This window comes from Oncorhynchus nerka, linkage group LG16, assembly GCF_034236695.1.
Source record: "Oncorhynchus nerka isolate Pitt River linkage group LG16, Oner_Uvic_2.0, whole genome shotgun sequence".
Classification (NCBI taxonomy): Eukaryota; Metazoa; Chordata; class Actinopteri; order Salmoniformes; family Salmonidae; genus Oncorhynchus; species Oncorhynchus nerka.
The window spans coordinates 5,555,414-5,627,502 of record NC_088411.1 but is presented as its reverse complement, the minus strand read 5'-3'; the positions used below and the strand labels follow the sequence as shown (position 1 = coordinate 5,627,502).

At 43.7% G+C, this 72,089-nt stretch overlaps 1 protein-coding gene across 1 annotated transcript; it reads right to left on the bottom strand.

The window, feature by feature from the left end:
• Positions 1 to 21,406: 21,406 nt before the first annotated feature.
• On the bottom strand, positions 21,407 to 65,786 carry LOC115127547 (calpain-15-like). Its single transcript, XM_029657162.2, is given in 12 exon segments — positions 21,407 to 27,237; positions 29,877 to 30,055; positions 30,374 to 30,537; positions 30,917 to 31,149; positions 31,258 to 31,419; positions 36,808 to 36,960; positions 37,213 to 37,338; positions 39,078 to 39,301; positions 41,060 to 41,243; positions 47,850 to 48,058; positions 64,119 to 65,078; positions 65,081 to 65,786. Coding segments are annotated over 12 exon segments (3,462 nt in total). The 5' UTR covers positions 65,771 to 65,786; the 3' UTR covers positions 21,407 to 27,059.
• Between the last annotated feature and the right edge of the window lie 6,303 nt (positions 65,787 to 72,089).

Genomic DNA, 72,089 nt, shown 5'->3' with positions numbered 1-72,089 from the left:
CTGCGGATGTTGTAGAGCATGAACCTACAGGAACGGGCCACCGCCTTGATGTTAGTTGAGAACGACAGGGTGTTGTCCAGGATCACGCCAAGGTTCTTAGCGCTCTGGGAGGAGGACACAATGGAGTTGTCAACCGTGATGGCGAGATCATGGAACGGGCAGTCCTTCCCCGGGAGGAAGAGCAGCTCCGTCTTGCCGAGGTTCAGCTTGAGGTGGTGATCCGTCATCCACACTGATATGTCTGCCAGACATGCAGAGATGCGATTCGCCACCTGGTCATCAGAAGGGGGAAAGGAGAAGATTAATTGTGTGTCGTCTGCATAGCAATGATAGGAGAGACCATGTGAGGTTATAGCAGGGCTGGTAACTGTGACAGCATGGAATTCAAAGGAGGTGATAGACAGATGGGTAAGGGGAGAAAGAGAGAATGACCACTTGGGAGAGATGAGGATCCCGGGTGCCACCACCCCGCTGACCAGAAGCTCTCGGGGTGTGCGAGAACACGTGGGCAGACGAAGAGAGAGCAGTAGGAGTAGCAGTGTTGTCTGTGGTGATCCATGTTTCCGTCAGTGCCAAGAAGTCGAGGGACTGGAGGGAGGCATAGGCTGAGATGAACTCTGCCTTGTTGGCCGCAGATCGGCAGTTCCAGAGGCTACCGGAGACCTGGAACTCCACGTGGGTCGTGCGCGCTGGGACCACCAGATTAGGGTGGCCGCGGCCACGCGGTGTGGAGCGTTTGTATGGTCTGTGCAGAGAGGAGAGAACAGGGATAGACAGACACATAGTTGACAGGCTACACAAGAGGCTACGCTAATGCAAAGGAGATTGGAATGACAAGTGGACTACACGTCTCGAATGTTCAGAAAGTTAAGCTTACGTAGCAAGAATCTTATTGACTAAAATGATTAAAATGATACAGTACTGCTGAAGTAGGCTAGCTGGCAGAGGCTGCGTTGTTGACTATGTAGGCTAGCTGGCAGTGTCTGCGTTGTTGACACTACACTAATCAAGTCGTTCCGTTGAGTGTAATAGTTTCTACTGTGCTGCTATTCGGGGCTAGCTGGCTAGCTAGCAGTGTTGATTACGTTACGTTGCGTTAAAAGAACGACAATAGCTGGCTAGCTAACCTAGGAAATCGCTCAAGACTACACAATTATCTTTGATACAAAGACGGCTATGTAGCTAGCTATGTAGCTAGCTACGATCAAACAAATCAAGCCGTTGTACTGTAATGAAATGAAATGAAAAATGTGATACTACCTGTGGAGCGAAGCGAAATGCGACCGGATTGTTGAGTGCGGAAGTTCTGTTCGGAAGACGTTGGCTAGCTGTTGGCTAGCTAGCAGTGTCTCCTACGTTAAGGACGACAAATAGCTGGCTAGCTAACCTCGGTAAATTAAGATAATCACTCTAAAACTACACACTCTAAACTACACAATTATCTTGGATACGAAGACAGCAAAGACAACTATGTAGCTAGCTAACACTACACTAATCAAGTCGTTCAGTTGAGTGTAATAGTTGTGCTGCTAATCGGTAGACGGTGGACTAGCTAACGGTGGACGTTAGCTAGCTGGCTAGCTGCAGAGCAGTGTAGACTGCGTTAGGACGACGAAATACGATAATTACGCAATTATCTATGATACAAAGACGGCTATGTAGCTAGCTAAGAAGAAATTGTTAAGATTAGACAAATCAAACCGTTGTACTATAATGAAATGTAATGAAATGTAATACTACCTGCGGACCGAGTGCAGATGCGACCGCTCGCTCCAACCCGGAAATCCATTTACGTGGTTAACTGATTTTTGTCCTCTGACGTCCTTGGGTAGGCAGAGGGAGTCTGGAAGGGCATCAAGGAATATTTTTGTTGTCTGAGAATTTATAGCACGACTTTTGATGCTCCTTCGTTGGGGTCTGAGCAGATTATTTGTAGCGATTGCAAACGTAATAAAATGGTGGTCCGATAGTCCAGGATTATGAGGAAAAACATTAAGATCCACATTAATTCCATGGGACAAAACTAGGTCCACAGTATGACTGTGACAGTGAGTAGGTCCAGAGACATGTTGGACAAAACCCACTGAGTCGATGATGGCTCCGAAAGCCTTTTGGAGTGGGTCTGTGGACTTTTCCATGTGAATATTAAAATCACAAAAAATTTGAAAATGATAAGCTATGACTACAAGGTCCGATAGGAATTCAGGGATCTCAGTGAGGAACGCTGTGTATGGCCCAGGAGGCCTGTAAACAGTAGCTATAAAAAGTGATTGAGTCGGCTGCATAGATTTCATGACTAGAAGCTCAAAAGACGAAAACGTATTTTTTTGTAAATTGAAATTTGCTATCGTAAATGTTAGCAACACCTCCGCCTTTGCGGGATGCACGGGGGATATGGTCACTAGTGTAACCAGGAGGTGAGGCCTCATTTAACACAGTAAATTTATCAGGCTTAAGCCATGTTTCAGTCAGGCCAATCACATCAAGATTATGATCAGTGATTAGTTAATTGACTATAACTGCCTTTGAAGTGAGGGATCTAACATTAAGTAGCCCTATTTTGAGATGTGAGGTATCATGATCTCTTTCAATAATGGCAGGAATGGAGGAGGTCTTTATCCTAGTGAGATTGCTAAGGCGAACACCGCCATGTTTAGTTTTGCCCAACCTAGGTCGAGGCACAGACACGGTCTTAATGGGGATAGCTGAGCTGACTACACTGACTGTGGTAGTGGCAGACTCCACTAAGCTGGCAGGCTGCCTGGCCTGCACCCTATTTTATTGTGGAGCTAGAGGAGTGAGAGCCCTGTCTATGTTGGTAGATAAGATGAGAGCACCCCTCCAGCCAGGATGGAGTCCGTCACTCCTCAGCAGGCCAGGCTTGGTCCTGTTTGTGGGTGAGTCCCAGAAAGAGGGCCAATTATCTACAAATTCTATCTTTTGGGAGGGGCAGAAAACAGTTTTCAACCAGTGATTGAGTTGTGAGGCTCTGCTGTAGAGCTCATCACTCCCCCTAACTGGGAGGGGGCCAGAGACAATTACTCGATGCCGACATCTTTCTAGCTGAAGCTATGTGACCTCTGACTGTTTCATCCTAACATCGTTGGTGCCGACATGGATAACAATATCTCTATACTCTCTACACTCGCCAGTTTCAGCTTTAGCCAGCACCATCTTCAGATTAGCCTTAATGTCGGTAACTCTGCCCCCTGGTAAACAGTGTATGATCACTGGATGATTCGTTTTAAGTCTAATACTGCTAGTAAAGGAGTTGCCAATGACTAGAGTTTTCAATTTGTCAGAGCTAATGGTGGGAAGCTTCGGCGTCTCAGACCCCATAACGAGAGGAGTAGAGATAAGAGAAGGCTCGGCCTCAGACTCCTACTCGCTGCTTAATGGGGAGAACCGGTTGAAAGTTTCTGTCGACTGAATGAGCGACACCGGTTGAGCATTCCTACAGCATTTCCCTCCAGAAGCCATGAGAAAGTTGTCCGGCTGTGGGTACCGTGCGAGGGGATTTATACTAACGTTACTATCTGTACTTACTGGTGGCACAGACGCTGTTTCATCCTTTCCTACACTGAAATTACCCTTGCCTAACGATTGCGTCTGAAGCTGGGCTTGCAGCACAGCTATCCTCGCCGTAAGGCGATCGTTCTCCTGTATATTAAGTGTATAGCAACTGCAATTAGAAGGCATCACGTTAATGTTACTACTTCGGCTGTTGGAGGTCCTGACGAACCAGATAAAGCATCCGGAGTGAAAAATTTGAATTAAAAAAAAGTTGAGTGAGGGAAAAACTAAAAATATAAACGGTAATTTAAAAGTTAAAACTGTAAAGTTGTCAGGTAGCAAAGTAAGGTTGGCAACGCACAGCAACACTAGTCTACAAGTTGTGACCGGAAATGACGAGATGACGAAATGCCTATAGGAAGAGTCAAAGATCCACCATCATTTTTTATAGTAGGTATGCAACATGGTATTAAGCCATTCAAGTGAGCATTGTTAAAGTGCTAATCTGTTAAAGATGGAGAATACTATATGCTATAGCAGCAGATCTGGAGGGTAAAATGAGGGTTATGTGGTGCTTACTATAGCGCAGTAAACAGGGAAGGGATCTTGTAGTCCCTACCGAGTAGCAATATTGGTAGTAGCCAACCCTGATCCAGGCCTTGACTGGCATCAAACCCTTTAGGAGACAGAGGAAGTCAAACAGAGCTCACACAAGAACAGCTCAACCAGTGCAGCTCACAGGTACTATGCAAAGCTGCAACCTCAAAACCACGAAGTTGATAACCAGGAAAATCCACAATCTGTTTCTTGTCCATTCGTTTGACATACAGTAATTAGAGTTTTAGCTAACACAAAATGAGCTAGTCAATTCTATTTTCTTTAGTTTGGACGGTGGAAAAGCTGGACATTACACAATGTCAGAGCTTCTCACCTGGGTGAAATCCAACCACGAGATCTGGCCTAGCTGCTTTCTCGGTCTCCACTATCTCCTTAAAGAACTGGTGGTAGAGGGCCTTCTAGGCACTGATGTATATCTTCCTCCTGGGACTAAAGTTTGTCAGGGGGGACCTCACGATGGGCCCATCCACCACCTCTGGCCACACCATCACCAACTAAATTCCCCAGTGTCCAGGGTACATTTGGTTCAGAAAATATCATAGAAAATTGAAACCGTGGGGAACAACTTTTTAAATGATCTCAAATCCTCTGTCTGTACAATAAGGTGGTGCTTCATCATGACAAATAACAGAGGAAGATTCCTCTTCTGTCACACCTTTATCTGTTTCACCTATCTTGATGATTATCTCCACCCAGCTCCAGGTGTCACCTGTTTTCCCCATTAGTCCCCTGTGTATTTATCCCTGTGTTTCCGGTCTCTCTGTGCCAATTCGTCTTGTTTTGCCAAGTCAACCAGTGTTTTTCCTAGCTCACATTTTTCCCAGTCTCTGTTTTCTCGTAGCCCTCCTGGTTTTGACCCTTGCCTGTCCTGATGCCGAATACACCTGCCTGACCACTCTGCCTGTTCTGACCTCAAGCCTGCCTATCCCCTTGTCCTGTTTGGTCTCGCACCTGATCACTGAACCCCTGCCTGTCCTGACCTCGAGCCTACCAATCGCCTGGTACTGTTTGGACTCTGACCTGTTTCATGAACTCCCGCATGTCCCTGACCTGCCTTTTGTCTAACCCTTTTGTTATAATAAATATCGGAGCTCAAACATCTGCCCCCTGTGTCTGCATTTGGGTCTCGCCTTGTGCCCATATCTTCCTTGTGTCGAATACAGGGACCCTCAGTGCACATTGTTCATCTAAATCACGACAAACATTGTCCCAATGTCATGACTCGTTCCTCTTCTCTTTCTCTCACCTTTGAACACGAGCCATTCCACCAGTCGGTCAATGGCTACTAGACGCAACTCTGAGCAGACCTTCTTGTGCCGAGGCCAATCAGCCTTCTGACACTCTGTCATGCAGTAGTAGACATTCAGACACCTTTGGTAGTCAGAAGGAGGAGGAGAGAGGATGGAAGGGAAAGGAAAGAACGTGTGAGGACAGGGAACCCTTTTGGTTCATGGAACCAGTACAATACATAATGGAGTTCATGACAAGTGTCATGTTCAAGCAAATAACCACATTTATTTCATTGTCTCTTCATAATTACCTCACCCAGCGTGTGAGTGTTTGTGCATCTGAAACCAGACCGGACTACTTTCTGCAACTGGCTCAGAATTTGAACCATTCCTCCATTTTCTGAAACATCTCTTTCTGAGACGTGGAGGCCAAGCCCTTTCCCCCTGGGGCTGGGCCACTATGAAGAGGTAGATAGAGAGACAATAAAATATATTTATTTTAAAGCATCATCCTCTTGTTGCTATAGAAACATTTCTTGCCACGCTGAAAGCTTTTTTACATTTTGAACTTGACAGGGAGAATAAAAAGTAGACCTTTATTTTTTTACACACATTTGACAAACTATGTCTTTCCAATGAGAATGAGATAACCACAGATTTATCAGGAAATGTATGTAATATAAACATGACACCCTTCACTCAATGCAGGGATGTCTATTAAAAGGTAAGTGTATGGCTGGCCAGTGGGTTTGGACATGGAGGGGTTGAAAAGGGATCCAATATAACATTTTAAAAGGGGGGTTAATACATCAAAGGCAAAGGTATTAGCCAGGGATCAGACCCCTATTCATATCAGATGGGATCAAATTCCACGTCAAACAAAGTCAATTCATTCTGACCACTGTGAGGCACAGATCCCATATTTTCAGAGTGGATCATTTGGCCTGTCATGTATGGAGAGAGTTGAGGGAGGGGGCAGAGGCAGGGAGGTTCAGGAAGCCTGGCACATTAATTCACACGTTACAATGTATTTAATATAATAAAGCCTTGAATAAGGCCTACTTATTCAACTTGAAATATCAGTAGAAAATATATAGATCTGTTCGATATGTTATTGGAAACAGATCCAGATGAGAATGATTTTAAAAACACATCATGGAACGGCATATTCCTTTAGTATGTTATTACAGCCGATAAGTAAACATCATGTTAACTGTGACAATAGAGTTATGAGACACATAAAATCATCATGGCCGATTTGAATGCCATAGCCTGTCCTGGTCCGCAATAGTCATTGTAAAACCCATGGGTTCATTCAGTATATTCATTTTGGGATAACATCAACACGAGGCAGGGGAGAGACCATGGACACATGATAGACTACCCGGTAATCTAACAATAAAAGATCCATTAATAAAGTCAATTACCTCTTGGTATCGGTCATTCTAACTCTTGAAGTATAAACACACGCTGCTGAATTTGCTTGAGTCACAGACCCTTCCCGTTTCGTCAGGTAGTTGCAGTTCTTGCATGGAAACTTTCCCTGGAACCTATTCCACTGTTTTCATCCACAGAGTTGGGCGTAGACCTGAGTTTTTGAAATTAACAGCCGACTCCTTTGAGTGGCTATGCAGTTTTACATTTTTTTTATTATTATAATTTTTTAACCTTTATTTTACTAGGCAAGTCAGTTATGAACAAATTCTTACTTACAATGACGGCCTGCCGGGGAGAAGTGGGTTAACTGCCTTGTTCAGGGGCAGAATGACAGGTTTTTACTTTGTCAGCTCGGGGATTCGAGACAGCAACCTTTCAGTTACTGGCCCAACGCTCCAACCACTAGACTACCTGCCACCCTACTGTTGATGCTTTTAAAAAAATAAATTTTTTATTTATTTTTTATTTTTATTAACAACAAATCAATACATAAAGCACATGAGGGAACACAAGCATACATAGATTACAAACAATGGACAATCGAGCTAGGGGGTACAATTTCACATTACAATTACACAAGGACCTTAAGGGACATGCATATACTTACAATTCTAACAGCTTTTTTGTTAGTAGAGCATTTAACCGTCTTAAAATACAGTTCAATTTCTTTTTGTAGGATACGAAAATGTGGTTTTCTGTTTGTAAATTTACATTTGTGTATATGAAATTTGGCCAAAAGAATAATGAAATTAATTACATAAAAATGATTCCGCTTATTTCTATTGTATGTAAAGAATCCAAACAGTACATCTCTCCACAATAGTGTAAAATCTTCATAAATGTGTTCAATTATAAACCTACTGATGTCTTGCCACAGTTTTCTTACATGCATACAATGCCAAAAAAGATGCACAACTGTTTCTGGGTGGTCATTACAAAAGGAGCAATTTGAGTTGATGTTTTCCTTAAACTTCTTCATATAGTGGTTGGCAGGATAGTATTTATGAATAATTTTAAAGGAAACTTCCTTAATTTTGTTAACAAGTAGGTATGTTTGTGGCAACATCCAAACTTTTTTCCAACAGATATTATCAATAAATCCATTCCAGTAAGGCATGACATAAGGTATAGATACAACATCCTGCTGAAACAAGGATCGTATCGCTCTGTTGTTGAATGGACCAAAAGAGAAACAAATCTTTCCTACTGATGAGTCAACAGGGTCAATAGAAGGTAGGCTCTGAGGGTCAGGTCTTGACATGTTCCTGAATAACAGAGCAACACCTGAGGGAATGGCATCTAAAACAATTGCAAAATCTTTAGGTGTTACAGGGACCTTGTAAAGTGATACGAATTCTTTATAACTGAGTAAAAGACCCTCTGCATTTACCAGTTGGCTCACCAATAGGATATTATTTCTGAACCAATATTCTAAAAACAGAGAGGTATTTTTATACAATATATCCCGATTATTCCATATATAACATCTGTGTGGAGAAAAATTGTGTTTATAAATTAAGGACCATGACAAGAAAACCTGCCGATGAAAAGCAGAAAGTTTCACTGGAACTTTGTCAATATTATAATTGCAAAACAACATGAAGTTAAGGCCACCAAAAGTAGAGAAGACATGATGAGGAATACAATTCCAGATATAAGTGGGTCTTCTTAGGAATTGTTTTATCCAATTGATCTTGAAAGTATTATTTAAAGTAGTAAAATCCAGAAAATTCAGTCCACCATTCTCATAAGTGTTCATTACAACAGTTTTCCTAATGTAATGGGTACGGTTTCTCCAAAGAAAGTTGAAAAGCATCTGGTCTATCTCCTTGCTTATTTTACGGTCAAGATATAAAGATAGAGCACCATATGTTAGTCTAGAGATACCTTCAGCCTTGGTTATTAGGACTCTACCTTTTAAAGATAAGTCCCTCTGTAGCCATTGATTTAGTTTCTTCTGTTTTTTTTAATAAGAGGGTTAAAATGTAGTAATGCTCTAGACTTCTGATCCTTTGTAATGGTTATGCCTAAATATGTAAGTTCTTCTTTTACTGGAATACCATAATATGAAGGTGTCACACAATCTTTGACAGCCATGAGTTCACATTTCTTAATGTTAAGATATAGACCAGACGCTTTGGAAAAGGATTGTATCACATTGATCGATATGGGAATTTGGTTAGCATCTTTCAGAAAAAGTGTAGTATCGTCAGCCAGCTGGCTTATAATAATTTCTTTACCAGCTATGGAAATACCTTGTACAGGACTATTATTTAAAGAATTTGCAAGAAGTTGGGTGATTAATAAAAACAGGTACGGAGAGATAGGACAACCTTGCCTAATTCCTCTCTTTAACTCAAATCTAGGTGAGGTGCCATATTTCAATTTGATAGAGCTGTTACCATTTGCATAGAGAGTCTTAATAGCCTTACAGAAAAAATCCCCAAAGCCAAGTCTCTCAAGGGAGTGGAAGAGAAACTGATGCTCTACTGTGTCAAATGCTTTATAAAAATCTAAAAATAATATGAAGCTATCCTCAGTTATTAGGTCTGAGTAGTCAAGTACGTCTAATACTAGTCTGACATTGTTAGAAATATGTCTGTTCCTCATGAAGCCAGACTGTGTTTCATAAATGATTGCATCCAAAACTTCTTTAATTCTTTTTGCAAGTAGTGAGGCTAATATCTTATAGTCATTATTAAGAAGACAAATTGGACGCCAGTTATCGATGAGCAGCACTTCTTTTTTAGGCTTAGGTATCAGTGTTATTAACCCCTGACTCATTGTAGGAGGGAGAACATTGTTTTTAATACTCTCTAAAAAGACTTGGAATAGGAAGGGAGCTACTTGTTCAGAAAATAATTTGTCAAATTCTGATGTAATTCCATCAACACCTGGTGATTTATTGTTCTTTAGATGTTTGATAGACTCTATAACCTCTTCAACTTTGATGGGTTCATCACACTGTTTAGATTCTATATCACTGATAGAGTGAACATTATTCAGTGAGTTAAAAAACATATCTGTGGATTCCTGACAGTACGTAGAGCTATACAATTTTCTGTAAAAATTGCTGCAGTATTTAGCGATTAATTTTTGGTCATCTGTAATAACACCATCAATGTTTAACTTATGGATAGTGTTATTTTTAGAGTGAAATTTCTCAAGTCTAAAGAAATAGGATGAATTCTGTTCTCCCTCCTCAATCCATTTTTTCCTAGATCTAATAAAGGCTCCTTCTGCTTTTAATTTATATATATTATCCAGTTTATTTTGTAACTCAATTAGTTCCATCTTCTCCTCCCCCAAGAGGTCGGCTGGGGACCTCTGAGAAAGGGAAGTTATCTTAATGATCACCTTTTCCTCCTCAGCTCTTCTGGTCTTAGCAAGATTACTACCATATTTTCTAAGATATTTGGACACCTCAAATTTAAAGAGCTCCCAGTTCTTGCAATAAGATTTTTCTTCACAAGCCCTTTCCCAAAAGTGTGAGAGCAGATCTTTAACCTCAAATGTAACTATATCATTATTTAATAATGAGCTATTTAGCTTCCAGTAGGATGCTCTACCAAGGTTTGTATCAGGGGTAAATATTTTGATATCAATGTAAATAGCCTTATGGTCTGTGAGGGGAGTAGTACAAATATTTGTAGTAACACACTCACTATCAATACATTTGGATATAAGCCAAAAATCTATTCTGGATTGTCTGGAGCCTGTTTTGTTACTCCAAGTGAATGATCTGTCGGCCGGAAACCTCTCTCTCCATATATCAGTAAGATCAAACTTTTCCATAAAAAGTATTAAACCCAAATTCTGATTGGTTGGCCTACCTGGGGGCCATCTATCAGTTGAATTATCTATTGTAATGTTAAAGTCCCCTCCTATCAATAATAACGAATTGGGAAATTTAGATAACCAATGAAGCATATGTTTCTCTATAGATTCAAGCAATTCATCATTCTCATGTTTGGTGTTGTACCCGTAGAAGTTTACAGTAATGAGTGTAATGTCATTGTAACTGATCACAAGACAAATAAAGTGACCAAAGGGGTCACATTCCGAGTGTAGAATATTACCACCAAAGGTATTTTTCATTGTAGTGACACCAGCAGAGCGTTCAGATCCATGGGAAAGCCAAATATCGTTGCCCCACTGTGACCTCCAGAAGTTGGCATCAGCAGAAATTGAGTGAGACTCTTGAAAAAAGCAAAAATCTGTTCGAAACCTACTGTTGATGCTTGAAAATGTAAATTCTTAAACCCTGACGTGTACCTATGTTAGCTCTCTGTTGTTGCGTGCCTTTCGTTTGCTGAAATCCGTACTTTATAATAAAAATGTCATCAAATACAAACACTGACTGTTTCCTTGTTGAGATTCAATTGACACGTGTATTAGCGCTGATTAGGAAACAAGTGGTTGCATTTGATTAAGGATTTATTAAACAGTTTGGATTTCGGCAAACAAAGAAAGTCACGTAACAACAGTGGACAGACATAGGTACACGGTAAAGGTTAATCAAAATGTGCATTTTTAAAGTATCTACTGCAAATCCGTGGATGAAATCATCGTGGAGTTGAGGTACCTGGAAAGATTTTTATATGCTCTACATAATCTCCAGTTTATATATTTTTTCTGTAAATAACCTTAGTGAGCCTTTAAATAATAGCCATTTTAAAATGATACTTTATCAGACAGATAGGATTTTTGAACGTATACAAGAGTGCATTTACGATTTTAATCCACTAGAGAGAGATGTAGATCTATTCAAGATTGAGTCAATGTGATGGAATGGATACCACATCTGCACTCCTCGGTTTAGACACAGAATGATTCATAATTCAACTTCAGATAACAATGGGCAATTTAAACACTTTTGGAAATTTCACTTATTTGTGTAAGAGGTTTATAAGTATAAAAAAAACATGCACAACAGATACAATGGAGATGAACACTATGAGATGGGATCAGGGGCATCGTTCCCCCATTATTTTATGTTTATGTGGGGTCTCTGCATCAGGCTCTATCTTTGCCGTGATGATGTCACTATTTACTCCTTTATTAGCTGTCAACTTGACCTCTCTCTCTTTTTCTCTGGGGAGAGCAAGGGACCTTGGGAACAACAGGCACTTCTTCCGGTTGGATCTGTAGCAGGTCGCTATGTCAACCATTACGCCGTTCTACCTCACTGTGCTTTGGATGTGAAACAAGACTATCTGTTTACAGAGACGTTTCACGGCCAGGAGCATGGATAATGGAGGAGCCACTGTTTCACAACCCACCTATCGGGACCAGAGTGGTGACCTCTGCCAGCTTGCTGGCCAGGGTTGTGAGAGCAGGGCTCATTGTGACCTCTAAGAAATGGCTGGGTGGCAAATCTGCCGGCGACATGGCTTCCTACATAAAGTCCACCAGGCTGCTGCAAAAGGTGGTTTAATGGGTATTTGCTGCACTACCAGGCTCGTTCAGAGAGCTGCTGAGGAGTAGGCAGAGACCGATGGCTCCAAAGAGGTGACATTTTACATGCTCCTAACCAACTATTTTGTTCTTTTTTTTAGCATTGTTTGTAACTTATTTTTAAAATGATTTTGTACATAAAGTTGTTGCAACCATCTTTTATGACAGGAAAACACTTCTGGACATCAGAACAGCGACTACTCACCTTGAACTGGAAGAAGGATGTGCTGCTTTCCTTGGAACAAGCCCAAATCTTGGTCATTTGCGTGAAGAAAAGATGGAGGAAAACGGGGCGCAGGTTGGGATGCCTTCTGAGAATCCGTAGGTGAGTGAGTAAACTCCCACTGTCATCCGTTCTACTGGCTAATGTGCAATCATTGGAAAATACAATTGATGACCTCGATTATCCTCGGGACATTAAAAACTGTAATATCTTATGTTTCACCGAGTCGTGGCGACTACACGGATAATATTGAGCCGGTGGGATTTTCCATGCACCGGCAGAACAGAGAAGAAGTTACGTCAGATAAGATGAGGGGTGGGAGTATGAGTCTATTTGACAATAACAGCTGGTGCTCGATGTCCAATATTCAAGAAGTCTCGAGGTACAGATCGCCAGAAGTAGAGTACCTTATGATAAGCTGTAGACCACAACATCTACCAAGAGAGTTCTCATCTATATTATTCGCAGCCGTCTATTTACCACCACAGATCAATGCTGGCACTAACATCACACTCAACCAACTCTATAAGGTAATAAGCAAACAAGAAAATGCTCATCCAGAAGCGACGCTCCTAGTGGTCATTCACTTTAATGCAGGCAAACTTAAATCAGTTTTCCCAATGTTTTACCAGCATGTCACATGTGCAACCAGATGGAGAAAAAAACCTCTAGACCACCTTTACTCCACATACACAAAAGCTCTCCCCCACCCTCTATTTGGCAAATCTGACCATAATTCCATCCTCCTGATTCCTGATTACAAGCAAAAACTAAAGCAGGAAGTAGCAGTGACTAGCTCAATACAGAAGTGGTCAGATGATGCGGATGCTACGCTACAGGACTGTTTTGCTAGCACAGACTGCAATATGTTCCGGCATTCATCCAATGGCATTGAGGAGTATACCACCTCAGTCATCGGCTTCATCAACAAGTGCATAGACGACATTGTCCCCATAGTGGCCGTATGTACATATCCCAACTAGAAGCCATGGATTACAGGTAACATCCGCATCGAGAAAAAGGCTAGAGGTGCCGCTTTCAAGGAGCAGGACACTAATCCGGACACTTATAAGAAATCCCGCTATGACGGGATGTGAGCCAACTAGATGAGCTAAATGCCTTCGAGGCAAGCAACACTGAAACATGCACGAGAGCACCAGCTGTTCTGGATGACTGTGTGATAATGCTCTCTGTACCCGATTTGAGCAAGACCTTTAAACAGGTCAACATTCACAAAGCTTTGGGGCCAGACAGAGTACCAGGACGTGTACTCAAAGCATGCGCTTACCAACTGGCAAGTGTCTTCACTGACATTTTCAACATCTCCCTGACTGAGTCAAGCAGACACCATAGTCCCTGTGCCCAAGGAAGCGAAGGTAACCTGCCTAAATGATTACCAACTGTAGCACTCGCATCAGTAGTTATGAAGTGCTTTGAAAGGCTGGTCATGGCTCACATGAACAGAATCCTCCCAGATACCCTAGACCCACTGCAATTCACATACCGCCCCAACAGATCCACAGATGACGCAATCACACTCCACACTGCCCTTTCCCACCCCGACAAATGGGTTACCTATGTGACAATGCTATACAGCTCAGCGTTCAACACCATAGGGCTCACAAAGATCATCACTAAGCTAAGGACCCTGGGACTAAACACCTCCCTCTGCAACTGGATCCTGGACTTCCTGACAGGCCGCCTCCAGGTGGTAAGGATAGGCAACAACACGTCTGCCACGCTGATCCTCAACACTGTGGCCCCTCATGTGTGTGTGCTTAGTCGCTTCCTGTACTCCCTATTCACCTATGACTGTGTGTCCAAACACGACTCCAACACCATCATTAAGTTTGCTGAAGACACAACAGTGGTAGGCCTGATCACCAACAACGATGAGACAGCCTGTAGGGAGGTGGTCAGAGAACTGGCAGTGCGGTGCTAGGACAACAACCACTCCGTCAATGTGATCAAGACAAAGGAGCTGATCGTGGCCTACAGGAAAAGCCTGGCCGAAAAGCCACCCCTCCATTAACATCGTTGGGGCTGTAGTGGAGCGAGTTTCAAGTTCCTTGGTGTCCACATCACCAACGAACTATCACCGTCCAAAGACACCAAGACAGTCGTGAAGAGGGCACGACAAAACATTTCCCCCCCAGGAGACTGGAAAGATTTGGCATGGGTCCCCAGATCCTCAAAGTTCTACAGCTGCACCATTGAGAGCACCCTGACCGGTTTCATCACTGCCTGGTATGCCAACTGCTCGTCATCTGCCAATAAGGCGCTACAGAGGGTAGTGCGTACGGCCCAGTACATCACTGGGGCCAAGCTTCCTGCCATCCAGGACCTACAATTTACAATTATAAAAGGTAACACAATAAAATAACAATAACGAGGCTATATACAGGAGGTAACGATACCATCAGTGTGCGGGGGTACATGTTAGTTGAGGTAATTTGTACATGTAGGTAGAGGTGAAGTGACTATATATATATAATAAACAGTGAGTAGCAGCAATGTACAAAACAAATGGAGGGGAGGGGTCAATGTAAATAGTCCGGTGGCCATTTGATTAATTGTTCAGCATTTGATTGGCTTGGGGGTAGAAGCTGTTAAAGAGCCTTTTGGTCCTAGACTTGGTGCTCCGGTACCACTTGCCGTGCGGTAGCAGAGAAAACTGTCTATGACTTGGGTGACTAACCTTTTATGGGCTTTCCTCTGACACCGCCTATTATATATAGTTGAAGGTAGATATTTATTAAAGCAGGCTATTGATTAGGCAAGCTAGGTTAACGTCAGCTAGCTAGGAAGCTAACTAGGTAGCATTTAACTGGATAAAACCTGTGATTTAACCAAAGATGATTTTGTTCGCTATATAGTCTTTGGTTTAACCAAGAGCATTATAGCTAAGTCAACGAGGGCTTTAGTAGAGGAAGAGGACTTGGAAGACCAGCATGAGAAAGAGTGGCAGAGGAAGGGGGAGGTATTGTGAAAATAGACAGGGAAGGCAGTCACTGTGGAAGAGGGCCGTGATTGAGGAGGGGGAGCCAAGAGAGGTCAGGCTCTGAACCAAATAATAGCCAATATTGTAACCTGGTAACTGCATACTTTGAGATAGTCATATTGAAATACAGATTTGATCCCTTTTACTGTGTCAGTTTTTGTGCAGTATTTTGTGTATGCCAGTGACCCAAAATCTCAAATAATCTATTTTAAATTCAGGCTGTAGCACCACAAAATGTGGATAAAGTCAAGGGGTGGGACTACTCTCTGAAGGCACTGTAATCTGAAGGGGGGTAACTGGGTCTCCCCTATCCTATTATTTCCTATTCTGATGCACTGATGACAGAGTTCCACTAACAGGGTGGCAATACCCTGGTAATGGCAACCCTGGAGAACAGAGCTCCATTAGGGAACAGCAGGAGAAATGACACGATCAGCCTGTGGCCCTTGACACCAAATCCCAACTGCAACAATGAGTCATCCCCCTGTGGCCACTTGCATTAGTGTGTGTATCATACTGCAGGGTGTGTATTGTAAGTCTCTAGACCCACCTGCAAAGGTTTACATGGCTGTATAACAATCTATACACTAAATATATACATAGATTTATACAGAGAATTACAGAGATGTGCCAAAAATATAGAGCCTTTACTTATAAAGATTTTGCATTTTGTTTTTGTGGAGTGCATTCTATATAGTATTTATAACATGCATAAAACATATGCTGTAAGTTATTCTGTAAAAAACAAATCACTTTTACCTATAATAATCACATTGTATTAAGAATGCTATATTTCTAAACAGTATTAGAAAATCCATTTACATTATGCCGTGCAATATACTGTATATTTTGATATTTATTGCTCTCTTAGAAAAGTTTGATATAGAATGAGGCTTACAGAAGCTTGGTGAACACGAGAAGGTACACCCTGAGATAGATGTCTTTAAACTCTATATTTGATAGGACTAGCTCCAAAAGCACTGCCGAAATGAATTAAAGGCTAAATTAACTTGACATGCTCTGGAGTATACGTCTACCCACATAGTGGCTATACCATGTAACTTTGAACTGTATATATTTTATTTATTTATTTCACCTTTATTTAACCAGGTAGGCTAGTTGAGAACAAGTTCTCATTTACAACTGAGATCTGGCCAAGATAAAGCAAAGCAGTGTGACACAGACAACAACACAGAGTTAAACATGGAGTAAACAATAAACAAGACAATAACACAAACAAGTCAATGACACAGTAGAAAAAAATTAAGTCTATATACAGTGTGTGCAAAAGGCATGAGGAGGTAGGCAATAAATAGGCCATAGGAGCGAAAAATTACAATTTAGCAGATTTACACTGGAGTGATAAATGAGCAGATGATGATGTGCAAGTAGAGATACTGGTGTGTGAAAGAGCAGAAAAGTATATAAAATAAAAACAGTATGGGGATGAGGTAGGTAGACTGGGTGGGCTATTTACAGATCGACTATGTACAGCTGCAGCTATCGGTTAGCTGCTCAGATAGCTGATGTTTAAAGTTGGTGAGGGAAATAAAAGTCTCCAACTTCAGCGATTTTTGCAATTTGTTCCAGTCACTGGCAGCAGAGAACTGTAAGGAAAGGCGACCAAATGAGGTGTTGGCTTTGGGGATGATCAGTGAGATACACCTGCTGGAACGTGTGCTACGGGTGGGTGTTGTTATCATGACCAGTGAACTGAGATAAGGCAGAGCTTTACCTAGCATAGACTTATAGATGACCTGGAGCCAGTGGGTCTGGTGACAAATATGTAGCGAGGGCCAGCCGACTAGAGCATACAGGTCGCAGTGGTGGGTGGTATAAGGTGATTTGGTAACAAAACGGATGGCACTGTGATAGACTGCATCCAGTTTGCTGATTAGAGTATTGGAAGCTATTTTGTAAATTACATCGCCGAAGACGAGGATCGGTAGGATAGTCAGTTTTACTAGGGTAAGTTTGGTGGCGTGAGTGAAGGAGGCTTTGTTGTGAAATAGAAAGCCGATTCTAGATTTGATTTTGGATTGGAGATGTTCAATATGAGTCTGGAAGGAGAGTTTACAGTCTAACCAGACACCTAGGTATTTATAGTTGTCCACATATTCTAGGTCGGAACTGTCCAGGGTGGTGATGCTAGTCAGGCGGGTGCGGGCAGCGAACGGTTGAAAAGCAGGCATTTGGTTTTACTAGCGTTTAAGAGCAGTTGGAGGCCACGGAAGGAGTGTTGTATGGCATTGAAGCTCGTTTGGAGGTTTGTTAGCACAGTGTCCAAGGAAGGGCCAGAAGTCTACAGAATGGTGTCATCTGCGTAGAGGTGGATCAGGGAATCACCCGCAGCAAGAGCGACATCATTGATATATATACAGAGAAAAGAGTCGGCCCGAGAATTGAACCCTGTGGTACCCCCATAGAGACTGCCAGAGGTCCGGACAACATGCCCTCCGATTTGACACACTGAACTCTGTCTGCAAAGTAGTTGGTGAACCAGGCGAGGCAATCATTAGAAAAAAACAAGGCTATTGAGTCTGTCGATACGAATACAGTGATTGACAGATTCGAAAGCCTTGGTCAGATCGATGAAGACGGCTGCACAGTACTGTCTTTTATCAATGGCGGTTATGATATCGTTTAGAATCCCCCCCGCCCCCACTCGCCAAGCCTCCCCAGCTTCTCCTTCACCCAAATCCAGATAGCAGATGTTCTGAAAGAGCTACAAAACCTGGACCCGTACAAATCAGCTGGGCTAGACAATCTGGACCCTCTCTTTCTAAAACTATCTGCCGCCATTGTTGCAACCCCTATTACCAGCCTGTTCAACCTCTCTTTTGTATCGTCCGAGATTCCTATTTGTTCTTAGTTCTGCATTTTTTGAACGGGGCATGCTTATCTAAGTTGGTGAGGAAATTACTTTTACTGTTTGGGTATAGACCTGGAAAGTATGACAGAACTTTGCAGGCTATCTCTACAGTAGATTGCAACTCCTCCACCTTTCTATCTTGATGGAAAATGTTCTAGTTGGGTATGGAAATCTCAGAATTTTTGGAGGCCTTCCTAAGCCAGGATTCAGACACGGCAAGGACATCAGGGTTGGCGGAGTGTGCTAAAGCAGTGAGTAAAACAAACTTAGGGAGGAGGCTTCTGATGTTGACATGCATGAAACCAAAGGCTATCAAAACTGGTCGCCTAGAGCGTTGGGGACAAAGAATAAAAGGAGCAGATTTATGGGCGTGGTAGAATAGATTCAGGGCATAATGTGCAGACAGGGGTATGGTGGGGTATGGGTACAGCGGAGGTAAGCCCAGGCACTGAGTGATGATAAGAGAGGTTGTATCTCTGGACATGCTGGTTATAATGGGTGAGGTCACCGCATGTGTGGGAGGTGGGACAAAGGAGGTATCAGAGGTATGATGAGTGGAACTAGGGGCTCCATTGTAAGCTAAAATAATGATAACTAATCTAAACAACAGTATAGAAGGCATATTGACATTTTAGAGAGACATACAGCGAGGCATAAAGTAATCACAGGTGTTGATTCGGAGAGCTAGCTAAGACAACAACGGGTGAGACAACAGCTAATCAGCTAAAACAACAACAGGTAAAATGGCGATGACTGGGCAGAGAGGGTCGGTTAACTACACACAGAGCCTGAGTTCACGGCTGGGGCTGACAGATAAACAAAATATAAACAGAATGGAGTACTGTAATTAATGGACAGTCCAGCAGGCATCAGCTATGTAGCCAAGTGATCATAGGGTCCAGGGGGAAGCGATAGATGGAACAGGGAAGCCGCGGAGTAGCCGCTACTACGCTAGCACGTGGGCGACGCGGCGATTAAAGTTAGTAGCCCGAGGCTAGTAGAAGCGTCTGCTCCGACTATCGACGGAGGTTTAAGGCACAGCGGATTAAGTATTTGTCGGCAGATCAGTCGTGGTGAGGCGGCGGGGCGCAGTGTCGACAAAGGATCCAAGCCAGATGGCGAAAGAGGTATTGTAGTTGTAGTAATTTAGTTTGCTAGCCGGGAGATGCGCCTGGCTCACTGCCAACTGGTGCTAGCTTCGGGCCAAAGGTGTTAGCCACTATAGCCACTCGGTAGCAGCGGTGATCCGGTGCCAAGGTCCAGAGCTTACGGCAAGGTTCAGGTGGAGTAGTGGGTTCTAGCCGTGCTTGGGTGGAGTCCGGGTGAACTGAGTAGGCCGGGAGGTGGGCCTCAGGGATAGCTTCGGTACTGGGTAACTCGGTGGGTGCTAGCTAGCTGTGAAGATCAGGAGTAATTGTCCAGGGATTACGGCAGGAATCCGGCGTTGTAGTGGAGAGAAAGTCCGATACTGGTTGGCTGGCGAGTATTATCCAGGCAAAAAAAAAGGGCTGGTATCTGTGCAGAAGGTAAAGACCGCTAGCAGTGGCTAACAATGACTAAATAGCTTGTAGCTAATGGTGGTTCTTGCTATAAGGTCTAAAAATGAAAAATAATAGCGGTTCCGTATCACATTGGGTGAGGTGGGTTACCGGAAGCTATAATTGAATTAAAATGGAAAAGAGATCGAAAATAAAATTGAAATATATACAAAAAAAAAGACGAAAAATACAAAAGTACACAAGAGGACGAACAAAACACGTCTGCACTGCTACGCCATCTTGGATCAGATCCAGAAGTTCATTACTGGAACTTCACATACAGTTTCAAAGAAGTGTGAAACAGTGCAGAATAAGGCATATGTGCAAGGCAAAAAAATGCATTGCATAATTAATTTATAATTATCAAGGCACAAGGCGAAACAATGTTTATTAATCCGAAGGGGTAGGTAAGAGAATGGTCGTGGACAGGCAAAAAGGTCAAAACCAGATCAGAGTCCAGGAGGTACAGAGTGGCTGGTGGTCAAGGAAGGCAGAATGGTCAGGCAGGCGGGTACAAAGTCCAGAAACAGGCAAGGGTCAAACCCGGGAGGACTAGAAAAAGGAGAATGCAAAAATCAGGTAGAATGGGAAAAATGCTGGTTGACTTAGAAACATACAAGACGAACTGGCACAGAGAGACAGGAAACACAGGGATAAATACACTGGGGAAAATAAGCAACATCTGGAGGGGGTGGAGACGATCACAGGAACAGGTGAAAAAATAGATTTTTCCCACCCTGAAAAAACCCTGGTCCTATCTTGAATTGAGCCAAATTGAAATAACTACAGTATATTAGTATTTTTCATATCTACAGGGCACAACGAGAGCAAAGCAAACTCAAAGAGTTTCTGACCACAAGTTCATACCATAGTCGAAAATCACGACAGACAGGCTGTCCATTCTAAATAACTAAACGCATTACTGTACTGAACCACTATGCAGACAAATTATAACAATGCTTGTAAACTTGTAAACCAACATGGTGAGGGTGAATGGCAGCACCTCGGGTTAGGTGGTGGTTGTGCAACGCTACCACCAAACAGTGGGGCCGGTCGCAAAAACCTATTCCCCTCCGAGCTGGGCTGGGGGGCAAGGCGAAGCGCTGAAGCCTGAGCTTTGAGGTTCAGTGATAAACAGGGGCAGAGGTTGGGAGGGTGTAGACAGTAAGAGGGTTGTTAGGGGGTTAAGTGGTTTGGGAAGGGGTTCTGGGTGACATATGACCTCATGTTCATGGTTATCAAGGCACATTCCTCTGCCCCAGCCTCACATGCTGAAGGGCTTTCTGGTGGACAAAGGAAGAAGAGTAACCGATTCTGAAGAGCAAAGTGCACATATCTTCGAACTGTGGCCAGTGAAAACAGAGAATAATATTGACATGTGGTTGTATGCTATAAACATACTGCAGCCACATTTACAATGCATGCAGACATTTTGACTACCTGTACTCTCTGACTGAACAGTAGAGTAGGTAGAAGAGAAAGCTGATACACAAGTACAGGACATTAAGAAACTAACAGTTGTATTTTTTAAAATAGTTTTTATTTATTTGGCCCATCGGAACCTGAGATGAAAAACATACATCGTTTATTTAGATTTTTTTAGATATAGATTTTCTCCTCAAAATCAATAAAATACTCTATACAGTATATAACATTCCTGCCCAAATAAGAAGAGTTCCATTTTTGTTACAGCAATATGTTGGATTAAAACAGTTGGTTCACTGTATCAGTTGGTGTGGATTATAGCGTTGGAGTCTGTACAGTTTACAAAGAAAGAACCAGATAGATAGACAGAGACTGTGAATAGTCAAAGGGTCGAGATTTCCACATAGTCCACACCACTGGCCATAGTCTATAGAAAACACCAGGGCCTCTTCTGCAAGGAAGAGTCACTAACCACCACAACTCAACACGAGGTGAATGATCCAATGGAACAACACAGAGACAGCGAGAGAACATGAACAAGAAAGACATTTATCAACAACAAAAACATGTAAGCACACAACATGCAAAGTGAAGTCACAGAGCCTCATGACACTGACATTTGAGGTGCCTTTGATTTCATGTATTTCTCAGTGCAGGTTTCAGTGTCTGACAAAAGCCAGTCCCGCTCGGCTAAAATATATAAAAACATTCATTTTTCTGTCACCTATCAATCAATGGATGTTCACAATCGCCGGACTCATCATATCCACAGATTACACACTCATACATGTCCAGTATGTATCCCGTCTTACTTGGACACGTTTTACATTTGCGATACAGCAGGTTCTCTTGTGCTTTGATCAAATCTTTTTTACTATAATAAATGAACACAGAGAATGGAAATCGACACGGCTGAAATCACAGAGAGCGAACCAACATTATCCTGAAAGTGTTCTGGTACATGTTAGAATTGGACTAAAACAGTGGACTACTTGAACTATACTATGGTCATAATGCCTAAAGTACTGACACTGTCATGGGTATGCTATTTAGGCAACTAGTTGGCTATGCAACAAGTTAGAAGTAGTTTGCACGAGACAGCATGTATCATGATGACATTGTCAGGCTATTTACTTGCCATGACTGGTGTCAAAAAGCCATATTATTAAGTCATCGTGCAGACTTGGTCAGCTCAAGATCTTATTCCATAATTCCATTATTTCCTGAGACACTACATTAGAACACATGCAACATTTCTAGAACCCCCCCCCGTGTTTAAGAATGTCTCCTCTTTCAACCTCTGGCAGGAGAAGGAACAAGTGAATTGTTTCAGCTTCAAAATTGGGATTTGTGTTGTGAAGTCTGATAGTCTGGTTAAACCAGACTGAACACTGTACAGTGTCAAACAGGCTAGAAGTCTGATAGCCTGGTTAAACCAGACTGAACACTGTACAGTGTCAAACAGGCTAGAAGTCCAATAGCCTGGTTAAACCAGACTGAAGACTGTACAGTGTCAAACAGGCTAGAAGTCTGATAGCCTGGTTAAACCAGACTGAACACTGTACAGTGTCAAACAGGCTAGAAGTCTGATAGCCTGGTTAAACCAGACTGAACACTGTACAGTGTCAAACAGGCTAGAAGTCTGATAGCCTGGTTAAACCAGACTGAACACTGTACAGTGTCAAACAGGCTAGAAGTCTGATAGCCTGGTTAAACCAGACTGAACACTGTACAGTGTCAAACAGGCTAAAAGTCTGATAGCCTGGTTAAACCAGCCAGAACACTGTACAGTTTCAAACAGGCTAGAAGTCTGACGACTACGGCGTAAAACATGAATAATAGTTGTGACTTCACATAGTCTCACGGCTCCCTGTGCATTATGGCACACAGCGCACCAAGATTGCCGGAGAGGGAAGAAAACACTACATTCCGCCATTGCATCACCATATTGCAGGGGCCTCTTCAGTGTATGTGTGTGTGTGTGTGAGAGAGAGAGTGTGTGCGTCTGTGCTTGCGTCTGTGTGTGTGTGTGTGCATGTCCAATAAAACATCTAATTTCTTATTAAAAAGCTACATTTGTTCTCTAATGTGTTGGGGCGTCCCTTAGGGACAGCAGTGCAGATGCTCTGTTTTCGGAGGTTGACGCACCAACCTAACTGAATGCTCAAACAACTCCTCCAACGCTAAAACAAACTCACTTCCTCTTCAAGATCCGGTTCATTAGAACGGGCAATGAAAAACGGAAATGATCATTCCTTATTATCCAGGTAGTCCCTCCCCGTCACATTTTCTTCCATCTGATGCCTAATAATTATGTATGTATGTTAGTATGACTTCTCCTTAAACTGGAGACTACTAACAATTCAGGAAGACCTACAATGGAGACTTTAATATGACAATGATCCATTGACCTCCACAGTTGTATTTTCCCAACAGGACTTTAACTTTGTGTATCTGAAGAGTTGATATTAATGCTGGAGCAAGCCTTGATATACATGTACCAAATAGTGAGCAGGCTGACTGAATGTGCAAAGTCAATCAACCTCAGGGAGACAGAGCAGGCGATTGGAAAAATGATCTTGCCTCCTTCGACATTGACTGCTTAACTGAGGGAGAAAGTAAGACAAGGAAGAAAGAGAGAAAATAGAGGCTAAGAGGTTACATTTCCTATTTTTCACGACACCCAGATAGACTCAATTTGCTGATCTGTACCATACGCTCTTTCTCTACCTCTCTTCCCCCGTACCCAAAACTAACAGCTATGGATGAAAAGCAGCTACCGTCCCAAACCTGTCGCCTCATCCGGAGCGACGGATAGCATGGATAACGAACGACAGAATGTCGAGTTAAAATAGCGAGGTCCAACAACTTGAAGATTCCAGCTATGCTATATGTACTGTACAACTAACTGTATGTGGAAAACTGTATATGAAACCCAATGATTCTGTAACATGTCAAATCAAAGTCCAGCGTTCATATGAAGTGGATAGGAGTTGCTTTGCGTTTGAGAAATAATAACACAGCATTTCAACAGCAGAGAAACTGGGGAGGGCTTGGACAGATGACCGTCAAACAGACAGGATGGGACACGAGATGGCTTGTTAAACGATTCAAGGACACATACAAAATACAGAACAAAGAATGCTGGCAAAAATAAAAATTAGACTGGCAACGACAACATGGCTTCTAAAAATAGTAAATGATTGTGGTAAAATTGGTAGTCGGGTTTGGCTCACGTAGTTCCAGAGTGTAGAATAGAGGATCATAATTGTACCCTCTCCCTCCCTCCCTCCTTCCTTCCATCCCAAACCAAACCTCACACAGCAGAGCCTATTGGGTGTAGGACAACGTTTCCACTAGGCCGAGATGTTGATCTAAGGTACATTTTTGCAGTTCTTCCGCCAATAATAAAGGTTAGGCTATAAGGAGGGGAAGCTGATCCTAGAACAGCTCAAGGCAACTTCTACCTTGAGTAAGGTGAGTTGGGTCCATAGACCAAGAACAGTGGGTTTCAGGTGGTCAGGTCACGTAGTGGATTGGCTCAGTGGGGGAACAGCCCCAAGGTGGCTCAGTAGTTACAGCACTCCACCCTGACCTCTGAATGACCTTTAACCCTTGAGATGTGGGGTTCCTGGGCATTCATTTACATCTGTTGGGGGGTTAGGGAAGGAACAGGCGCAGTTCTGGCATCTGTCTGTGTAATATACAGTTGAAGTCAGAAGTATAGATACACTTAGGTTGGAGTCATTAAAACTTGTTTTTCAACCACTCCACAAACACTCTTGATAACAAACTATAGTTTTGGCAAGTCGGTTAGGACATCTACTTTGTGCATGACACAAGCAATTTTTCCATCAATTGTTAACAGACAGATTATTTCACTTATAATTCACTGTATCACAATTCCAGTGGGTCAGAAGTTTACATACACTAAGTTGACTGTGCCTTTAAACAGCTTAGAAAATTCCAGAAAATTGTCATGGCTTTAGAAGCTTCTGATAGGCTAATTGATATCATTTGAGTCAATTGGAAGTGTACCTGTGGATGTATTTCAAGGCCTACCTTCAAACTCAGTGCCTCTTTGCTTGACATCATGGGAAAATCAAAAGAAATCAGCCAAGACCTCCGAAAAAAATTTGTAGACCTCCACAAGTCTGGTTCATCCTTGCGAGCAATTTCCAAATGCTTGAATGTACCACATTCATCTGTACAAACTATAGTATGCAAGTATAAACACTATGGGACCACGCAGCCGTCATACCGCTCAGGAAGGAGACGTGTTCTGTCTCCTAGAGATGAACGTACTTTGGTGCGAAAAGGGCAAATCAATCCCTGAACAACAGCAAAGGACCTTGTGAAGATGCTGGAGGAAACAGGTACAAAAGTATCTATATCCACAGTAACATGAGTCCTATATCGACATAGCCTGGAAGGACGCTCAGCAAGGAAGAAGCCACTGCTCCAAAACCGCCATAAAAAAGCCACACTACGGTTTGCAACTTTTAGGAAAAATGTCCTCTGGTCTGATGAAACAAAAATAGAACTGTTTGGCCATAATGACCATCGTTATGTTTGGAGGAAAAAGGGGGAGTCTTGCAAGCCGAAGAACACCATCCCAAATGTGTGAAGCAAGGGGGTTGCAGCATCATGTTGTGGGGGTGATTTGCTGCAGGAGGGAGTGGTGCACTTCACAAAATAGATGGTGTCATGAGGAAGGGAAATTATGTGGATATATTGAAGCAACATCTCAAGACATCAGTCAGGAAGTTAAAGCTTGGTCGCAAATGGGTCTTCCAAATGGACAATGACCCCAAACATACTTCCAAAGTTGTGGCAAAATGGCTTAAGGACAACAAAGTCAAGCTATTGGAGTGGCCATCACAAAGCCCTGACCTCAATCCTATAAAAAATTTAAGGGCAGAACTGAAAAAGCGTGTGCGAGCAAGGAGGCCTACAAACCTGACTCAGTTACACCATTTCTGTCAACTTATTATGGGAAGCTCGTGGAATGCTACACAAAACATTTGACCCAAGATAAACAATTTAAAGGCAATGCTACCAAATACTAATTGAATGTATGTAAACTTCTGACCCACTGGGAATTTGAAATAAAAGCTGAAATAAATCATTCTCTCTACTATCATTCTGACATTTCACATTCTTAAAATAAAGTGGTGATCCTAACTGACCTAAGACAGGGAATTTTTACTAGGATTAAATGTCAGGAATTCTGAAAAACTGAGTTTAAATGTATTTGGCTAAGGTGTATGTAAACTTCCGACTTCAGTTGTAACTGGTCCATAGTCAGACATACAGTACAGCGTTGTAGTTGACAAGGCTAGATATATAATTCTTCATTGTTGGTTGGAGGATCTCAGGCTCAGGACCCCTCTAGTCACCCAGAAATGCTGATTTAACCTGGGAGGTGTCCCTCATCCCCCACCACATCCAAAAAGGCACATCAATCCACCCTCTTCTCCTAATTCCCAACTGGATCCAGGTGCGTTTGGCAGGGTTGAGTCCTCATCCTTCAGGGATCGAGGAATTAGAGGAAAAGGTGGAGGAGGAAAACCACATGTACTCTGTCCAGCCATCCTCCCCACGCATGCCTCCACAATTACCCCCTCTCTCCAAATGTTTTGTGTGTATTCCAGCTTGATACAGCCCCCTCTTTTCGCACATGTGTGTTCACGTACGCGTGTGTCATTAGCTTGTGTATGTGTGTGTGAGAGGGGGGGGGCCGTGGTCATAGGGGCCGTGGCCGGTGCAGCCCGTCAATGTCGGGGGTGAGCTGGGGGCTGTGCGTGGCCTTGGTGGGGGTCCAGTCCCCTAGGGAGGCCTGAGCGGCCTTGCGGTGGGCCAGCCGGTGGGTGATGGAGAAGCCTGCGTTGCCCTCCAACTGGGATAGCACTACCAGCACCTGCCTGCAGGGGGAGACACAGTCAGGAAACACTGTCAGGAAACATGACCGTCTTCAACAGAAAGACGAGGTATATGAATAGTGGAGAATATGACCGGGAGAGAACATACAGAAAACTGTAATCATTCCGTGAACAGTGAGGTGGTATATAAGTATGGATTATAAATATGTATTTCTAGGCAATGTAGAAAACTATAGCCTACTCATATTTAGGAGGTCCAGTTCTTTGTTGTAGGCCTATATGCTATCTATTTACTAGTGTGAAGTGGGATGAATGGTAACCTATCCTAACCTGTTGTAGGCCTATAGGCTATCTATTTACTACTGTGTAGTGGGATGAATGGGAGATGGGACGAATGGTAACCTATCCTAACCTGTTGTAGGCCTATAGGCTATCTATTTATTACTGTGAAGTGGGACGAATGGGAGATGGGACGAATGGTAACCTATTCTAACTTGTTGTAGGCCTATAGGCTATTTTGCGAGTAGCGTATGAAACCATCACAGTCCGAAAAGGTGAGGATTTTAACCTGCAATGATCATGGAAATGAAAACAAATAGTAGGAAATATATGGATATTTCAAATTATTTTAGAATGCAAAGATAAATCGATTTGCTTTTCTCAATAATGACAAATGATTGAATCTTGTAATTCAGCTTGGCCTACCTGTTCTTTTGTTATGAATAAGAGTGTCATCATATATTCCCCATTTACACAATTACACTTTTTTTGCCTTCTTGCAATGCAATACTTCAACCACTAGAAACTGTGTGTACACATGGTCTAAAATTTGCGGGAGGATAAGCACATTCTCACGTCAAGTTCGTTTTTTAATAAATGCCAACTTTTGTACGAAAACTGGTGCACGCATGTTCAGGGGCCGCTTCCGATTTCATTGATCCTTTTCATATTTCAGAGAGGCCTAGTTTAGGTGAGTTAAAATGATATACTTCAGTGGTGGTACTGGCTATATGTCTAAAGATGGCTGTAACAACCTTCAATACTTATGGGATGAACATGTAACAATCTGGCGAATACATTATATTATTTGTGAGGAGGAAAAAGGCTACAGATCATGTTTTCCATCCGATCCTGCAACCTCCGCTGCATCGGCCCACAGGTAGGCCATATGATCCTGCAACCTCCACTGCATAGGCCCACAGGTAGGCCATATGATCCTGCTAGCTCCGCTGCATCGGCCCACAGGTAGGCCATATGATCCTGCAACCTCCGCTGTATCGGCCCACAGGTAGGCCATATGATCCTGCAACCTCCACTGCATAGGCCCACAGGTAGGCCATATGATCCTGCAACCTCCGCTGCATAGGCCCACAGGTAGGCCATATGATCCTGCTAGCTCTGCTGCATCGGCCCACAAGTAGGCCATATGATAATGCTAGCTCTGCTGCATCGGCCCACAGGTAGGCAATATGATCCTGCTACCTCCGCTGCATCGGCCCACAAGTAGGCCATATGATCCTGCTAGCTCTGCTGCATCGGCCCACAGGTAGGCAATATGATCCTGCTACCTCCGCTGCATAGGCCCACAGGTAGGCCATATGATCCTGCAACCACCGCTGCATCGGCCCACAGGTAGGCCATATGATCCTGCTAGCTCCGCTGCATCGGCCCACAGGTAGGCCATATGATCCTGCTAGCTCCGCTGCATCGGCCCACAGGTAGGCCATATGATCCTGCTAGCTCTGAACTCCAAAGTGACAATGTGACATAATATTCCTAGTTGATATTGACTGCTAACATGAATGACTTTCAGCTCAAAATCCAGGTCTAAAACGCTGTTTATTTTTTCTGTATCTTGCATTTTGAAAATGCTTTACCGTTTATGGCTGTTACATTTGGGCAGCGATTGCATGCGCGTGCTCACCCTGTGTACATGTGCGGGGGTCGCAAGCTTTGAACCACTCCTTTTTGGGGGTTGCGGGTCAGAAAGCTTGAAAACCACTGAGCTAGTGACCAGATTGCAGATTTGTTGTACAGCTATAGGATCAGATTTAGAACAAATATCAAATTGTAGGGAGAGAGGATTACCATAAATGAATATGCAGCTCCAAAAACTGTTTGGTGGTCAAGAATATGAACCGTTTACTTTGCTGGTTCACCAGCAATGGGGCAAAACCCTAACCCTAACCCAGGCGTACTGATCTTTTGGTAGGTCAAAATTGCTTGAAAACGATAATTTACTTACTTTGGGATTTGTTGTTAAAATGTATTATTATATAATCAAAATGTGTTGTAGACAAAATAATGAAAAGGGCTGTCTGGTAGCCTCAATACATAGACAAAGAGTTGTAGTTGAATAGGTAATTTCCTCTAGCCTATAGTTTTTTAACTTGACTTGAAAAAACTTGTGACTCGACTCGACCTTAGAATGCACGACTTGGACTTGACTTGAGACTCGACTTGAGACTTGGACCTTGTGACTTGAGACTCGACCGGTTGTGCTTGGGACTCGACTTGAGACTTGTGACTTGAGACTTGGACCGTGTAACTTGAGACTTGGACCTTGTGACTTGAGACTTGGACCTTGTGACTTGGTCCCACCTCTGCCTATTAGGACCTGTGTAAGCTTACATTCTAAAAATGCCTATATAAACAATGTACTGTTTGGTGTACAGTAGTACCTGTGTAGAGGCGGTACACTGTCGATGGTCTTGAGGCTGCCGCGGGTGGACACTACATTGAAGCTGTCTGTACAGTCACATGACACGTGGAGGTAGTACTTGGGGTGGCGGTTCTCCACCACCACGATCAGTCCCGCCCAGCCGTGGGTCAGGTAGTAGCATGTCATGCCCTCGCGACCCTGCAGAGACAGAGAGACAGACACACACACAAAAACACAGACAGACAGAAACAAAGATACAGACAGTAACAAACAGACGGACACAAATACATTGTAAATAGTACATGCATAAGATTCCATTGGAGTTACACATATGCCTGTGACACAGTCTCTCTCTATTCAATCCTCCTATTATGTTTAGGTAATGCCAGTTTCTGATTTCTATAACTGGATGTGTTTCGTCTCCAGTAGTGAAATGCTCTTTGCCGTCGCTGTGCGAGTGAGAGTGTGTGTCTGTTACAGAGTAAGTGTACGTGGTGTATGCTACTCCCTCCTCACCTCGTGTCTCTCTCCCTTGTTCTCGGTCAGTAGGATGATGGCGTCGGCCAGCGTGGTAGCGGTAGCCTCCACCTGCTCCACCATCACCTGACGGGAGCTGTAGATGGCCAGAATGTACCCTGGGAAGTCTTGGGTGGGACGCCGTGCACTCGTGGGGCTCGACACTAAAAGAAGACAAGAGAAGATTCCATTCCAGTTTCCATTGTGATTGGCTTAGGTTCAATCCACAAGCTAGCAGGTTAACTACAGGTGTTAGTACTTATGGAATGGACAACATAGCTAGTTTATGACATGGTCCTTGGGAGTCTATGATAGATGAATCAGTCCATGGGCATATTCTCCCTATTGAATGCTTTACCGGTTCGGAACGTCTATGTTGTTTTTGAATATGTGTGTGTCAATGTTTGTGTATGTGAAAATGGAAATGTATACGAGAACACAAACTTGCGCGTGTGTGTGCGTTAGCTTGTGTGAGCAGTACTCCTCCACCATCCATTCATGCTAATCTGTAGAGGGCAATACTGTATGTATGTGTGTGTGCACCTGGTGTGGGCAGCCCCACTCCGCTGATATGCATCTGCCAGTGGTTAAAGGCGCAGCACACCATGGCGTACTCGCCCGGCTCCAGCATCACTTCACAGCCCACAAACTTCTTAACGGCGCGCTTGCTGTGGGCCAGCAGCCGGCCCAGGGTCAACTTGTTACCACTGCCAAACGATGCTCTGAACACCATGATACACAGGTCCAACAGGTGGCTGTCTGCTGTGTCCGACCGCCTAGAGGATGGAGGGAAGTAGAAATTCAGAAGTTTAAAATATGTATTTTTCATTCCAAACAGGTGCCTGTTGAGAAAGAGAGAGTTGAGAAAGAGCGAGCGAGAGTACCTGCTGCCCTCCTGGAAGAGGGCGAACTCCAGCGCGGTCCTCTCCAGCACGGTCAGGGCAGTGACCGTAACAGGACCAAAGGCTCTGCTGGGGAAACAGCCCTGCAACCGCACCTCCTGCCAATCCGAATGGATCTTACAGATGTCAACTGAGTCAAAGTACCTGTGGGAAACAAGAAAATACACTGTTAGACAGGATTAGAATCTCTAACTGTGTAACAGAGTCAGTTCAATCCTGACCAGGACGTGATCTTACGACCTTATGCACACACTCGTCGCTCAAAGCCAATTGTACTGTTGTTAACGGCGCCAGAGGGGATGGCTGACGTTTTGTTGGCTCCTAAACCAATTGTGCTGTTGTTAACGGTGCCAGAGGGGATGGCTGACGTTTTGCTGGCTCCTAACCAATTGTGCTGTTGTTAACGGCGCCAGAGGGGATGGCTGACGTTTCGCTGGCTCCTAACCAATTGTGCTGATGTTAACGGCGCCAGAGGGGATGGCTGACGTTTCGCTGGCTCCTAACCAATTGCGCTGTTGTTAACGGCGCCAGAGGGGATGGCTGACGTTTTGCTGGCTCCTAACCAATTGTGCTGTTGTTAACGGCGCCAGAGGGGATGGCTGACGTTTCGCTGGCTCCTAACCAATTGTGCTGTTGTTAACGGCGCCAGAGGGGATGGCTGACGTTTTGCTGGCTCCTAACCAATTGTTCTGTTGTTAACGGCGCCAGAGGGGATGGCTGACGTTTCGCTGGCTCCTAACCAATTGTTCTGTTGTTAACGGCGCCAGAGGGGATGGCTGACGTTTTGCTGGCTCCTAACCAATTGTTCTGTTGTTAACGGCGCCAGAGGGGATGGCTGACGTTTCGCTGGCTCCTAACCAATTGTGCTATTTTGTGTTTTCCCCCCGCTTTGTTTGTAACTTAGTTTGCACATAATGTTGCTGCTACCGTGTCTTATGACTCAAAATAGCTTCTAGATTTCAGAACCGAGACAAATATGAGTCTGATGCAAAGGATATACTGTTTCTCCCGGACCAGGCTCAAATCCCCGTCACTCGCATGAAGAAAAGTCGGAGGTAGAGTGGGCGTAGATCCGGGTCCCTTGTGAGAATTCATCAGCGCGTGGGTAACCCGAGTCTACCATCCGTCTATTGGCAAACGTGATTTCACTGGAGAATAAACTGGGCGATCTCTGTTCGAGACTATCCTACCAACCTGACATTAAAAACTGTAGTATCTTATGTTTCACTGAGTTGTGGCTGAACGACGACACGGATAATATACAGTTGGCTGGATTTCCGTGCATCGGCAGGACAAAACAGCTACGTCTGGTAAGACGAGGGGTGGTGGTGTGTGTCTATCCCTCTCTCTGGTTTCAAAGCTGAAAGGAAGCGCAAGGGTCAAAAGTTTACATACACTAAATTGACTGTGGATTTAAACAGCTTGGAAAATTCCAGAAAATGATGTCATGGCTTTAGAAGCTTCTGATAGGCTAATTGATATAATTTGAGTAAATTGGAGGTGTACTTGTGGATGTATTTCAAGGCCTAGCTTCAAACGCAGTGCCTCTTTGCTTGACATCATGGGGAAATCAAAAGAAATCAGCCAAGACCTCAGAAAAAAATTGTAGACCTCCACAAGTCTGGTTCATCCTTGGGAGCAATTTCCAAATGCCTTAGCGCCCCCTATATCCAAGAAGTTATTTTAATTTTTGGATGAAAAACGTTCCCGTTTTAAACAAGATATTTTGTCACGAAAAGATGCTCGACTATGCATATAATTGACAGCTTTGGAAAGAAAACACTCGGACGTTTCCAAAACTGCAAAGATATTGTCTGTGAGTGCCAGAGAACTGATGTTACAGGCGAAACCCAGATAAAAACCAATCAGGAAGTGCCGCATTTTTTGAAACCGCCTCATGCCAATGACTCCTTATATGGCTGTGAATGGGCCACGAATGAGCTTAGGCTTTCTGTCGCTTCCCAAAGGTGTCGACAGCATTGTGACGTATTTGTAGGCATATCATTGGAAGATTGACCATAAGAGACTACATCTACCAGGTGGTCGCTTGGTGTCCTCCGTTGCAATTATTGCGAAATCTCCAGCTGCAGTATTTATCTGTTTGCTTCTGATGAGAAACCAACTGTCACGACTGATATATTATCGAATAGATATGTGAAAAACACCTTGAGGATTGATTCTAAACAACGTTTGCCATGTTTCTGTCGATATTATGGAGCTAATTTGAAAAAAAGTTTGGCGTTGTAGTGACTGCATTTTCCGATCTTTTTCTTAGCCAAACGTGATGAACAAAACGGAGCTATTTCGCCAACACAAATCATCTTTTTGGAAAACATTTGCTATCTAACTGAGAGTCTCGTCATTGAAATCATCCGAAGTTCTTCAAAGGTAAATGATTTTATTTGAATGCTTTTCTTGTTTTTGTGAAAATGTTGCCTGCTGAATGCTAGGCTTAATGCTATGCTAGGCTATCAATACTCTTACACAAATGCTTGTGTAGCTTTGGTTGAAAAGCATATTTTGAAAATCTGAGATGACAGCGTTGTTAACAAAAGGCTAAGCTTGTGTTTGAATATATTATTCTAATGCGTTATAGTTTAAGTATTTTTCTGTCGATTTCTCAGCCAAGCAGGATGAACAAACGTGATGTTTTTCGCCTACAAAAATATAATTTTTTGGAAAAAAGGAACATTTGCTATCTAACTGGGAGTCTCCTGAGTGAAAGCATCTGAAGTTCTTCAAAGGTAAATTATTTAATTTGGTTGCTTTTCTTATTTTTGTGAAAATGTTGCCTGCTGCCAGCACAGCCTAGCATAGCATTATGCCATGCTAAACTTACACAAATGCTTGTCTAGCGTTGGCCGTAATGCATATTTTGAAAATCTGAGATGACAGTGTTGTTAACAAAAGGCTAAGCTTGTGTTTGAATATATTTATATATTTTTTGAATATTTTTTATTTGCGATTTTCATGAATAGGAAATGTTGCGTTATGGTAATGCGCTTGAGGCTATGATTACGCTCCCGGATACGGGATTGCTCGTCGCTAGAGGTTAAGGTACCACAATCATCTGTACAAACAATAGTACGCAAGTATAAACACCATGGGACCACGCAGCCGTCATACCGCTCAGGAAGGAGACACATTCGGTCTCCTGGAGATGAACGTAACTTGGTGCAAAAAATGCAAATCAATCCCAGAACAACAACAAAGGACCTTGTGAAGATGCTGGAGGAAACACGTACAAAAGTATCTATATCCACAGTAAAACGAGTCCTATATCGACATAGCCTGGAAGGACGCTCAGCAAGGAAGAAGCCACTGCTCCAAAACCGCCAATAAAAAGCCAGACTACGGTTTGTAATTCCACATGGGGACAAAGATCGTACATCTTGGAGGAATGTCATCTGGTCTGATGAAACAATAATAGAACTATTCGACCATAATGACCATTGTTATGTTTGGAGGAAAAGGGGAGAGGCTTGCAAGCCAAACAACACCATCCCAACCGTGAAGCAAAGGGGTGGCAGCATCATGTTGTGGGGGTGCTTTGCTGCAGGAGGGTCTGGTCCACTTCACAAAATAGATGGCATCATGAGGGAGGAAAATAAGGTGGATATATTGAAGCAACAGCACAAGAGATCAGTCAGGAAGTTAAAGCTTGGTCGCAAATGGGTCTTCCAAATGGACAATGACCCCAAGCATTCTTCCAAACATGTGGCAAAATGGCTTAAGGACAACAAAGTCAAGCTATTGGAGTGGCCATCACAAAGCCCTGACTTCAGTCCTATAGAAAATGTGTGGGCAGCACTGAAAAAGTGTGTGCGGGCAAGGAGGCCTACAAACCTGACTCAGTTACACCAGCTCTGTCAGGAGGAATAGGCCAGAATTTGCCCAACTTATTGTGGGAAGCTTGTGGAAGGCTACCCGGAACGTTTGACGCAAGTTAAAAAATTTAAAGGCAATGCTACCAAATAATAATTGAGTGTATGTAGACTTCTGACCAACTGGGAATGAGATGAAATAAATCATTCTCTCTACTATTATTCTGACATTTCACATTCTTAAAATAAAGTGGTAATCCTAACTGACCTAATATAGGGAATTCTTACTTGGATTAAATGTCAGGAATTGTGAAAAACTGAGTTTAAATATATTTGGCTAAGGTGTATGTAAACCTCTGACTTCAACTGTATATTTAGCCTGACAATTAAATGTTTTATCATTTTCTTTTCATGACCAGGGCCAAGTAAAACACAAAACAATTTGACATGAACCGTTGCATTGATGAGTTTTATTGACAAAGCAAATCCCTGATAAAAAATGAATTTTATATGAATGTTGTAAGTACAGAAACTGTTTGCTCAGTGGGAAATGAATATCCAACTAGTCAGTGACAACTGTGCAGAGTTGTGTTTGTGACAGAAACTATGTGTGTTTATTACAGTATTATAGAGTCTATGGAGCTAGGAACACAAGCATTTCGCTACACCCACAATAACATCTGCTAAATATGTGCATGTTACCAATAACATTTGATTTGATGTCCCTGGATTTCCTATTATCTTCGATGTTGAAGAACCCTTTACCTTCAAATTACTTTTGTGTAGCTTGTGAGCATCATGTTACATGTGCGTGTTCGTGAGAGTCTCAGCTTTTCATATATGGCTTGTAATAGTTTCTAGCTGAAATTATTCGGACTCTACAGACTTTTTTGTAAAAAGACCCAGCCTGGGGCCCTTTGGGATCCGCCCTCGTCTCACAAACACAAACACAATCTACCTCAGCTCCCGTTAATCACACAGATGAATGGTTGGTACCAACGTATGCAGAAGACAAAGATGAATCCAATGGTACAACGTGTTTAAAAGGGGTTAGAAGTCCAAATTGCGCCAGGTGGGACTCATTGAGTTAAATGCTGCGAGGACTTCACTTTGCTTGTCTACCATTTATTTGTCTGTCAAGTACTGTTTACCTTGCTGGATGCTGAGCAGAGTTACTGGGTTCTCTCTCTCTTCTTTCAGATACAGTATATAGGCAGACAGACTCTAGATTCCATTGCTCATTTAATTGACGGAGAAGATGAATTTAACAAAGACAGGCAGACAGACAGACTGCACAGAGCATTGGGCCTTGTACCCTACATTGCAACGTTCACTTAATTGACAAAGGAAAACAAGCTGACAGTCAGGAAGGGAGGTGCATCCTTGTTGCAATGCACTCTCAGAGTCTGATTCACAGCCTAGCATTCACTTATTGGACTACCAGGCACTAAGCTTAACTCATGCTACTCAACAAGCTAGCAGAGGTCAGTGCCTCTCAGTTTAAGTCTTACACACAAATGATTATCTGCTGAGTCAGCTAATTAACTACCAATTAGTCCATTACCTGAAATACCATCTAATTGACTCTTGTTAATGGCACTTGTTGGTTTTAGTGAGAGCACACCCAATGGGTCTCCAACATCGTAGTCACCCATCCTTGACCTTGTCCTAGGTCCTTAGGTGATTGGCACATTAAGACGGGACCTACTTGATGAAGTCTCCATACTCCATCCAGAAGACGCCCTCGCTGCTGCCGTGGGCCATGAGTTCGTGGCGGAGGAGCTGCGGCCAATCAGGCCACTCGTCTGACCAGCTGCCGTTCCACGAGAAGCGACCCCATGGGTTCCTCAACCGCAGAAGTCTGAGAGGGAGAGAGAGAGCATGTCATTAGCTGAAGCAATTAACATGAATGCAATTGGGAAGGACTCATATCAGGGTTTGAAAGGGTTCTTACAACTAACCGTGGTAAAGACCTAAAAGGATAACAATGACGGGATTTCAGAAAAAGAAAGATACATGGCCCTTTTCAACAATAACATATTTGCCCCACCCCCTTATCACTTGTGACCAATTAGCCACACCCTGTCCCACTAATAACCCAATCAGCTCTCACCTGTAGCTCTGCACGTCCCGTACGTCCAGGATAGAGTAGGCATGGCGAGGGCGGAGGCCCAACGACTCATACACCACATCATCCACCTTCATGTTCCCTCCTCCGCATGATGCCCCCATCAGAAACCTACCCACCACACACACGACATAGATAGAGACGCATCAGAATAAGTTAGAGTCCATTTCCATCACCTTAAACTTGGGGCCAAAGTGGACCCAGATATAAGCCTACTCTTGGACTAAAAAAGTATTCTCCATTGAACATGCTTGTTAGTCAAGGAGTAAGCTTAATCAGGGCCCATTCAATAAGCCTCTTCACGTCTTTTCAAATGAATGATTTGTTATTGACCGAGACCAGGGATGGGCAACTCTTTTATAGGCACGCGGACCAATAAGACACCGACCGGCATGGGGCCCATTTGTATTTTAATTCATATTTATTAGGGATCCATTAGCTGTCGCCAAGGCAGCAGTTACTCTTCCTGGGGTCCAAACACATTAAGGCACTTACATTACATATAAATTACATATAAAACAAAATATAAAACAGTACATTATATAACATTATTACACCACTATATATCTACAATACAAAATGTATAATACCACCACACAACAATTTTACAAAGTACGTGGGTATAGAATGCGTGTTCTAGCAGTCGTGTGCGTATGCGTGTCTGTACCTACATTTTCTGTGGTGCATGGGTGTCCGAGCCATGTGCTAGTAGTTTAAACAGACAGCTTGGTGCATTCATCATGTCAATACTTCTTTAAAAAACAAGTAGTGATGAAGTCAATCTCTCTTCCACTTTGAGCCATGAGAGATTGACATGCATATCATTAATGTTAGCTCCCCATGTACTTTTAAGGGCCAGCCGTGCTGCCCTGCTCTGAGCCAATGACCACACGACTGAACAGTAGTCCAGGTGTGACGAAACTAGAGCCTGTAGGACCTGCCTTGTTGATAGTGCTGTTAAGAAGGCAGAGCAGTGCTTTATTATGGACTGACTTCTCCCCATCATAGCTACTGTTGCATCAATATGTTTTGAAACAAAGCAGTTTAGTCACCTCAACTTGCTCAATGTCCACATTATTCATTACAATATTTAGTTGAGGTTTAGGGTTTAGTGAAAGATTTATCCCAAATACAATGCTTTTAGTTTTGGAAATATTTAGGACTAACTTATTTTTTCCCACCCATGGCAGTCATTTCAGTCGCTGTAGAAGCTGACGTGTAGTGTTGAGTCATCTGCACACCTAAACACACTGGCTTTACTCAAAGCCAGTGGCATGTCGTTAGTAAAGATTGAAAAAGGTAAGGGGCCTAGACAGCTGCCCTGGGGTATTCCTGATTCTACCTGGATTATGTTGGAGAGGCTTCCATTAAAAAACACTCCATGTGTTCTGTTAGACAGGTAACTCTTTATGCACAAAATAGCAGAGGGTGTAAAGCCATAATACATACGTTTTTCCAGCAGCAGACTACGATCTAAGTCTACAATCTAAATTCCAGCAGACTAAATCTAACAAAACTGCCCTGACAATCTTTTTATCATCAATTTCTCTCAGTACAATGCTTATCTTTCATAATTTGGTCAGATACACTTGGATGTGTAGTGTCATTGATAATCAAACATTTGCCTCCATCCTATTGCAAAATGTGTAGAATTGCAGGAAATTTGCTTTAAAACATAATAATTTTTCTCTGCGTGAGGGGGAGTATGGATATGGGTACACAGACACATGAGCCACTGCAGCCCCCCATGATGAGTTCCAAGTAATTACTTATTTCCTTGTCCCATTTGTGCACATCATGATACATTTCAGAGACTTTCTCCAAAGACAAATCTCCTCTATTCCACTCACCCGGCCTCCTTGGAACTGAGCATCTTGGCCCAGATGAGGTCCGTGTCGATGGGCTCCTCGCGGGGGTTGGTGGAGCTGACCTGCAGCATGAGGGAGTCGCACGGTGCCCCTGTCAGCGTGGCCAGGCCCTCGATGGCGCGCCCTGCCTGCAGGGCAAAGTAGGAGCCGTGGAGCTTGGCAAGGGCCTTCTCTATCAGGGCCACCCAGAGTTGCTTACGCTGGGCCTAGGAAGAGAGAGAGGAGGGAGGGAAGGGGGATGGAGAAAGGAAGAAGGAAAGATAAAGAGAAGAAAATAGGGATAGTAAAAGGCACAGGGGGATATAGGTGGCAAAGAAGGAAGGATGGAGAAAGGAAGGTGATAGAGGGAGGGTGGAGAAAGGGAGGGAGAAAGGTAGTGAAGGGGACAGAGGGAAGTGCATGATGGAGAAAGGGAGGGACAGAAAAGTAGTGAAGGGGATAGAGGGAAGTGCATGATGGAGAAAGGGAGAGACAGAACAGAAGGAAAGGGGATAGACGGAAGGAGAGAGAAGATAGAGGGAGAGAGAAACAGAGAGAGCAAGAGAGAGGGAGATAGAGACGGATAGATAGAAGGAAGTATTGGGATAGAAGGAGAGAGAGAGAGAGAGAGAGAGAGAGAGAGAGAGAGAGAGAGAGAGAGAGAGAGAGGTCAAATGTATGTTTAACGAATGAACATACAGGGAAGAAAACATTGAGTTCATGAAAAACTGTTCAAATGTAATTAAATAGAGATCTACTCCAATAACAATAATAAGACCTTCAGTGGTTAATTAAGTGCCCCTACATTTATATTTTAGTCATTTAGCAGACGCTCCTATCCAGAGTGCGTTCATTTTAAGATTGATAGGTGGTTGTCCCACCTAGCTCAGTCATACAAAAGTTTGGGGTCACCAAGAAATATCCTTGTTTTTGAAAGAAAAGCACCATTTTCTGTCCATTAAAATAACATAAAATGGATCACAAATACAGTGTTGACATTGTTAATGATGTAAATGACTATTGTAGCTGTAAACGGATGATTTATTATGGAATATCTACATAGGCGCACAGAGGCCCATTATCAGCAACCATCACTCCTGTGTTCCAATGGCGCGTTGTGTTAGCTAATCCAAGTTTATCATTTTAAAAGGCTAATTGATCATTACAAAACCATTTTGCAATTATATTAGCACAGCTGAAGACTGTTGTTCTGATTAAAGAAGCAATAAAACTGATTAAAGAAGCAATAAAACGCCTATGTAGATATTCCATTGCCGTTTCCAGTTGCAATAGTCATTTACAACATTAACAATGTCTACACTGTATTTCTGATCAACTTGATGTTATTTTAATGGATGAAAAATGTGCTTTTCTTTCAAAAACAAGGACCTTTCTTAGTGACCCCAAACTTTTGAACGGTAGCGTAGCTACTATATTGTAGAAATAATGATGTACTATCAGCAAAGTCAGAGCAAGTAAGGGGTAAAAAAGTAAAGTGCGAGTGTTAGTTTACGAGGGTGGTGACGTGGGATAATTTAAGATACTCTATGAAGAGGTAGGGTTTCCCCTCTTTATTTCCTCTATGACATTTCTGAGAACCTCTGTCTCCACCACAGCTGATATTTAAAACCTTGGAATGAATTGAATGAGTGTGTGCGTGTGTGTTTACTCACCAGTTGGAATATCAGGTTGCAATATTCACTGCATAACAGTGTGCGTGTGTATGACTAATGACAGTGTTTGAAAATCTGTGTGTGTGTGTATGTTTTCACTCAACCATAAAAGTATTAGGTTGCTATAGTCACTGCATGACAATTCACTGCATGATTATTTGTTTGTGTGTGTGTATGCGAGTTTGAGAGAGACAGAGAGTGAGTGCTAGACTAGATATAGTTATGTGTGTGTATACAGTGTGTCTGCGTGCATACTATATCCATACACATGTGTGTGTGTGTGTGTGTGTGGTGTATCCCCCCCCACCTCACCTGGGAGAAGAGCAGGTATCCATACTCGTCGCAGGGCAGCATGTCGTCCACTAGGACGGTTATCCAGGTACCATCCTTACACAACCTGACCTGGTAAGCCCCCTCCTGGCAGATGCCCCTGGTGATCATCACCCTCTCCACCAGCTCTGGACGCTCTGCCAGCACCGCCAACGCACTAAGGAACCTACAGGGCGGGCAATAAGATAGACAGTCAATTAACTAGGTGATGGGGGGGAAAAATCTATACAGTATTGCAATATAATTTTTTCCGCTATTATAAATCGATTCTATGTTAAAAAGCACTAGTCGGCTGCACCAAAACTCCAATATTTCTCCTTCTATAGCTTGTAAAAAAATATTTGTAGTGGAGGTAAGCTGGTCATACCTTGTGTACATCACCTTCCGTGACAGAACCACTGACCTGTTATGGTCGAGTCATGTGGTACTGATGGTGAACGTAACAGCAACTGTAAGTGGAGGCGACAACAGCCAGAGAAAAACGGCATGTCGGAAGACAACATTCTGAGGAAGCAGACTCTAGAGCAGGCCTGGGCAAAGGCCGGCCCGCCAGCGACCCGATTCAATGCGGCCCGCGGAATCGAGCTCAGATCACATAAAGAATTTGCGAGAGTAAAGTTTTTAAAAACATATTTGTTATGAATACTCGCCTTTGTGTAATGATTTAACGCCCCACCGCTTGCGGGACATTTATTTGAAGGCACGTAAATGAGAACAGCACAAGGACAGACAGTGACTGACAGGCTGACACGCACGGCACAGTTACAAATAGTAGATAGCTAGAAATAGCGCAAACATTTGTTTTTCAAAGATTTCAAAGAAAAGGAAAGTAGACAATGAATGTAGGGTGTTCCAGCGAGAGTGGACATCGAAACATTCATTTATTGAGGTATCAGGGAAAGCTGTGTGCTTTGTGTGCGTAGTGAGCATCGCTGTTTTGAAAGATTTACAACTTGTCCCGACACTTCCAGACGAAGCATGCAGAAATATAGGAATATGTCTTCTGAGCAGAGGGCAAGTGCATCGAAAGAGTTGCTTTCTCAGCTGCAAAAGCAGCAAGGACTTTTAACAAAACTGCATTCAGCAAACAACAGAATTGCTAGAGCTAGCTATGTGCTGTCCCACAAAATTGCTAAGCATAGCAAGCCATTCGCTGAGGGCGAATTCATTAAAGAATATTTAATAGACTCTGCAGCAATACTTTGCCCCAGCAAGAAAGAGCTGTTTGAAAATGTTTCCCTGTCAAGATGAACAGTGACACTGCGTGTTGAGGACATTGCAGAGAATATGGAACAACAGTTGAAAGACAAGGTAAAGGATTTCACCTATTTCTTCTTGGCCCTGGTTGAGAGCAGTGATGCACCTGACACGGTGCAGTTGTTGATATTCTTAAGAGGCCAGACTTTAACCCCAGACTTTGAAATTAGAGGAGCTGGCTTCAGTGCAGTCAATGAAGAGCACAACCACAGGGAAAGATTTATTGGAGGAGGTTCATAACTGTGTGGCAAAGCTGGGACTGAGTTTTGAAAAGTTATCCAGTGTGACCACTGATGGGTGGCCAAACTTGACAGGAAAAAACATTGGCCTTTTGAAAAGGATACAAGATCAAGTAGCTAAAAGAGGTGATCTGTAAATATGTTCTGAATATGTTGTGGATACAGTCACTAAAGTGGTAAACTTCATAAGAGCAAAATCTTTAAACCACAGACAGTTTGTCTCACTGTTGGAAGAGACAGAGTCGGGTCATGCAGATCTCCCCTACCTCACACACGTGACATGGCCGAGTTTGGAGAAGGTCCTTAAAAGGGTGTGGGACCTGAAGTCGGAGATTCCTGAATTTTTGCAAATGAAAGGAAAATATGTGGATTTCCCTCAACTGCAAGATAAAGAATGGTTAGCTGATTTTGCCGTCAACATAGATATCATGGCCCTCATGAATGAACTGAATTCCAAACTACAAGGGAAGGGCCTTTTTGCACATCAGATGTTCAGACTTGTCAAAGCCTTCAAGGGAAAATGACTCCTCCTGACCCGCCAAGTAGAAGCCAACGATCTCACCTACCTTCCCAAAACTACTAGTCTGTTCCCTATCAGATGACAACAATCTCACCCACCTTCTGACACTACTGGTCTGTTCTCTATCAGATGACCAGCGGGAGAAGTATACATCGCTGCTGCATGCTTTGAACAGTGAGTTTTCTCATCGTTTTGAGGATTTCAGAGTGTTAGAAAATGAAATGCTGTTGGTTTCCTCTCCTTTCACCTTCAATGTGGATAACGCTCCCACTGACCTGCAACTTGAGCTTATCCATCTTCAGTCTGATGCAGTGATTGGAGAACTATCCAAAACAATGTCACTGACGAGGTTCTATGCATCTCTCGATGAACAGCATTTTCATGCTCAGAATATGTTTGTACTGTTTTGGTCAACCTATGTGTGTAAACTGACATTTTCAGTGATGAAATATAACAAGTCAAGGCACAGATCCTCTCTTACTGACTCTCACCTCTCAGTAATCCTGCGCATAGCGACATCAGAAACCATACCTGACTTCACTACTCTTGTCAATGCCCATCAGAGACTTCACTCCTCACACTGATTGAGTAGTTGAAATGTAATGTTGAGCTCTCTCTCTTGTGGTTTTGTGCATACCCGTTAACAAGAGTTCTGTCCATGGTGCTGAATGCAGAGTGTACTTTTCCCTCCATGTAGTTCATTGCATGTTTAATAATGAAAATACCTACCAAAAGGAGAACATGGATGTGGTTTCTTTCTGTGCATGTTAAACAAGTAAAATATGTGGCATATCTGGATGCGATTTACAGTAAATATATCTGTCAACACAGTCCTGTCAACACAACCCTGTAATATCATTCTGGCACGCGATGGCAAAAATATATTCTAATGTGGCCCTCCATGGAAAATAATTGCCTGCTCTAGATGGAGGTTTGGGGAAGCTGACAATCTCTTTGCAAATCTCTCCTTCCTAGTGCAAAGCTCCATTTATTTGAGGCCTTACTCAACACCTTACTGAACAAGCACCTGGCCACATGACCTGAGATGTTTGTGTGAGAATGTGTGTGTGTGTGTGTGTGTGTGAGCATGCATGCAATCGTTTGTGTGTTCTCGAGATAGAGAATCTGTCTCGAGAGAGGTTCTGGATGATTTTCTAGTATCCTCTCAACGAGACGTTTTCAATAATAACTCAATCCCCCAGTCTGCTCCGGCGCTAGTGCAAGCAGGGCCATCCCCATGTAAATCAAATCAATGCAAATCAGATAACATAATAATAAAATCTAAATCCAATTACTTTGGTCGCAGCGATGGAACGCCGGACAATGACGGTTCATGTTTCTAGCTTCTCCGGCCACTCAAGGGCGAGCGAGAGAGGGGAAATGTGATTGGACATGGTTGCGTGGCTGGGGATGTGTAACGTGGACTGCAAATGTGACTGGGGTGTGATTCAGGATGGGAATTGGTTTACCTCCTGTAGTGAGAGAGAAAGGGTGTGTGGAGGGGGCTCTGGGGAGGGTTATTTTTGATAAGCGTGTGTGTGCGTGTGTATAGGGATGACTACAAGGCCCAAGGACACCCAAAACAAGTACATGGAGAAAACTGTCTGTGTCCAGACCTACATTCCTCTGAATAATCCCCCAGTCAGGTGATGTATCAGTACATCTGGCCGCCTCACCCCTCCCCTCTCACTTTCTTTCTTTCTCTCCCCAGTTCTTTCTTGGTTTATTCTCTCTGTCCCTATCTATCCATCTCTCTCTTAAACCTTGGCCTACAATGGTCCTGCCCCGCGGAAATCTAATTAACATAATACGGGGAAAGCTGCCGTTACCGTCAATATTACTCGCCAACGTGCAATCATTGGACAATAAACTAGACGAGGTACGATCATGAATATCCTACCAACGGGACATCAAAAACTGTAATATCCTATGTTTCACGGAATCGTGGCTGAATGATGACATGGATATTCAGCTAGCGGGATATATGCTGTACCGGCAAGATAGAACAGGACACTCCGGTAAGAGCAGGGGGGCGGTCTGTGCATATTTGTAAACAGATGGTGCACGAAATGTTAGGAAGTCTCTAGACTTTGCTCACCTGAAGTAGAGTATATTGTGATAAATTGCAGGCCACACTATTTGCCTAGAGAGTTTTCAGCTATACTTTTCGTGGCTGTTTATTTATCACCACAGACAGATGCTGGCACTAAGACCACACTCAGTCAGCTGTATAAGGAAATAAGCAAACAGGAAACCACTCACCCAGAGGCGGTGCTCCTAGTGGCCAGAGACTTTAATGCAGGGAAACTTAAATCAGTCCTACGAAATGTATATCAACATGTCAAATGTGCAACCAGAGGGAAAACATTTCTAGATCACCTGTACTCCACACACAGAGACGCGTACAAAGCTCTACCTCGCCCTCCATTTGTTAAATCCGACCACAACTCTATCCTCCTCATTCCTGCTTACAAGGAAAAATGAAAGCAGGTAGCAACAGTGACTCGGTCTATAAAAAAGTAGTCAGGTGAAGCAGATGCTGAAGGACTGTTTTGCTGTCACAGACTGGAACATGTTCCGGAATTCTTCCAATGGCATTGAGGAGTACACCACATCAGTCACTGGCTTTATCAATAAGTGCATCGAGGACGTTGTCCCCACAGTGACTGTACGTACATACCCCAACCAGAAGCCATGGATTACAGGCAACATTCGCACTGAGCTAAAGGGTAGAGCTGCCGCACTCAAGGTGCGGGACTCTAACCCGGAAGCTTATAAGAAATGCTGCTATGCGCTGCGACAAACCATCAAACAGGCAAAGCGTCAATACAGGGCTAAGATTGAATCATACTACACCGGCTCCGACGCTTGTCTTATGTGGCAGATCTTGCAAACTATTACAGACTACAAAGGGAAGGACAGCCGCGAGCTGCCCAGTGACACAAGCCAGACGAGCTAAATAATTTCTATGCTCGCTTTGAGGCAAGCAACACTGAGGCATGCATGAGAACACCAGCTGTTCCGGACAACTGTGTGATCACGCTCTCCGTAGCCGACATGAGTAAGACCTTTAAACAGGTCAACATTCACAAGGCTGTGGGGGCAGACGGATTACCAGGACGTATGCTCTGGGTATGTGCTGACAAACTGGCAGGTGTCTTCACTGACATTGTCAACATGTCCCTAATTGAGTCTGTAACACCAACATGTTTCAAGCAGACCACCATAGTCCCTGTGCCCAAGAACACAAAAGCAACCTGACTACAGCCCGTAGCCATGAAGTGCTTTGAAAGGCTGGTCATGGCTCACATCAACACCATTATCCCAGAAACCCTAGACCCACTCCAATTTGCATACCGCCCAAACAAATATATATAGCACCCTTCTGCTTATGGGTGGCAGAGCTAGACGGGTGTTTGTCAGACAATGACACATCCCCAAATTCGGTCTTCTCACAAAAATGTCTGTAGCATCCGAACGGTGTAGCCTACAAACTATTGTGACCACTCTCGCTGACTCTCATGAACACGATGCTCTCCGTTTTTCACTAGGGCACAAGACTCACCTGAAGGTTCCCGGTACCAATTTATAAAAAATGATGGAAGTATTTATGGAGATAGTTTGGGCTTAAAATAAGGGGATAAATCAGTAAATCAGGCTCTGATCAGGCCCTACACCCAAACAAGGGCACTGCGTTCATCCACCTCTGGCCTGCTCGCCTCCCTACCACTGAGGAAGTACAGTTCCCGCGCAGCCCAGTCAAAACTGTTCGCTGCTCTGGCCCCCCAATGGTGGAACAAACTCCCTCACGACGCCAGGACAGCGGAGTCAATCACCACCTTCCGGAGACACCTGAAACCCCACCTCTTTCAGGAATACCTAGGATAGGATAAAGTAATCCTTCTCACCCCCCCTTAAAAGATTTAGATGCACTATTGTAAAGTGGCTGTTCCACTGGATGTCTTAAGGTGAACGCACCAATTTGTAAGTCGCTCTGGATAAGAGCGTCTGCTAAATGACTTAAATGTAAATGTAAAATAAATACATGCAAAACAAACAAAAAAACTGTTTCCTGATCTTCCTTATACTGTATTTCAGATATAGGGCAGACACTTCAGAACAAACTTATCTTAGATTTTTTTGGGGAGACTGTGTTATTCAATGCATTTCTAATGGCTAATAGCCATAAAGCCAAATTCAATGTCTCATCCCCAAAAAATACCTTAGGGTCTTAAAATGTTTAATCAAATGATCCTTGGTATGCCCATCTTGAAACAATTCCCCCCAGCTTAGACTCTAGATGGTTAAACACCCCCTTTCCCTCTCTACCTGTCTCTCCCCCCCTCCCACCTTCTTCCTCCTCTATCTGCTTTAGGCCCAGAGAGTACATCTATAGTCACTGCTCAATGATAAACTACACTGGCCACCAATGTGCTGTTATTCCCCCTGACCTTTAAGACAAGCGATGAGAGATCCCCTCTCATATGCAGAGTGGAGTTGGTTTATTCTTCAGAAACACATTAGGAATAGTCCAGGGAGGACGGAGACAAACACTGTGTCTAAGAAGCACAGCAGGCACACTGAACGTGGATACATTTCTACACAAAAGCCACAGACACACAAGCATGAACACGCGCTGCTTAAGGTAGGTTGTACACAGTTTGGTACCCACACAGACACATGCACGCGGACGCACGCACACATAGCTGAGCTACAGATACTACGACACTGCACACGTTCAGTGACGACAACTCACCAACAGTTTCCCAGCAGGCCTTGCAGGATGTCCGAAGGCCGCGGGGTGCGGAAGACGGACCATTTGACGCCCCGGTCCTTGAAGTTGTTGCAGTTGATCTCGTGGGGGCGGAGCCACTTTTTGATTCGCTGCTGTACGCTGTCACCCTCTGGGAAGCCCACGGAACACGGACCAGGGGGGAAGCTGTCGTCCACGAAGTTCACCACATTCTAAAAGAACGAGAGATATAAAACTCTGAGACAGAGGATTCATAACAGTCCAGCTGAGAAACAGTCAGAGATCAGTAGTGTCTGATGAAGTAAGTTACTGCCCTGGCACCAAACATTTGCTTGGGAGAGGAGAAGGCTGAACAAGTGTAACATCATACTGGCATCAAGACAAGTCGAAACAAGACTAAGTCACCACACTGAGAGAAAATGTGTATGTTGGCTGCACTCTGGAAATCCCACAATATATTGTAAATACAGTATGTGTCAACTAACAACATGTCAAATAGCCTCAACATGACATTATCAGGGATCTAAGGTTAGGCCTATAAGCCATTACAGATGCTAGCCTCCAGATTTCTGTCTGATGTCTGTGTTAAACGAATGATGATACATTTGGAGCCCTGCAGGCCACTGTGGGAGTCACGGGATGCTGAGACAAAAGCACAAGGACAACCACCGGCACTGAGTGGTCGCGCGGCTCAAGGAGCCTTCCCCTGCTGCTAACACGTTAAGATGCACACGCAGCATGGAATGTGCTGTGCTAACATATATCAAAACGCATCTCCCGAGATCAAGAAGACGGCACACTGATTTACACCGTGACGCTTCTGAACACACTGACCCGCGCTCCCCGTGAAGAACAATCAAGCGCTCACTTAGGCTAAACATGGCCTGTTTGAAACACACACAAAAAATGTCTACTTCAACATAACAGTTTGCATTTAGGCTAACTGACCTACAGTACACAACCTGTGTGTCACACTTTGTCACTGCCAAAACCCTGCTCGACAAACCTGAGAGCGCACATACAAAGACTAGTCTATCCTATTTCCTCTGCTCACTGGTGGCAGCAGTTGGATCCCGCCTCCTGAACCAGGGGAAAGTACTGTAAGCATCCCGGCGTCGCACAGCCGGTGGAGGAAAATTCATTCGTCATCCTACACAAAAGCCACTTCTGTCGCCCTCGACACTGTGCCAGACATCGGCAGTAGTACCTTGGCCCCTGTCCCCATTTCCCATCATGCTCCAGCAGATTTAGCCCCACCGGGGGCTATCAGTGACTCACTGGCTCTGTAGTTCAGAGGTATACACCGCCTTGTTTGTTGTTGGGCTTAGCCAGACACCGATAAAGTTTTCTTTGCTTCACTGCAGTTGGGAGAGCTTTCAGCTCTGGCCCTACAGACCTGCAAATAGAGGCCTTTTAAAAAAAACTTTAGTTCCAAAAACCACTCGCCGACAGCTCAGGACCTCACAGAGACGGTAGAAGAACTTGGATAAACACGTATGAGGAGCGTGTCCCCTTTCTGCACACGTGGAAATCAAAGGCAGACGAGGACGAAGCACCATCATGACCCGTGTAAAAATAGGACAGACTGCCACAGCAAGCCAAACAGACAAGACACAAACGGTCACGTGCAGCTTTAGTGTCCCTTCACCTATTCTCGCCAGGTCCAGTTTGTTGTGAGGGCGACAGTGTAACACAGTGCTGGTCTGACTGACTGTCTGACTGTCTCCGATGGAACTGTGTTGGGTAATTCTCAAGGCCGGGCCAATGCCTGAGAGCACTCACGGTTCATGGCTAGACTATTCCGGCTAAACAAAACAAACAGCACTCCAGCTGTCTGAGTCTCTATAGAAACCTGAATCAATACGGGGATGTTTGACTGCAGAGAGGGAGTGACTGGCACTCCCTGCAACCCAGTACGACGCTACAGTTAACCTATTGATCGTGGTAACGGTAGTGATGGATGGCTATTGAGCCGACGTGACATTGGCATACCGCCGTCACATAAAAAGAGCACCGATAACGGCGTCATTTACAGTGGCTTATTGTAAAACACGAGCCGCTATGACCAGTTAAATCGTGTGGCGGTTGAAATTTGTCCAAGTGGAAAGTGGTGGTTTGCCTTGTCGCTGTTGCTTTCAGTTACAATCCACATGTAGGCCTACTGTGTGAATTGTGCTGTTACATAGCCTCAGCTATTTAATGGAAAATAGAAGGGACTAGAAGAACATATGATGTTGTCAACAGGAAACAATTCATATGTTCAGTTTACTCTGCATTTGGTGGCAGCCGAGAAACAATGTTTTCACCACACGGGGCTTTACAGGTTTGAAAGAATGCCAACACACCTCAGTGTCGTTCCCCTGTATTAAATCGTACAGTGGATGGGCACACTTCACTACACGGGGCTTTACAGGTTAGAAAGAATGCCAACACGCCTCAGTGTCGTTCCCCTGTATTAAATCGTACAGTGGATGGGCACACTTGGGGCTATTTCTTTATTGCTTAAAACCTCAAGTAGTAGACCATGGAGGGATATTGTCTATGTGAATTGTTGCCTTTGTCCTTAAACTATCTATCTATCTAAATACCATCTTTGCTGCACTCTCATATAGCTTCCGTTCTTGATCTCCTTATCTGTGACTGAAATAGATAGGAGATATGCCTCCACAACATTGTACTCATCTAAGCTCTCTTATCTTTGACCAAGAAGGACACAAGACCACATCAGGAAATCCAAGACGAACCGTTACATTCTGTAGAGTGGCTTTGGAGTGGTGTGTGGTCTGTGGCACTCTGTGCATGCCAACTCTGAGTGTTAGTCCTATCGTTTATGTACCGGTGGAAGTATTTTATCATCTTGTGTTAGGCTGAGGCAGTCATGAGGCACCCTAGGGGAGATAGATGCACTGCATGGACAGAGTGTGCTTAGCCGACGTCACCCTCCATAAACTGAGATGTGCCGCTCCATGCTCCCGCTGATTACATTCACTTTAGGGAAGTGGATAATTGCTGTTACCCTACTCCCCCGTTTCTAAAAATAGAATGGCCCGTGTTCACCTCAGTGTGCACATGGGTAGTGCCACAGCAACAGAGGAAAGGTGGGGAGTTATGGTGCAAGGGGGAATAGAAGTGAGCGGAGGAAGAGGAGGTTTAAGATAATGGGAGTGAGGGACGAGAAAGAACATATGAAGGAATACAGTTTAAGTCAGAAGTTTACATACACCTTAGCCAAATACATTTAAACTCAGTTTTTCACAATTCCAGGCATTTAATCCCAGCAAAAATTCCCTGTTTTAGGTCAGTTAGGATCACCAATTTATTTTAAGAATGTGAAATGTCAGAATAATAGCAGAGATAATTAATTATTTCAGCTTTTATATTTCTTTCATCACATTCCCAATGGGTCAGAAGTTTACATACACTCAATTAGTATTTGGTAGTGTTGCCTTTAAATTGTTTAACTTGTGTCAAACGTTTCGGTAGACTTCCACAAGCTTCCCACAACAAGTTAGGATGAATGGGTCAAAACTTACCTGACAGAACTGGTGTAACTGAGTCAGGTTTGTAGGCCTCCTTGCTCGCACACGCTTTTCCAGTTCTGCCCACAAATGTTAGGGCATGTTAAGTCAGGGCTTTGTGATGGCCACTCCAATACCTTGACTTTGTTGTCCTTAAGCCATTTTGCCACAACTTTGGAAGAATGCTTGGGGTCATTGTCCATTTGGAAGACCCATTTGCGATCAAGCTTTAACTTCTTGACTGATCTCTTGAGATGTTGCTTCAATATATCCACATACTTATCCTCACCCATGATGCCATGTATTTTGTGAAGTGCACCAGTCTCTCCTGCAGCAAAGCACCCTCACAACATGATGCTGCAACCCCCTTGCTTCACACATTTGGGATGGTGTTCTTCGGCTTGCAATCCTCCCCCTTTTTCCTCCAAACATAACGATGGTCATTATGGCCAAACAGTTCTATTTTTGTTTCATCAGACCAGAGGACATTTCTCCAAAAAATACGATCTTAGTCCCCATGTGCAGTTGCAAACCATAGTCTGCCTTTTTTATGGCGGTTTTGGAGCAGTGGCCACTTCCTTGCTTAGCGACCTTTCAGGTTATGTCAATATAGGACTAGTTTTACTGTGGATATAGATACTTTTGTACCTGTTTCCTCCAGCATCCTCGCAAGGTCCTTTGCTGTTGTTCTGGGAATGATTTGCACTTTTCGCACCGAAGTACGTTCATCTCTAGGAGACAGAACACGTCTCCTTCCTGAGTGGTAATGATGGCTGCGTGGTCCCATGGTGTTTATACTTGCGTACTATTGTTTGTACAGATGAACGTGGTACCTTCAGGCGTTTGGAAATTGCTCACAAGGATGAACCAGACTGGTGGAGGTCTACAATTTTTATTCTGAGGTCTTGGCTGATTTCTTTTGATTTTCCCATGATGTCAAGCAAAGAGGCACTGATTTTGAAGGTAGGCCTTGATATACATCCACAGGTACACTACCAATTGACTCAAATAATGTCAATAGCCTATCCGAAGCTTCTTAAGCCATGACATAATTTTCTGGAATTTTCCAAGGTGTTTAAAGGCACAGTCAACTTAGTGTATGTAAACTTCTGACCCACTGGAATTGTGATACAGTGAGTTATACGTGAAATAATCTGTCTGTAATTTTTTGGGGGAAAAATGACTTGTGTCATGCACAAAGTAGATGTCCTAACTGACTTGCCAAAACTATAGTTTGTTCACAAGAAATTTGTGGAGTGGTTGAAAAATGAGTTTCAATGACTCCAACCTAAGTGTATGTAAACTTCTGACTTCAGCTGTACATTTAGCCAAATTGTTCCAGAGGAAGAGAGGATCTCTCTAACATCCTTCCTCTATAGCCTGCTTCCCACACACGCTTCCAAAGGTGAACCTGCAACTCACAGAGTAGCATTTGACATGAATAATGCAAGGTAGAGCCAATGTTTTTGCATGATGAACACGATACCCTACACATGGAATGAAATGTGTCAGCGACTATGTTGCAGTTTCAATTCCCCCCCATTTTCTTGCTTATACATGAGACGATTTAGGCCTAGGTAAACTGGTAAACACCGAAATGCCGATTCAATGGTGTCGACAGCCCCCTCCTGTACTCTCTGTTCACCCATTACTGCGTGGCCATGCACGCCTCCAACTCAATCATCAAGTTTGCAGACGACACAAGGGTAGTGGGCTTGATTACCAACAACGACGAGACAGCCTACAGGGAGGAGATGAGGGCACTCGGAGTGTGGTGTCAGGAAAACAACCTATCACTTAACGTCAACTATGGAGATGATTGTGAACTTCAGGGAACAGCAGAGGGAGCACCTCCCCATCCACATCGACGGGACAGTTGTGTAGAAGGAGGAAAGTTTTAAGTTCCTCGGCGTACACATCACCGACAAACTGAAATGGTCCACCACACAAACAGTGTGGTGAAGAAGGCACAGCAGCGCCTCTTCAACCTCAGGAGGCTGAGGAAATTTGGCTTGTCACCTAAAACCCTCACAAACTTTTACAGATGCACAATTGAGATCATCCTGTCGGGCCATACCACCACCTGGTATGGCAACTGCACCGCTCTCAAGAGCAAGGCTCTCCAGACGGTGGTGCAGTCTGCACAACGCATCACCAGGGGCAAACTACCTTTCCTCCAGGACACCTACAGCACCCGTTGTCACAGGAAGGCCAAAAAGATCATCAAGGACAACAACCACCGAGCCACTGCCTGTTCACCCCGCTACCATCCAGTCGAGGTCAGTACAGGTGCATCAAAGCAGGGACCGAGAGACAAAAAAACCAGCTTATATCTCAAGGCCATTGACTGTTAAACAGCCATCACTAACACAGAGAGGCTGCTGCCTACATACAGACTCAAATCATTGGCCACTTATAGAAATGGATCACTAGCCACTTTAAATAATGCCACTTTAATAATGTTTACATATCTTACATTACTCATCTCATATGTATATACTGTATTTCATACCATCTATTGCATCTCACCTATTCCGCTCAGCCATATATTTATTTACATGTACATATTCTTATTCCTTCCCTTTACATGACACCTACCATCTCAGATTGTTCTGAAATCCTTTCTGTAGTTAGAAACCGATGAGATTAGCATTCCTGAAACATTATTTTGTTGAAATATAATTTGATCTGAGTAATTAAGCTAAATGACTGCACACAAATTGGGAAGTCAATTTAATTTATAGGATTAATTTAATATTCAAAAAATATAGTACCTGACATTTGATTTGGAGCTAACTTTTTTATAACACTAGCTAGGTTTCTATCGAAATGGCGACATATTATCACGTGAATATTCTAAAATCTGCAAGTATCGATCATCATGTCACCAGGATCAGACACTCAATATTTATTGGAAAGGAGCATCAAGATCACTGTGCACTTTCACCACCCTGTGGTGGTTATTTCATCTGTAGCCGAATAAACACTGCAATAAACTGCATGGTTTCCCGAGTCGTAGTGGGAGGATCACACACCATATCATCGCGTGACTCCAAGTTTACTTTGGTATGATGGTTATAATATCAATATTTGTGCATAAAGGTGTTTCCACAATAATTTATTAATACATTTTACCAACACAAAAAGATCCCACCATGTCAAACAAACAAATAATCTGTCAGCATTTATAAAATTGTACCAAATGTCCTGTTTCCATCATAGGTATCTTGATAAAAAAACATTTAAAAAATGTTACACAGTGTTTCTGGATGGAAACGTGGTTAGTGAGTAAGACATGAGAAATCCACAGAAATGGTCAAAAGCCACATATGGACCCAAAACCAGTTCTCTGACAAAGAGTATGAAGCTGCGGCTCTGAGTTTTGTTTTGTCATGCTATGTAATGTATTCTCAGTGAATTTGGTGTTGTTTTTGTTCTCCTGTTCAGAGAAATGAGTAATCGCAGTTGATAGGTCTATGTGCCATGCTAAACTCAGCAAAAAAATAAATGTCCTCTCACTGTCAACTGCGTTTATTTTCAGCAAACTTAACATGTGTAAATATTTGCATAAACATAACACGATTCAACAGCTGAGACATAAACTGAACAAGTTCCACAGACATGTGACGAACAGAAATGGAATAATGTGTCCCTGAACAAAGTGTGGGGGGGGGGGGGGGGTCAAAATCAAAAGTAACAGTCACCATCTGGTGTGGCCACCAGCTATATTAAGTACTGCGGTGCATCTCCTCCTCATGGACTGCACCAGATTTGCCAGTTATTGCTGTGAGATGTTACCCCACTCTTCCACCAAGGCACCTGCAAGTTCCCGGGCATTTCTGGGGGGAATGGCCCTAGCCCTCCCAGACGTGCTCAATGGGATTGAGATCTGGGCTCTTCGTTGGCCATGGAAGACACTGACATTCCTGTCTTGCAGGAAATCACGCACAGAATGAGAAGTATGGCTGGTGGCATTGTCATGCTGATGGGTCATGTCAGGATGAGCCTTCAGGAAGGGTACCACATGAGGGAGAAGGATGTCTTCCCTGTAATGCACAGCATTGAGATTGCCTGCAATGACAACGAGGTCAGTCCGATGATGCTGTGACACACGGCCCCAGACCATGGCGGACCCTCCACCTCCAAATCGATCCCGCTCCAGAGTACAGGCCTCGATGTAACGCTCATTCATTCAACGATAAACGCGAATCTGATCATCACCCCTGGTGAGACAAAACTGCGACTCGTCAGTGAAGAGCACTTTTTTGCCAGTCCTGTCTGGTCCAGCGACGATGGGCTTGTGCCCATAGGCAACGTTGTTGCCGGTGATGTTTGGTGAGGACCTGCTTTACAACAGGCCTACAAGCCCTCAGTCCAGCCTCTCTCAGCCTATTGCGGACAGTCTGAGCACTGATGGAGGGATTGTGCGTTCCTGGTGTAACTCAGGCAGTTGTTGTTGCCATCCTGCACCTGTCCTGCAGGTGTGATGTTCGGATGTACCGATCCTGTGCAGGTGTTGTTACACATGGTCTGCCACTGCGAGGACAATCAGCTGTCCGTCCTGTCTCCCTGTAGCGCTGTCTTTGGCGTCTCACAGTACGGACATTGCAATTTATTGCCCTGGCCGCAAATGCAGTCCTTGCAGCATGCCTAAGGCACATTCACGGGGATGAGCAGGGTCCCTGGGCATCTTTCTTTTGGTGTTTTTCAGAGTCAGTAGAAAGGCCTCCTAAGTTTTCAAAACTGTGACCTTAATTGCCTACCGTCTGTAAGCGGTTAGTGTCTTAACGACTGTTCCACAGGTGCATGTTCATTAACTGTTCAATGAAGATCTGTGAAGTTATTTGGATTTTTATGAATTATAGGAATTAAGGGAAGTTTCTTTTTTAGCTGAGTTTACAGCCTGATATTACCGGGTTCTGACCACTAGATGGGGCTGTTCCTGCTATTAGTTTTTTTAATGATCTCCCCCTCCCCTCAATTTTTGAGGGATAGTCCACCCAAATTTCAAAATGCCAAATTGGTTTCCTTTATGGACCAGGTATAACAGCAACCCAAAGATGGAACCTATATTAGTATTTTCACGCATCACATCCAAATCATCGATAAGTAACAATACTTTTTTTAGATTACTTTAGGACAATGGTATTCAAAGTCCCCCCAAAAAAAAAAAGTATACATTGCATGGGACAATATACAAAAGTTTGAGAAAGATATTTAGAAAAATTTAACTTTATTGAGTAAATGCATTTATTGGTTGCAATGAATTGAAGGTTATTTATTGATTTGAAAATTAAGTTTGTGTCATTAGATTTGGCGTGGGGTTGCGAGAAATTCTAGGAGAAAAAACAATTGGGTCCACAGAAATTCAGGAGGAAAAAAATGGGGTGCCCACTGAAACATTTCCAATACCACTCCTTTAGGACAGTTTGGACATGAAGTGTCAAAATGCTAATATAGGTTCCATTGACTTGCATTGGATTTGTGCCACAAATGCTAAAACGTTTGTATTTGAAAAAGTGGACAACAAAACCAAAGCATGGATTGCTGTCATACCTTGTTCATAGACTGCTTAAACCAAAACGATATTTTGTATTTGATTATTTAAAATAAATCACCTATTTGGAGGAACAGCACCATCTAATGGTCAGACAGATATACTATATACTCGTTGGCGTGGGGTGTGGGGGTCCGTGGGTTGCTTTTTACCATTTCTTTGGATTCCTCATTGTAAAAAAAAAAAATTGAGCCAAATCATATGTTAGGTACTATATTTTTGAATCATATACATAAAAAAATGGCTGCAATCAATTACACTGAACATATGACTTTCTGAGTTACAGTTCATATATCAAGTCAATTGAAATAAATCATTAGGCCCTAATCTATGAATTTCACATGACTGGGAATACAGATGTGGTCACAGATCAATCAATCAAATGTATTTATAAAGCCCTTCTTACATCAGTTGATGTCACAGAGTGCTGTACAGAAACCCAGCCTAAAACCCCAAACAGCAAGCAATGCAGGTGTAGAAGCACGGTGGCTAGGAAAAACTCCCTAGAAAGATATATATATATTGTTAAGTAGGGGCGTGGAAGTTGCTGGATATTGGCGGGAACTGGTACACGCTACTGTACATGTCGATCCAGATAATCTGGTGAGTACGCAGGCCATGGAAGAACTGGGACATTTTCAGCTTCCAGGAATTGTGTACAGCTCCTTGTGACATGGGGCTGTGCATTATCATACTGAAACATGAGGTGATGGCGGCGGATGAATGGCACGACAATGGGCCTCAGGATCTTGTCACAGGATCTCTGTGCATTCAAATTGCCATTGCTAAAATGCAATTGTGTTCATCGTCCGTAGCTTATTCCTGCTCATACCATAACCCCACTGCCACAATGTTCACAACGTTGACATCAGCAAACCACTCGCCCACACTACGCCATAAGTCTGTCATCTTCCTGGTAGAGTTGTAACTGGGATTCATCCGTGAAGAGCAAACTCCTCCGGTGTGCCAGTGGCCATCGAAGGTGAGCTTTTGCCCACTGAAGTTGGTTACAAAGCCGAACTGTAGTCAGGTCAAGAATCTGGTGAGGACAACGACCACACAGATGAGCTTCCTTGAGATGGCTTCTGACAGTTTGTAAAGAAATTCTTTGGTTGTGCAAACCAGTTTCATTAGTTGTCCGGGTGACTGGTCTCAGACGATTCCACAGGTGGAGGTCCTGGGCTGACGTGGTTACATGTGGTCTGCGGTAGAGGTCAACCGATTAATCGGAATGGCCGATTAATCAGGGCCGATTTCAAGTTTTCATAAGAATCGGAAATCGGTATTTTTGGGCACCGATTTGCCAATTTTTTTTTATACCCTTATATAACTAGGCAAGTCAGTTAAGAACACATTCTTATTTTCAATGACGGCCTAGGAACGGTGGGTTAACTGCCTTGTTCAGGGGCAGAACGACAGATTTTCACCTTGTCAGCCCGGGGGATCCAATCTTGCAACCGTACAGTTAGTCCAACGCAATAACGACCTGCCTATCTCTCGTTGCACTCCACAAGGAGACTTCCTGTTACGCGAATGCAGAAAGCCAAGGTAAGTTGCTAGCTAGCATTAAACTTATCTTATAAAAAACAATCAATCATAATCTCTAGTTAACTACACATGGTTGATGACATGGATGATGGTATTACTAGATATTATCTAGCGTGTCCTGCGTTGCATATAATCTGACTGAGCATACAAGCATACAAGTATCTAAGTATCTGACTGAGCGGTGGTAGACAGAAGCAGGCGCGTAAACATTCATTCAAACAGCACATTTGTGCGTTTTGCCAGCAGCTCTACATTGTGCGTCAAGCATTGCGCTGTTTATGACTTCAAGCCTATCAACTCCCGAGATGAGGCTGGTGTAACCGAAGTGAAATGGCTAGCTAGTTAGTGTGCGCTAATAGCGTTTCAAACATCACTTGCTCTGAGCCTTCTAGTAGTTGTTCCCCTTGCTCTGCATGGGTAATGTTGCTTGGATGGTGGCTGTTGTCGTTGTGGTGCTGGTTCGAGCCCAGGGAGGAGTGAGGAGAGGGACGGAAGCTATACTGTTACACTGGCAATACTAAAGTCCCTATAAGAACATCCAATAGTCATCCAATAGTCAAAGGTTAATGAAATATAAATGGTATAGAGGGAAATAGTCCCTATAATTCCTATAATAACAACCTAAAACTTCTTACCTGGTAATATTGAAGACTCATGTTAAAAAGAACCACCAGCTTTCATATGTTCTCATGTTCTGAGCAAGGAACTTAAACATTAGCTTTCTTACATGGCACATATTGCACTTTTACTTTCTTCCCCAACACTTTGTTTTTGCATTATTTAAACCAAATTGAACATGTTTCATTATTTACTTGAGGCTAAATTGATTTTATTGATGTATTATATTAAGTTAAAATAAGTGTTCATTTAGTATTGTTGTAATTGTCATTATTACAAATAAATAAATACAAATCGGCCGATTTTTTGGTCCTCCAATAATCGGTATCGGCGTTGAAAAATCATAATCGGTCGACCTCTAGTCTGCGGGTGCGAGTCTAGTTGGAGGCACTGCCACATTCTCTAAAACGACGTTGGAGGTGGCTTATGGTAGAGAAATTAAAATTAAAAATCTCTGGCAATAGCTCTGGTGCACATTCCTGCAGTCAGAATGCCAATTGCACACTCCCTCAAAACTTGAGACACCTGTGGCATTGTGTTGTGTTATAAAACTGCACATCTTAGAGTTGCCTTTTATTGTCCCAAGCACAAGGTGCACCTGTGTAATGACCATGCTGTTTCATCAGTTTCTTGATATTCCACACCTGTCAGATGGATGGATTATCTTGGCAAAGGAGAAATGCTCACTAACAGGGATGTAAACAAATTTGTGTACAACATTTGAGAGAAAATTGCTTTTTGTGAGTATGATTTACTGGGATATTTTATTTTAGCTCATGAAACATGAGACCAACACTTTACATGTTTTACCCCCTTTCTCTCCCAATTTCGATTGTCACATCGCTGCAACTCCCCAACGAGTTCGGGAGAAGCGAAGGTAGAGTAATGCATGGTCCGAAACATGACCCGCCAAACCACGCTTCTTAAAACCCGCACACTTAACTCGGAAGCCAGCTGCACCAATGTGTCGGATGAAACACCGTTCAACTGACGACCGTAGTCAGCCTGCGGGCACCCGACCCAACACATGGAGTCGCTAGAGCACGATGAGCCAAGTAAAGCCCCCTCGGCCAAACCCTCCCCTAACCCGGACGACACTAGGCCAAGTGTGCGTCGCCCTAAGGGACTCCCGGTCACGGCCGGTTGTGACACAGCCTGGGATCGAACCCCGTCATGGGAACCCCGTCATTTTCCCCATCGTGTGAAATCCATAGTTTTGGGCCTAATGAATTGATTTCAATTAACTGATTTCCTCATATGAACTGTAATTCAGTAAAATCATTGAAACTGTTGCCTGTTGTGTTTATATTTTTGTTCAGTATTGTTAGGTCCTAAATAACAGAGTAAGACATTTGACGGACACCATAAAAGCTCCAACCAAGTTCATTCACCTAAAGGATCAAACATCTGAACAGACAACGAACATATTCACACACTCACTGATATTTAACCCTTTCTCATATGCTGAGCCCCTCCTTACATATCTGAACAGCAAATACCCCTTTGTTGCCAGACAGAACATTAGTGATATATGTTCTTCCTCACTTCATCTGACCTGACCTCTGCCCAAATTCCTCCCCAACTCACGGCTGTCATGGTGACTTGTTTCAGACTGTGTCTCTTCTCCTCCCATAAGATCCCTGATGGTTAACAATAACATATCCTGACATAATGTAAACGCTATACATTACCCTCTCTGTATCAGTGACATATCCTGACATAATGTAAACGCTATACATTACCCTCTCTGTATCAGACTGTGTCTCTTCTCCTCCCATAAGATCCCTGATGGTTAACAATAACATATCCTGACATAATGTAAACGCTATACATTACCCTCTCTCCCTCAGTGACATATCCAGACATAATGTAAACGTTATGCATTACCCTTTCTGTATCAGTGACATATCCTGACAATGTAAACGTGTAAACGCTCAACAGACATAATGTAAACGTTATGCATTACCCTTTCTGTATCAGTGACATATCCTGACAATGTAAACGTTATACATTACCCTCTCTGTATCAATGACATATCCTGACATAATGTAAACGCTATACATTACCCTCTCTGTATCAGACTGTGTCTCTTCTCCTCCCAAAAGATCCATGTGATGGTTAACAATAACATATCCTGACATAATGTAAACGCTATACATTACCCTCTCTGTATCAGTGACATATCCTGACATAATGTAAACGCTATATATTACCCTCTCTGTATCAGTGACATATCCTGACAATGTAAACGCTATACATTACCCTCTCTGTATCAGTAACATATCCTGACATAATGTAAACGCTATACATTACCCTCTCTGTATCAGTGACATATCCTGACATAATGTAAACGCTATATATTACCCTCTCTGTATCAGTGACATATCCTGACATAATGTAAACGCTATACATTACCCTCTCTGTATCAGTAACATATCCTGACAATGTAAACGTTATACATTACCCTCTCTGTATCAGTGACATAATGTAAACGCTATACATTACCCTCTCTCACTCAGTGACATATCCTGACATAATGTAAACACTATACATTACCCTATCTCCTTCAGTAACATATCCTGACATAATGTAAACGTTATACATTACCCTCTCTGTATCAGTGACATATCCTGACAATGTAAACGTTATACATTACCCTCTCTCCCTCAGTGACATATCCTGACATAATGTAAAAGCTATACATTACCCTCTCTCCCTCAGTGACATATCCTGACATAATGTAAACGCTATACATTACCCTCTCTGTATCAGTGACATATCCTGACATAATGTAAACGCTATACATTACCCTCTCTGTATCAGACTGTGTCTCTTCTCCTCCCATAAGATCCCTGTGATGGTTAACAATAACATATCCTGACATAATGTAAACACTATACATTACCCTCTCTCCCTCAGTGACATATCCTGACATAATGTAAACAATATACATTACCCTCTCTGTATCAGTGACATATCCTGACAATGTAAACGTTATACATTACCCTCTCTCCCTCAGTGACATATCCTGACATAATGTAAACGCTATATATTACCCTCTCTGTATCAGTGACATATCCTGACATAATGTAAACGCTATACATTACCCTCTCTCCCTCAGTGACATATCCTGACATAATGTAAACGCTATACATTACCCTTTCTGTATCAGACTGTGTCTCTTCTCCTCCCATAAGATCCCTGTGATGGTTAACAATAACATATCCTGACATAATGTAAACGCTATACATTACCGTCTCTCCCTCAGTGACATGAATCAGTATATTTCATGATTTCAAAGGTTAAGAAATCAGAACCCCTCAGTATATTGAACAACGAGTGATGGGGAAAAGGGAGGCCAATCTACATGAGGTATTTTAATCTGGAGATTAGGTTGTAATTCGTTTTTCTCAATTAAGAAAATATCTTGATTCATTTTTCCAGACTGACATTTATGTTGACCCCATGATAAACGGTCAACCCTCCTGTAATTTGTTAATTAAACATGTTATATCAAAGTTTAGTTCGAAAATTTGGATTTGAAATGCAATTGAACTGACCAATGTGGACTTGCATGCCACCATCTCACCATTACAAAAACCTAATTTCACAGTTTCAATTAATCACCTCTTAATTAAAAACAAATTACGATGAATGTTTCCTTGTGTGAATTGAAGACTGAAACCGACTGGTAGTATCTATGTGAGAGAAAGTGGAGTCAGAGAGACATGAAGTCTTATGCGGATCAGAAAGTGTACCATGGGCAGCATCTCCATTGAAAGAGATGCTAACGTGTCAGTGGTGAGCTCTTAAGAAACAAAATGGCTACCAGGCACCACACAGCATGAAGAAAATGGTGTTCTGTACATGGAAACGGATTTAACCTCTTCAGTCGACCCTCTACTTTTTTGAACATTCTGTTAAAAATCGCGCAACATTTCAGCGCCCTGCTACTCATGCCAGGAATATAGTATATGCATTTGCTTAGTCTGTGTGGATAGAAAACACTCAGACGTTTAAAAAACTGGTTAAATCACTGCTGTGGCTTTACCAGAACGGCATTTACATCGAAAAGCACAGGAAAAACTGATCACTGAAAATGGGGAAAATATATCCATGCGCTACTTGAACCCATTGATAAACGTGAACCACAATTAATTGCCTGAGGTTGCAGTACCTACAGCTTCCACAGGGTGTCTAGAGTCTTGTCATTTCCCTTCGAGTTTTTTCTTGGTCAAACACATACAGGACACCGTATCTAATCCGGTCTAGGACCGGATATTTTCGTTGAGTTTCTAGCCGGACATTTTTCCAGACGGACAGCTAATGATCTTTACATCGCCTCCTGATGAATTTTATCGCTTATTAACGTTTACTAATACCTAAAGTTGCATTACAAACGTATTTCGAAGTGTTTTGTGAAAGTTTATCGTCGACTTTTTGAATTTTAAAAAATGACGTTACGTTTTGAAACAATGTTTTTTTCGTTTATCACACAGTCTACATATAACGATATCTAGGCTTTATATGGACCGATTTAATCGAAATAAAGACCCAAATAGTGTTTATGGGACATCTAGGAGTGCCAACAAAGAAGATGGTGAAAGGTAATGAATGTTTTCTATTTTATTGTGCAACGCCGAAATGCTAATTATTTTGTTTACGTCCCCTGTGGGTCTTTTGGGGTGTTGCATGCTATCAGATAATAGCTTCTCATGCTTTCGCCGAAAAGCATTTTAAAAATCTGACTTGTTGCCTGGATTCACAACGAGTGTAGCTTTAATTCGATACCCTGCATGTGTATTTTAATGAACTTTTGAGTTTTAACTAATACTATTAGCATTTAGCGTAGCGCATTTGCATTTCCAGAGCTCTAGTTGGGACGCAAGCGTCCCGAGTAGAAGCAACAGGTTAAGTTGCTAGCGTATTATGTCAGTTGTCTTGACCCATGCTCTTTATTAAGAAAACTATTAGCTTTTGAAAATCGTAAACACAATCAATTTCCCAACGTCATGTTTCCAGATGGCTTACCTCTCGACAGAAGGTAGTGATGTCCTCCCAGAGTTCCTTGGCTTCGCCCTCGTCGTTGCGCCGCCTCGCCTCCACATGCATGCTCTCCCTCCTCTTAAGCGGCTTGGCCACCTTGCGCAGTGTCAGGTACTGCTGAGGTGTGTGGCATGCTGCGCAGTTCTTGGACTTGACGTCGTTGAGCAGCGTACACGCCGGACAGCCCCACTGCTTCTCCTGCAGCAGTGTGCACGAGGAAGAGAAGGACGAGGATGAGGAGGAAGAGGTGTTGGTGGCCGAGGGCGAGGGGTAGACCCGGGCCTGTTTTCTAGCTTTGTGTCCAGAAGACAATGTGGAGGAGGCTGAGGAGCAGTAGCAGGGGCCGGGGAGCCTGCAGTGCGGGCAGCAGTGAGAACTAGGCTCCTGGAAGCCATGTAGCTTGGAGGAGCAGCAGGCCGGGCACTTGGTCATCCCGGGGGGGTTGCGTAGGGTACACTTGGAGCAGGCCCAGGGGCTGGAGTCCGGACTAGAGGGGTTTTCTGGTGTGAAGCGCACCGACTCGCAGCCCACCAGGTCGATAAGGTCGGCGCCGGCCCGCGACGAGTGGCATGCCTCGCACTTGGACGAGTCACTCAGGTTGGGCAGGGAGCATCCATGGCACTTCCAGGTGGGTGGTGATGTGACGGGGGTCTTGGAGATGTGACAAGGAAAGGGGTGGGTGCCGTCCCCTTCCTCCAGGATGCTGTGGCGCTTGCTGGGGAAGGAGGGCTCCTGGGGCTGGGCGTGCTTGGGCTTGGCAGGGCAGAGGGCAGGGCAGTGCTGGGGCAGCACGCAGGCCGTGGAGGGAGAAGTTGGGCTTGGGGCATTGGGGTTAGGGTTGGGCGGACGCCCCGGTGGGGGCACCTCTCTCCTGCTGCGGGGCACCGGGTTGTTCTGGAGAGAGGAGAAGGGCGTGAAAGGGGAGGAGCGTGGAGGTGGGGGCAAGTGGCTGTGGGGGGCTCCTGGGGTTCGCAGGGGGCGGCTGCAGTGGGTGAGTCATCCGTCAAGTCAATGAGGAGCGGGGGGGCAGGGGCCACGTGGACGGGAAACCCTAGCACGGGCGTGTGCACTTCGGGCACCACCAACGCCTCAGGGGGGATCTTGGGCAGCGACAGTTTCCTTGGTCCCCCGCAGGCCGAACAAGACAGTGCAACAGGAGTATTATGAAGTGTGCATCGCGGGCACGCCCAGCCCAAGTGGTGGTGTTGCTGCCCCTCGGGTCCACCCGGGCCACTCAGGTCCCCCACCTCCCCATTGCTCTCTGACCTCCTCAATGCCTCCTCGGACGGCTGCTGCCCGCGGGGCTCCAGGAGAACCATGGGAGTCATGACAGGTGTGGGAGTCTTCGGCGGCACGAGGCCATTGGCGATGGTCGCCATGGTTGTGGTCGGTGTGGGGGTGCTTGGCGAGGGTCCAAAGCCACAGATGGTGCAGGCGCCGGAGCCCTGGGGGTTGTTGAGGGTGCAGCGGGGGCAGGCCCAGCGTTGCTGCTCTTCGGTGCTGCTCAGCCTCAGGATCTGGTTTAGGTCAGGCTTCTGGCGAGGTGCCTCACAGATGGAGCATCGCGGCGCCGCCCCTGCGTTTAGGAAGGTGCATCGGCCGCAAGACCATTCGCTGCCTTGCACCGCTGCCGCCATGGAGCCCGGGGAGTGAGAGTGGCTGTATGAAGGTGGGGGTGGGGGGGGGATATTAGGAGCAGTCGGTAAAAAGTAGAGTTGAGATAAGTAGTAGAAAAAAGAAGAGAGAGTAGAGAGAGAGAGAGAGCGCGAGAGAGAGAGATAAAGAGGGGAAGAGAGAGGAGACAGAGATTAGCCAGTGCAGTGGAATCAAATCTCCCTCCTGGGGGCATTGAGGGCAGTAAATCCATACACAATGCCCCTGTGATGAAAGGAGCCAGACAGACAGAGACAGCAGAAGAAGCTGCTGCTTCTATTGCAGGAGAATACAGAGTGAATCCTCTGACAACCATATACAACACTCTCACAACCATCCACCTGACTGACACTTATTGGAATGGAGAAACACCGGGACCTTCTAATCTAACACCTTCTATCATCCTCCCTAAGGCCAATTCTAATGGAGAAGACAGAAGGGGAAATAGAGTGAGTTAGAATGAAAGCACTATATTTATTTAAATAGGCACTGACGGTTGTGTTCCCATCTTGGATTGGGGCTTTGGCCTTGCTGGTGTGTTTAGGCCTATTCTGAAAGAAAGTGATGATTTTCAAAACTAGAATAACTAGGATGTGTTCCAACTAGGAACAGGAAGTGCGTGTTCCAACTAGGAACAGGAAGTGCGTGTTCCAACTAGGAACAGGAAGTGCGTGTTCCAACTAGGAACAGGAAGTGCGTGTTCCAACTAGGAACAGGATGTGCGTGTTCCAACTAGGAACAGGATGTGCGTGTTCCAACTAGGAACAGGATGTGCGTGTTCCAACTAGGAACAGGATGTGCGTGTTCCAACTAGGAACAGGAAGTGCGTGTTCCAACTAGGAACAGGAAGTGCGTGTTCCAACTAGGAACAGGAAGTGCGTGTTCCAACTAGGAACAGGATGTGTGTGTTCCAACTAAAAACAATCAAGCTAGGATGTGTTCAAACTAGGATGTGTTTTTAACTAGGATTTGTTCCATCTAGATGTGTTCATACGGCCCGTCCTAGGGGACTGGCACGGTTGACCAACTCTAGAGTGTGCCAGGCTGATGGAGGCGAGGGACCGGGATGCCCCTGGGGACACTCGACACGGGGTGTTGTTCGAGCGGAGCCCATAAATGTCATCACCAATCAAAGCACTCGTGTGTGAACACGGACATGGGGAGGGAAATGGATCAGGTGCTAAGAGCTAGCACCACTAGCACCAACTCGCTAGCCAGGGTACATCTGTCACTATTAATAATACAGCGTTATACAATTACAATGTGTGTTACAGTGGTGCTACACAGTAGGAAATACATCCATCTCGGCCTTTGTCCGTGTAAAAGTGTAGCAGAATTGACTGGACATTCTTTCGCATTTCTGATGAAACGTAGCCTATTTTTAAGAGTGGTGGTAGATAAGTAACAGAGTATGTCTGTTCAGTTCATTGTAAAGGCATATGAAGCAGAACTGACTGTAGACGACATCCTAAGAGGTGCGTATCTCCCTTTTAATATGATTCTGTGCACTCTTTCGAAAAGCATTGTGAGTCTATATTCCTTATGCCTTGTACTGTGTGCTTTTATGTAGTACGGGAATATGATAAGCCTTCTCTCTAAGATTGACGGCGATTGGACTGGCCCGGGTAAGTCCCACTGTTCCACTACAGCTCCACTGGAGCACCAGGTGTCCTGGCCAGCTAATTGCCCTTAGTTCAACTCCATTAAACCCTTTCAGGCAAGAACACAGCTACAACCGAAGAGGTCCTTTAATAGACCAAGACATATCTCTCTACTCCTGTTCTAGCCATGGGTCCCAGAGGTGAAGAGAAGGGTCACTTTGAGCTGCGGAGGAGGTGAGAGAGGAGGAGTGACAAGAGGGAGGAGTGCAAATGTTGCTGTGGTGCTATGTATGTGTGTGAGAGATTGAGAGAGAAAGAGAGCGATACAGCAGAGCCAATAATGAGCTACTGTCGCCTACCATTGAACGTCTGACTGACATGTCGTGATACCACCGCCTGACTAAACGCCTGCATGACGTCTACATCTTACGCTGTCGCCTACCATTGAACGTCTGACTGACATGTCGTGATACCAACACCTGCATCTTACAAAATAGCATTGAGCTACACTACCTGTCGAAATTTTCCGAACACCTACTCATTCAAGGGTTTTTCTTTATTTTTTAAAACTATTTTCTACATTGTAGAATAATAACGAAGACATCAAAACTATGAAATTACACATATGGAATCATGTAGTAACCCAAAAATTGCTAAAATAAAAATGTTTTTAATATTTAAGATTCTTCAAATAGCCACCCTTTGACAGCTTTGCACACTTTTGGCATTCTCTCAACCAGCTTCATGAGGTAGTCACCTGGAATGCATTTCAATTAACAGGTGTGCCTTGTTAAAACTATATTTGTGGAATTTCATTCCATCTTAACGCATTTGAGCCAATCAGTTGTGTTGTGACAAGGTAGGGGTGGTATATAGAAGACAGGCCTATTTGGTAAAAGATCAAGTCCATATTTTGAAAGAACAGCTCAAATAAGCAAAGAGAAACAACAATCCATCATTAATTTAAGACATGAAGGTCAGTCAAGCTGGAACATTTCAATTATTTTGAATGCAGTCGCAAAAACTATCAAGCGCTATGATGAAACTGGCTCTCATGAGGACCACCACAGCAAAGGAAAACCAAGAGTTACCTCTGCTGCAGAGGATAAGTTCATTAGCGTTACCAGCCTCAGATTGCAGCCCAAATAAATTCTTCACAGAGTTCAAGTAACAGACACATCAACTGTTCAGAGGAGACTGCGTGAAATCAGACCTTCATGGTCGAATTGCAAACAAACCACTACTAGAGGACATCAATAAGAAGAAGAGACTTTCTTGGGCCAAGAAACACGAGCAAAGGACATTAGACATTAGAAATCTGTCATTTGGTCTGATGAGTCCAAATTTTAGATTTTTGGTTCCAATTGCTGTGTGAGACGCAGAGCAGGTGAACGGATGATCTCTGCATGTATGGTTCCCACCGTGAAGCATGTAGGAGGAGGTGTGATGGTCCTTTGCTGGTGACACCGTCTATGATTTATTTAGAATCTAAAGGCACACTTAGCCAACACGGCTACCACAGCATTCTGCAGCGATACGCCATCCCATCTGGTTTGAGCTTAGTTGGACTATCATTTGTTTTTCAACAGGACAATGACCCAAAACACACTTCCAGGCTGTGTAAGGGCTATTTAACCAAGGAGAGGGATGGAGCGTTGCATCAGATGACCTGTTCTCCACAATCACCTGACCTCAAACCAATTGAGATGGTTTGTAAATGGTTGGACAGCAGAGTGAAGGAAAAGCAGCCAAGTGCTCAGCATATGTGGGAACTCCTTCAAGACTGCTGGAAAAGAATTCCTTATGAAGCTGGTTGAGAGAATGCCAAGAGTGTGCAAAGCTGTCATCAAGGCAATGGGTGGCTGCTTTGAAGAATCTCAAAGATATTTTGATTTGTTTAACACTTTTGGTTACTACAGGATTCCATGTGTTATTTCATAGTTTTGATGTTTTCACACAAATAACTGGTACTCTATATTATATATATTGTGGGGGAATTGTGATGGATCAGCCGGATCAAGTGGTCCGACTGCACCCTCCCCTGGATGTGGGCCGCAGTACAGCCACTACTGATGAGCTCACCTGAGGCCAATTGACTGATTATTGTTTGTGCCTGACTGAAGGGGCATAGGGGGGAGAGTGATTATGAGCTGGAGACTATTCCTTCTTTTTTGTTGAAGTCACATCTAATTTCGTGCTGTCCTGCCTAGGATTTCGTCAGTGAATAGGTACGGCCTTTCACAATATATACATACACAGTCGTGGCCAAAAATACTGACAACCTTGCACTTTTTTCAAGTAACTCACAATTATCCCTAAAAATAAGTTAAAATTTAAAAAAGTATTTGGTCGCCACAATTTTTTATTTCACTGTTAATATTACCGAACCTTTGTTTTTGATTCAGAAGTTAATATATCCATTTAAATCATGAAATAAACAAATGGCATTGACACCCTTGACTTAATATTTGGTAGCACAGCCTTTGGTCAAAATAACTGCAATCAGGCGCTTCCTGTAGCCAACGACGAGCTTCCTGCACCTCTGTACTGGCAGTTTGGGCCACTCTTGTGCAAAATTCTCCAGTTTTCCCAGATTAGAAGGTTTTCAATGGGATTTAGATCTGGTGGCCACTTCTGGGTGTGTTTGGGGTCATTGTCCTGCTGGAAGTGAATACCAAAATACCTTGGTATTCTCCTGATTTCATGTTGTCATGCACACGTTCAAGGCACCCAGTGCCAGAGGCAGCAAAGCAACCCCAAAACATAGAAATGGTGTACTTTACCAAAAAGCTCTAACTTGGTCTCATCTGTCCACAGGACATTTTCCCAGAAGGATTTTGGCATGTTCAGGTGTGTTTTGTCAAATTGCAGTCAGGCTTTCTTATGTCTTTCTCTCAGCAGTGGGGTCCTCCTGGGTCTCCTACCATATAACCCCCTTCCATTGAGTTGGCGACGGATGGTGCGACAGGAAACTGTCCTACCTTGTGTCTGATGGTCAGCTTGAATCTGTGTGGCAGTTGGCCGAGGTGCTTATCCACCATTCTAACAATCCTTCGCTGCAATCTTCCATCAAGTTTCCTCTTGTGGCCACGTCCAGTGAGGTTAGCTACAGCGGCATGGGCCTTAAACATCTCGATAACATTACGTATGGTGGAAACAAGGAACATCAAGGGCTCTGGAGAGGGACTTGTAGCATTGAGATTGTCCATGCTTGACTGCAATCTTCTGTCTGACGTCCTCAGATAATTCTCTGGTTCTTTCTTTTGTCCATGCTTGTTGCGGTACACACAGTGTCAAGAGAGATCTGGAGCTGGTTACTACAGGTACCAGTCCTCTTCTCTATTTAACCTGGATGAATACGTGATGTTTATACTGCAGGCACCTGCAACTCACCACTGGTGAGTTCAATTCCAAAGTAAAGGAGAATCACCTGCTTGAAATTGAATTATTTCTAACTACTTCTAGAAGGTGCCAATAATATTGTCCGGGACATTTTAGGATTTCTTTGTTGAATTAACTAAGATTTAGTAAAATTATTCAGACATTGAAAACATACATATGTGGATACCAAAATTCAACAGTTTTCTGGAAGAAATGCTGCATTATATGAACAAAGTGCAAGTGCAAATATTTTTGCCACTACTACAGTGGGGCAAAAAAGTATTTAGTCATCCACCAATTTTGCAAGTTCTCCCCACTTAAATAGATGAGAGAGGCCTGTAATTTTCATCATAGGTACACTTCAACTATGACAGACAAAATGAGAAAAAAAATCCAGAAAATCACATTATTTCCAAGATGGCATAGCAGTTCAGACGTCTTTTGTCCTCGTCTATATATATATTTACAACTTTTTTCACATACCGTTTTATATATATTTTTTAATTTTCCATAAACTCATCTTCAAAACACTCTCCTGCAACCCGCCTCACCAATTTATATTTATAAAAAAAGTATTATTTACCTCAAATCTGTAATCCTCCAAGAAGCTAGCCATAAACTAGCCATAAACTAGCCAGAAGCTAGCCAGAAGCTAATCCAGAAGCTAATCAGAAGCTGGTTAGCTTCTTTACTGGCTAATCGTTAGTATTCAGCTAACCACGGTTTGTGGTCATCAGCTATCCTTTAGCTCGAAATCTATCGCCAGTTTTGTACGGCGCAGCGCGGCTCGTAACGGAACATACCGGACCAATTTTTCTCTCCATGTCCCTGGATTTCAACCGCTAACTCTGGACATTCATACCTGGATCTCACAGCTAGCTAGCTGCTATCTGTGTGACTAACGGCTTTCGTCGATTCCCGGAGCAAACATCAATTATTCCGGAGCTAGCCAGCTGAAGAGTTCCATCAATCACTCCTGGGCTACAATCACCTATCCGGACCCGTTTTCCTGCCAATGCGGACCCCCACCGGGCCTTCACAACTGGACTGCCGACGTTATCTACCCGAAGGAGTTATCCGGCTGGCTCCTCCGTCACGCGACATTACCTGAACGCCCATCTGCGGCCCGCTAACCGTTAGCTGTCTTATCGGCTGCTATCTGAATAGACAATCGGACAATTTATTTTTATTATTATTATTTTATTTTTTCTTCTTGGGCCTCTATAACTATATCTATTTTTTTGTTGTTGTTGTGTGATTTGGATTAATCCCCTCCACCACACGGAACCCCACTAATCTACTGACGGAACGCAAGAGGTGG